The following is a 72,089-nucleotide window of genomic DNA, read 5'->3' as shown; positions in this document are numbered from 1 at the left end:
ACAGAGAGAGAAAGACAGAAAGAAAGAGAGATAGACATAGAGACAGACAGAGATAAAGATGATATTCAGACAGATAGAGAGAGACAGACAGACAGAGAGAGATAGACAGAGAGAGACAAACAGACAGAGAGACAGAGAGAGAGACAGAAAGAAAGAGAGAGAGACATAGAGACAGACAGAGATAAAGATGATATTCAGACAGATAGAGAGAGACAGACAGACAGAGAGAGATAGACAGAGAGAGACAAACAGACAGAGAGACAGAGAGAGAGACAGAAAGAAAGAGAGAGAGACATAGAGACAGACAGAGATAAAGATGATAGACAGACAGAGAGATAGACAGAGAGAGACAGAAAGTGAGAGAGAGACAGACAGAGAGGGATAGACAGAAAGAGAGACAGACAGAGAGAGACATAGACAGACAGAGAGAGATAGACAGAGAGAGACAAACAGACAGAGAGACAGATAGAGAGAGACAGACAGACAGTGAGACAGAGAGAGAGAGACAGACAGAAAGAGAAAGAGATAGACAGAGAGAGACAGAAAGTGAGAGAGAGACAGACAGAGAGAGACAGAAAGTGAGAGAGAGACAGACAGAGAGAGATAGACAGAGAGAGACAAACAGACAGAGAGACAGAGAGAGAGAGACAGAAAGAAAGAGAGAGAGACATAGAGACAGACAGAGATAAAGATGATATTCAGACAGATAGAGAGAGACAGACAGACAGACAGAGAGAGATAGACAGAGAGAGACAGACAGAGAGAGACATAGACAGACAGAAAGAGAGACAGACAGAGAGAGACATAGACAGACAGAGAGATAGACAGAGAGAGACAGACAGAGAGAGACAGACAGAGAGAACCAGACAGAGAGAGAGATAGATAGACAGACAGAGAGAGAGATAGACAGACAGAGAGAGACAGACAGAGAGAGAGAGACAGACAGAAAGAGAGAGAGATAGACAGAGAGAGAGACAGAGAGAGAGAGACAGACAGAGAGAGACATAGACAGACAGAAAGAGAGACAGACAGAGAGAAAACATTTTTGGGAACGTTTTGGGAACATTCAAATGTTGGGTTTTGCTGACGTTTCCACAACGTTGTTTCAACGTTTTTCACATTACTTTCCTGCAACATTGAAATAATGTTGTTGTAAAACGTTTCCACAATGTCGCTACAACGTTTCACTTTCGTTGTTGCAACGTTTTGCTCCAACGTTTTGGGAACATTCAAATGTTGGGTTTTGCTAACGTTTCCACAACGTCGCTACAACGTTTCACTTTCGTTGTTGCAACGTTTTGCTTCAACGTTTTGGGAACATTCAAATGTTGGGTTTTGCTAACGTTTCCACAACGTCGCCACAACGTTTCACTTTCGTTGTTGCAACGTTTTGCTCCAACGTTTTGGGAACATTTAAATGTTGGGTTTTGCTGACGTTTCCACAACGTCGCCACAACGTTTCACTTTCGTTGTTGCAACGTTTTGCTCCAACGTTTTGGGAACATTCAAATGTTGGGTTTTGCTGACGTTTCCACAACGTCGCTACAACGTTTCACTTTCGTTGTTGCAACGTTTTGCTCCAACGTTTTGGGAACATTCAAATGTTGGGTTTTGCTGACGTTTCCACAACGTCGCTACAACGTTTCACTTTCGTTGTTGCAACGTTTTGCTGCAACGTTTTGGGGACACTCAAATGTTAAGTAAATCGGATAAGAATTCACGAGTTATTTAATTATTAGCGATTAATGAAGTACTTATTTAATTAATTACATTTCTTATTACATTACAGTAATTACATTACAGTAATTACCTGAGGTAATTACAGTAATTACAGTTCCGGTAATTACAGTAATTACAGTAATCATTACAGTAATTGCAGTAATCTTATTACAGTAATTACATTACATTAACTCAGGCACCTTTTGAGTAAGGAAGCTGATATTTGGACATGACACTGACCAAGTGATGTGGCTGTCAAGGAAAATTTTGATTTATTGATTAATCATTTAATAAATTAACTCGTTGATTTATAAATGACTTATTTAATTAAAATTCCTCAGAGATACATCTTCGGATGAAATACTTACAGATTGGTTATGCTATGAGCCAATTGATTAAGGAAAATATTTTGTGATGGCCATATTGGCAATTTCGTGGCCATATTCGTGGCAACTCAGTTAGTGCCACTGCACCTTTAAAATGCATCCCTGCGTTCATTTTTCGATCGATTGAGTTGAAATTTTGAACAATCGGATCTGGACTGTCGTTGTTAACGACTCTAGCACGCACTCGTCCAATCAGGATGGAGCGGTATGGTCCCCGGATCATCACTGCCCGCAGTTTTAATTAGTTTTACTTTTTCTCTTGGTCATATAATTTTGAAGACATGCATGTCATGATATAGGAAATGTTTGTTCTGTTGAACGGAATAAATGTTGTTTATTTGTGTGGGTGTGTATTTTTTGTGTATTTTGTATATATTTTCACGGCTAATTCCAGTTAACATCCTGCAAAATTTGCTCGTTTTTCTGGCCGAGTCGAAATTGCATTGACTTCCTATGGCATGCGCCATTAAAAGCGCTGTGTAATGGTTGAGCTCCCTTTATTTCGTTTTGGTCATGCGGATGAGCAGACAAAGTGACGAATGCTGTGGCTGGAGCAGTAGAAGCGATGTTTTTAATTGAAACGATGTAATTTAATTAAAAGTGGGAGGGGGCAACACCACGCATACCTCTTTTAAGGTGTGTATAAACCCTGGAATAAACGTGGGAGGGGGCAACACCACGCATACCTCTTTTAAGGTGTGTATAAACCCTGGAATATTTCAGCAATCAATACAATGCTGAAACTATGTAAGTTAATTTAATGAGTAATTTAATGAGTAACTTAATGAGTAATTTAATGAGTAATTTAATGAGTAATTTAATGAGTAATTTAATGAGTAATTTAATGAGGAATTTAATGAGGAATTAAAAGTGGGAGGGGGCAACACCACGCATACCTCTTTTAAGGTGTGTATAAACCCTGGAATAAACGTGGGAGGGGGCAACACCACGCATACCTCTTTTAAGGTGTGTATAAACCCTGGAATATTTCAGCAATCAATACGATGCTGAAATGATGTAATTTACTGTGTAAGATGGTCGACCTTGGGTTTGTTTGGGTTTTGTTGTTTATTTTTGTGGGTGTGTATTTTTGTGTATTTTGTATATATTTTCACGGCTAATTCCAGTTAACATCCTGCAAAATTTGCTCGTTTTTCTGGCCGAGTCGAAATTGCGTTGAGTTCCTATGGCATGCGCCATTAAAAGCGCTGTGTAATGGTTGAGCTCCCTTTATTTAGTTTTGGTCACGCGGATGAGCAGACAAAATGACGAATGCTGCGGCTGGAGCAGTGGAAGCGATTTTTTAATTGTTCAATGATTATTCGATATTGTTATGACTTATTGTCAATCGGTATACTAAGTGGCCATGAGGTAGCCTGTTGCTATGTACAGTTTTATTCTATTGTTGATTATACCACATAGCTGTGGTGATAAAGGAAATGTTCGTTTTAAATAGATAATTATAATAGGACCATGACTATAAAATCATGATGATTATTATGAATGATATCATAGGGTTCAAATGCAGAATGATTGCATGAACTTGGGAAAGAACTTTCAAGCCCTATGGGATAAATTGGGTGTTACAAGCGATGGAGTTTCAAAATTTAGCATGATTGAAGGAATTTTACAGTCTTATTTCAGGAGTTTTACGAAATTTATATTGCCAAGAGATTTTGGGTACTATTAAAGAAAAATGATGAGATATTTTTCCCAAAGAACTTTAATATCTGCCATCCATTTTGGCGGTCTCACGAATGAAGGATGAGTTGCCTTTAGTGGTTGCAAATAAAATTTGTGGAGACCAGGCAAAATGGGGAAATATGTCAGATATGACCCTAGGACAGAACGGTGATTCATCAATTGACATGAGGTATGAACCAGAGGTGACGACCGATGAGCTTCGATCTCAGTCAATGGATGGACCTGTCCTGACATCATTGGGGAAAGGGCTTATGCAAGGAGTCATCCAAAAGGATTAATGTGATTTATTGATGAATATTGATAAATTAATTGAAATTGAATAATTGAATTGAACTGAATAAATTTAATTGAATAAATTTAACTGAATAAATTGAACTGAATAAATTAAATTGAATATATTGATCGTTTGATTGATGAAAATGTGGTCTCAAGAAAGAAGCTTTGATATCTTTGTGAGATATTATCAACAGAAGACAACCTTGGAAAATTGAGCAAGGTGGTGAGTTTATATATAGATATATGTGCGGTTACCATTGTGTGATTTCCCCTTCAACAGAGCGGACACCTGAGAATTCACCCATTTCATACTGACCCTTTGGCTCATCTGCAAATACTGATCTGTGAGATTGGATTGTGCAAAAGCCACAGGTGGAGAGATCCTTCCTGGAGGTACGAGTGAAGCTTTAGAGGAACAAGCTACAACACATCCAACGCTACTTTGATAAAAGGTGGAACAAACTCCAGTAGATTGTATTTACAGTACATATAATACAGAGGTGTACAGGTGCATTCCAAACCGCAGATCCTAGTAAAGTACCTGGTACATTGAGTGAATATTGAGTGTTATTCGCATACAGGCAAAATGGGAAATGGAGTCTGCAAGGGTAAACAAGGTCAACTGGACTTGTCCCAAAGAGGTGCTTGTGTCAACCACATGTATCAGCAATATGGTCCAGATTCACTTAAAGATGTGGAATCTTGGCATAAATGGACAAAAGGGAGGAAAAAGGAGTTCCCCATGGATGGCACGTTTGACAGAAACACATTGGAAACACTCAGAGAAGAATTAGAAGCAAGAGACAGACAGAAGTTGAAGGTGGATTGGAAACCATTTTATTACTGGGACATCGAGTCTAGAGACAGGGAGACCAAAACGAAAATGGGGGGTGTGAAGAAAGAAATGAAGCAGATACAACATAGATTGGAAAAGGTATCCACTCAAATGCCTCTTGAAGTTAGCAATGGAAACCGATCCCAGTCCAGAGTGTACCCAGAAGCAAGGTCATACGAGATAAATGAACTAGAATAGGAAACTGCTCCACCCTATCGGCGAAATATTGAATATCAGCCACAGGAAGTACCTGTACCTCTACCTGCCGAAGAACCGGTACAAAGTGGAACGATTGGCTCTAGCCGACAGAAGACAGGTGAAAGCAGTGCCCCAGTTGAGGTAACTACCCAAGAGGGTGCAACTGGAGGACAGGAACCGACTCAAAGTGGGCAAGCAATACAACCAGCTGCAACAACTTCAACATACCCCCCAGCCCACTATACAAGGAGTAAAGGTCCAGTGATAAATGCCAATCTATCCAACGATCAATATGATTGGCCAATGAACACTCAAAACTTGACCCTCCCACACGGAGGTTTTGAGAACGGTGGCGTTATGAATTTTCCGCAGCGGCAATTTCCAGGGGCGAACGAGGAACGCCCAGATTTAATGTATAGACCTTGGCAAATACACCAATTGAAGGCATTACAGAGCGGTATGCCATCAATCAAAACAGATCCACTTCAATTCGCAGAGGAGCTACGATTGATTGTGGAGACGCAATTGCCGACTGTAAGAGACATGGAAATACTCTTAAAGTGGGTAATTCCTAATACCACCATTTTGAAGACATTAATGAGTGAGGCAAACTGGGTACATGCAGTAAATGGACAATTAGACATACCCACGGAGGCTAAAATGGCACAGATAAATAAATTAATAGAGGCCATACAAAAATTGCTGCCCGTCACTGATTGGAATAAAGTGGTTACGTGCAAACAGAGAACAGGAGAGGATGCTAGTGATTATTTAGACAGATTGCGAGATGTTTTTCGACTATATTCGGGAATAGACCGGGCACAAATCGATAACGCCCTAAAACCCCTTTTTATTAATGGTCTGTTGCCAAAATTGAAGAGTGAAGTGGAAAGACAGTGTATTGCTTGGGAAGGCAAGCCAATGCAAGAAATATTGAATTATGCTTTGCATCATCAGCGAATTCAGGCCAGGAACAGTGCTATAAATGCCGAAAAATTAAAGCAACTACAGACACAAGCCCTGATGACTACGAACCAACGCAACAGGGTTTCTATGCAACAACACAACAATGCAACAGACAACAACTATGAGTCAGGAGATAACCAGAGGTCAAAATGGCAAACCAAAGACCCAGACATGCAACCCAGCAAGACAAGTCAACAAGAGGACATACCAGGTAACAACAGAAACCGGTGTTTCAATTGTGGAAAGAGGGGACATTGGAAAAGGGCATGCCCATACCCCAACAGAAGACAATTTCGACAGGGAAACCAAGGACAGGGATACTACCAACTACCACCACCTCAGCCAACAGATAGGGCTCTATTGAGGAACGCCCCAATTAAGGGAGGACCTCAGCAGAATAAATGGTCTGCAACGCCCTTCTGACTAGATCAGAATGACCAAGTGGCAGCACTTCCTTTAATTTCAAGGTCGGCTGCACAGGAACCAAATGTTAATCTGACAGTAGGCGGATGCAAGGCTCCTTTCTTAGTCGATACGGGGGCCACGCGTTCCACGTTGCGACGAGCAGACTTTCCCAATATACCATTGTCAAAACACTATACGACGGTGGTAGGAGTATCAGGGGTTCCCATACATACGCCTGTCACAAAGGAATTACGTGTCCAACTTGGCCCGTTGACTGCACAACATGCCTTTCTTGTGGCATCTGGCGTTCCAGTAAATTTGATGGGAAGAGATTTATTGTGCAAATTGAACTGTACTGTCATATGTAAGAAAAACGGAGTGTATCTAGAAATGCCAGAACATTCCCACGACTTCGTCATTGATATGCTACAAAGCGCAATAGAACCAAGAACACATCGATGGGAAATCAATGATACACAAATGGCAAAACTTTTGTACGATAGTTTTATGACATTGAAGGTTGCAATGCCCGAAGTACAGGAGTGGGTAGACAGCTACTTGATGGACTCTCTGAAATGGCAGACTGATCTTCACTGTATGACATGTCATGACCCTATAGGGAAGGAGGTGTCCTATGCAGAGAAGGTTTCTAGATACCTGGACACAAGGTATGATGTACATATAACATCACTGTGGGTAGGAGAACAGGGAATTGGCATGTCAGTGTCTTTGACGCCAGATCAACAACTCCTGTGGAATCAACCAGAAACAACAACCCCACACGTCACCTTAGCGGTAGCACAAAGATATGAAGCAAAAGATGTTGGAACAATGATTGCAACTTTGGGAAACTGCAAAAACCTGAGATATATGGGAGAAATCCAACAAGCCCCACTCTATGACTTAGATGGAAACGGATTTTGCTGGCAGCTTGTAGAGCAGGCGCTTTCCTCAACCTTCATCATGATTGATGAACCAATTAACACTAAAAATGTTGGGCTATACCTATTCAGCTCCAACACCAACGGTGATCCGGACCCACTCGATCAAATACCAACATGCTTGTGGACAACTCATCCGAATGATGTGGGACGGATCAAGAGTGTGGCACCGGTAAGGATCACAGTAGATGATTCTAAGCCGCTGCCTAGAAAGCGCCAATATCCATTGAGACCAGAGGCAAAAGCTGGTATTGCACCAGTGATTCGATCATTGGCGGATCAGGGAGTTATAGTTCGCACCGTGAGCATGTGCAACACTCCTATTTTACCTGTGAAGAAGCCAGGCAAGACTACCTGGAGATTTGTACAGGATCTTCGAGCAATTAATGATTGTGTCATCCCAGCCTATCCGGTGGTCCCTAATCCCATCACTGTACTGTCAAGTATTCCAAGCAATACAAAGTTCTACTCCATGGTGGACTTATGTTCGGCGTTCTTTAGTGTACCCATTCATGAGGATTCGCGTTATTTGTTCGCGTTCACGTACGAAGGCTCACAGTTCACTTGGACTGTTCTACCACAAGGGTACACAGAGAGCCCAACTTTGTTTTCACGTGCTCTACATGAAGACCTCAGCGACATTGAGTTTCCTGGAGGCTCAGTGATGGTACAATATGTTGACGACCTTCTCATATGCTCGACTTCAAAGGAAGCATGTAAACAGGACACTGTTGTGCTACTGACAGCATTAGCAGACAAAGGCCACAAGGCCTCGAGAGATAAGTTGCAATTCTGTAAGGAAGAGGTGAAATATTTAGGACATATTCTGAAAGGAGATACGAGACGACTTTGCCCTGAACGTGTAAAGGCGATCAGGGCACTCCCAAAACCTACAACTGTCAAGCAGATGAAATCTTTCCTGGGGACAACAGGGTTTTGCCATCAGTGGATTGCTGATTATGCATCACTGACTCGCCCTCTGCTGGACATCAGCTTACCAAACAGTCCAATTCCTTTGAAATGGACCCCGGAGGCTGAACGAGCTTTTACGACATTGAAAGATACCTTAGCATCAGCTCCTGCTTTAGGACTGCCGGATTATGAAAAAGATTTCTTTCTCTACTCACATGAGAAAGGAGGATTTGCCCAATCGGTGTTGGCGCAAAAACATGGGGGAAAACTGCGCCCTATAGCGTATCACAGCACTCGATTGGATCCAGTAGCACGAGGGTTTCCACAGTGCTTGCGAGCAGTGGCAGCAGCATCGTATGCAGTAGAAGCCACAGCTACAATAGTCCTGGGGTGCCCCTTAATTCTCCTTGTTGAGCATGCCGTGGCGACGGTTTTGCTGAAGGCAGGAACACAGCACCTTTCAGCATCAAAGGCTACAACGTATGAACTAGGATTGTTGGCACCGTCAAACCTCACCATTCAGCGTTGCCCAACGCTGAACCCAGCATCTATGTTGCCAACAGAGGAAGATGGTGAGCCCCATGATTGTGCAGAGGTATTGGCACATGCACTAGTGCCTCGCATTGACTTGAAGGACATTCCCACCCAGACGCAGATCTGGTACTGTATGTTGACGGATCATCATCAAGAGCATTGGACGGTTCACTACTGACGGGATATGCAGTATGCACAGATGCTGAGACATGGGAGAGTGGGAAATTACCAAACACTTACTCGGCTCAACAGGCAGAACTGTATGCATTAACTAGAGCCTGTCATTTAGCGGAAAGCCAGAGAGTAACCATTTATACAGACTCCAGGTATGCGCATGGGGTCGTTCATGATTATGGTGCTCTCTGGAAACAGAGAGGATTTTTGACATCTTCGGGAAGCCAAATAAAAAACGGGAGGTTGATTGCTAGCCTCTTGGAAGCAATCCTTCTACCATCGGCCATTGCAGTGGTAAAATGTGAGGCCCATACACAAGGAAGAGATGAGGTCTCACAGGGTAATGTAAGGGCGGATGAAGCAGCGAAGCTTGCGGCACATTTGGAACAAGACCCGGTGATCATACAGGGACCTGTAAGGGTTCCTGAAAATACCCCGACGCTGCAAGACATCAGCGCTATGCAAGAAGTGGTGGAAGACCGGGAAAAAGAGGTGTGGGTACAGACTGGATGCACATTTGACAAAGAATCTAAATTATGGACTACTCCCGATGGACGTGTTGTCGCCCCTCGCCAATTGTTGACATGGATTGCTCGTCTGGCTCATGGAGTGAGTCATACAGGTAAAGGAGGAATGTGTGCATCAGTGTTAAAACAATGGTATGCACCTGGGTTTACACTTGTGGCAGAGCAATGTTGTGCTACATGTCAGGTGTGTCAGACGTATAATCCAGGCAAAGGTGAAAAGACTACACCAGGAGCTCATCCCGCACCGTCAGGTCCGTTTGTACATTTACAGATGGATTTTATCCAAATGGAAAAGTGCGCTGGATTTCAGTTTGTCTTAGTGATTGTAGACATGTTTACAAAATGGGTAGAAGCTTACCCTTGTCGACATGCAGATGCCAAAACAGTGGTGAAGATTCTGTTGAAGGACTTCATATGTCGCTTTGGAGTTCCTTGCAGGATTTCTTCTGATCAGGGTACGCATTTCACAGCAGATGTTATTAAGGAATTGGGTAAGACAATGCAGATAAACCTTCATCTTCACTGTCCTTATCACCCCCAATCGGCGGGAGCAGTGGAACGACATAACGGAGTAATAAAGAACAAGCTGGCCAAAATCTGTGCGGACACTAACTTGAAATGGCCAGATGCCATGCCACTTGCATTCCTCGCAATGAGGGCTACTCCCAATAGGAGAACGGGATTATCCCCGCATGAAATCTTGATGGGGAGACCAATGCGGGTACCTCATTCACCTCCCCTGATGATCAAGGAGATGGATATTCACCAGATGGATGATTTGATGTACTCTTTCTGTATTGAATTGACCAAAATCGTGAAGATGTTTCATTCCCAGGTGAAGGAAGCTTTACCAGAACCTGCAGAGAATGAGTGTCATTCTTTTCAACCTGGAGATTATGTGTACATCAAAATTTTCAAACGAAAAACTGCGTTGACACCACGATGGTCAGGACCACATCAGGTGCTGTTGACAACGCATACTGCAGTAAAATGCCAAGGCAGACCAAGTTGGATTCATGCCTCTCATTGCAAGTGAGCACATGGTGCTAAAGTGGATGGCCCCACAGAAAATGAGGCTGCACCTAGCAGCCCAGCAGAACATTCAGTGGCGGATAAATGATACTCGTGATTTACATTCATTTGAATTACATTTTAACGCCCCTTGTAGTGATTGATTATTTCATCATGTAGTAGTCCTACTTGAGATAGTGACATTTATTTGCCTACATGACATACAATTACCTACTGATATTAGTACAGCATGAGTGATAATGTAGCACAATTACACTCATGATCAAGGGAGTTAGGTGGACCCCGGGATATAAGGGAATCAGGGAAAGGCAAATAATCAGATTGATGTTAAATAATAAGGAATATTTAGGGATTTTCTTTCATTAACCTGTAAGGAAGTTTGTTAGTTACGATGTTGAATTTTATTGACATGTAATTATGTTATAGGTATGGACATATACAACGGGTAGCTCACATGTTTTACAGATGGATACAGGTGGGACAAAGGGAAACACCTTATCAAGACAAGCTGACCAATCAAGGGAAACCAGAGACTTCTACTTCAGATACTCCTTGAAAATGGTGATATTTATCCTAGGAATGGGTTCTCTAGTAGTGGGGACTCTGTGTTGTATGGATTATTTTGGGGTAATGAGGGAACAAAACGCAACACCAGCAAATGATATACAGATATATGATCATGCGGAACGACAAAAGCAGAAGAGAAGTTTGATGAAGGATAAAGACACACCTTTAGAACCCGATGGATTACACGGGATTAATACTTTTTTACATTTAGCCCATACAAGGGCTGCTATAGCAAATGAAAGTAATTGTTGGATATGTACACAAATGCCGCATTCTAGTGAGATCGGAGTACCATTGGAGGCAGTTCCTTTTGGTTGGGCAGAGTTATGTAGCCGCTTCCCTCACACGCTGATAGCATCAGATTTTAACGGCCAACTGTCCGGGGAAGTGGGATGGCAAAAAGGGGGATATAATTGTAACCAATTTAAGGACAGTTAGAGACCTACATATGATAAGAACAAAATGCCCTCTTACATGACCGTCCAGCAGCAAATGACAGGATTAATGTGTATCACCAGACCCCAAATGCCTACGCATAACAGGTCTATGGGAACCTCTAAATGCCACAATTATGGTCGCGAAGAAGGCTGGATGAGAACACCTGTCCCACTAGGACCAAATGGCACGAAGGGTTTAGCTTTATATTGGGAAGGCATGTGGGGAATGGACAACACATGGACATATAATAATACGTATTTTATATGTGGACACAAGGCATATCCGTATCTTCCCTCGGGATGGTTCGGAACATGTTTTCTGGGGTTTGTGCTTCCACACATGCGCCTGTTAACAAAGTCACCAACGCATATCCTGCACTCTAGGTAGAAAAGAACTATTAGCATGGGGGAATGGATTGGAATGGTAATATTTCCATTTTATGGAACCTGGAAGGCAGGGCGAGAACTCAGGCACATGGCATTGGCTATGGAGAAGTTGGCAAATAAAACAGCTCGTGGATTGGAAAAACTTACAAGAGAGCTGGCAGCAACAAGAACGATGGCATTACAAAATCGTATGGCATTAGATATGCTGTTAGCAGAAAAAGGAGGTACATGTGCAGTCATTGGTACAGATTGCTGTACGTACATACCTGATGATTCAGAAGAAATTTATAACATAGCCGATACAATCAGACAAGAGGGAGCAAGATACCACGATTATATAAAAGGGGGTGCCTTTGCATGGTTGGGAAACACATTTGGAGGGGTGGTAGCTAAGATACTCCAATATTTGTTTGTTGTTTTAGTAGTTATATTAGCAATTGTTTTAGTGGTGGCTTGCTTGAAAGCCTTAGTGACGGTGTGTTTGAATAAGGTAACCAACAACACGATGATAACGCATGAAGTGACAAATGAGGAAAGAAATGTGGAACCAGAAAAGGAAGACTTTTATGGCGACATAAATACTGAGATTAAAAGATTAAATCAAGTGATGTTGCAAATGAATACAGTAGAATTAAGATAATGGCATAACGACAATGTTATGAGTTGTGTCAATTACAATATCAGTGAACTCATATCACCACGAGTGACACACTGTTAGGAAGAAAAAAAAAAGGGAAAAGAAAAAGTGGAGAGGAATTATGGTAATAATACTGTTACTGATCGCGGTTTAGATGTTACTTTGCCGAGCGAAGGCTCCGCGACCGAACAGTTGTTCCCCGACTCACCCGATTCACCCAGAACTTTGGCCGTATCGCACCGCAGCTGCCCAATCTGGGAAAAGACTAAAACGACGAAATGCAAAGAAGAAAAGGAATAAAACGAGAAGACGGACAGAAGAGTAATTGGATTTATTGTACACACAAGCAAAAAGAAAGCAGTCACGTTTATTTACAACACATAAGACGCAGGTGACACAGTGCAAATACTAGCTTATACAGACTTAATTAACCCAGGGACAGAACAAACAAAACAAACTCACGTACACAAGAAGGGTGGAAAGGCAGGAGGTGGATGGCTGGAGGGAGAGGAAGGTCCAAGGGGGTCCTGCAGCACGATCGGCGCGTTTAGCAGCCGCCGTTCCTTCACGGCCTTGCTCAAAACCGCCGTCCAGGCCCCAAGTGGCTGTTGGGTGTTGTTGCTGCTGTGGCCTCCGCTGCTTTCCCAGGACTTGTCCGACTCATCTGGTCCAAACCCTCAACTCTTTCTTGGTCCACTCACTCCTCACCACCGACTCCTCACCGCAACCAACGCAACCACTGACCACCACCACCGACTCCTCACCGCAACCAACGCAACCAACTGACCACACAACTCCACTGACTGACCCAATGCAACCAACTGACCACCCTCACCACCGACTCTTCACCACCGACTGACCCAACGCAACCAACTGACCACCCACCCCGCTTCTTGCGCGCGCGCCTTTATAGCGCCTCCGGCGATCAAGCCGCCGGCCTTCAGGACACGCCCATCGGTGTGCTCACCTCGGCCCTGGTTGGTCATGCGACCCTCTGGCTCCGCCCTTGATGACGACGGGCGGGCACTTGTTCAATGGTGGTTTTGGAGGGGAGGTAATTGGCAATCGAGGCTCGGCAATGACGAAAGGGGATGTGAAAGGAAAGGAGATTTTGGGGATGGGAATGAAAGGGGATCTATTCTCTTTCACTGGTGCAATGGAGTACTTCAATTAATGGGAGACACAGCCTTACCCTAAAACACAGAATAAGATATAACTATCAAACAGGGGTATTCTATTATTGGCTGACGTGTATGCTTGTGGACTAATTATGGGATGCCCTTTCACCTTTACACAGCTCCGGAGGTAGGGGGGGGGGCGCAGAATAAACAATAATAATAATAATACAGCACACAATCAAAAAAAATACAGTCCTCATATCCGCAACACTGCACCCTCCTCCTCTTAGGCACGTCCCGGGCCTACAACTTTTATTTAGTGTGACACGTAGGTGTAGTTCCCTCTACTTTTAACCTGACCCTGAGTGCGACAGTTTTAAAACATAAATAAATGTGTCCCGCTGCTCCATTGCACCCTGCCTAACAGACTTACGCCCACAGTTAACCGAATTGCGGAATGGTCTTCAAACTACACACTGACGGTGGGGAGCATTATTTACAATGACGCTATTTTTATTTACAAAACTAACCCAGGACCTGTGATTGTTCTTTCTGGGAGGGAGACAGTCTGCTCTGCATCAATGCACCATTAAAGCACCTAAAAACGCACCAATACACACCCAAGCACCAATCGGTGCAGTCACCATAGTTCATCAGTGTTCAATGCATGTTCAATAAAAATAAAATCAACAACCCCTAACCCTGCAGGTGATCTCTTGCTCTTCGGCTCCCTCTGCTGGTTATTATTATTTGGTCTTCCAGATGTTGTCATTCTTTCATTTTCTTACTGGCGGCCTATTTGCAATAAAGTGTGCCCAATGTGTCCATTTTTATTTATTTTATTTATGGCCCACAGGGCCGACTACGTGTGGTTCACCTGTGGGGCATCGGTGCCCTGTGGCCAAGGTCCGCCAGCAAGATTTCGGGCCCTTATGGCCGGTTCCAGCAGAGGGGCCATGCCCCAACCCATGGGGTCCATAAGTGGTGCTCGGCCACAGACATGTGGTCCATAATGTGGTGCATCGATGCAGACAGCTGGTTCTGGGAATTCCGGGCGCACAATGGAGGACTCACGCACGCTCCCCTCGGCACCCAATGGCGCACAGGTCATGTCGGAGACAAAAGAGACAATTGAGCGAGGGGTAAGGTCACAAGGGTACACATCAATAAGGCAATGCAAGGCGAAATGCGTACGGAGGGCGAAGTGAGAAAGCTCGTCCCTACCGTACGTCACCCCCCTGTCACCTACACTACCCTTGCCCTTACCCCATATTTACAAAATCTACCCATTTACAAATTCGTCACTACTGTCACGTCTTCCCCATATTTCTCCTACACCAAATTCGTCTCCACAATCCCTCTACTTCAAAATTTGCCATCACCAAATTCATCATCAATCCTCATAAGGAGGAAGAGATGGAACATCAAAGCACAATGTCACACCCACGTCATGATGCGTCTCACAATCCAAACATTTGCATCATAAAAAATAATCAAAACATGGCATGGTGTGGAGTACCTGTCACCTCAGGTGAGTGGATGCAGATGGTGCGAGGAGACTTCATCCTAACTACTTTCTAAATGACATTAACACACTTTACACTACCCGGGGTCTTTCCCCGCCAATCCATTGGCCACTTACACTATTGGTTCTAAAAACCAAATTCCCATTGACGAAACTGTGGTGCTTCTCAATTTGGGATCTCACTCCCCCGATTCATCTCCCGGTGCCCTCGCACAATTTCTGGGCTGTGACGTGTAGCTCTCCCAGCAGGTCTACCCACCTGCACACCTCCACCACTGCAGTTGCCACCCGAGCTTACCTAGCTCCTCACCCTAACCTAACTAACTGGGGAAAGCCCCTCCTGGCTCTGTCACCTCACTCGGTGCCCTCTGGCACTGGGCTACCCGGGTCCGTCCTCCGGATCCTCGGGCCCCATCCACAACAACTACTACCGGCTCCCAGAGCCCACCTGCGGCCTCACCTGGCCGACATCCTCACAGTGGTGGAGTGCCCAAACCAACTACACACACTAACAGGCTACACGCCCAGCCATTTCCACAACACTAATGCACCCATCCAAAGACCATTCTTTCACCCACACCACAGATGCCAATATCCAACCACAATTTACCTGTACCCTCTACCTAACACTTACACTACCCGCCCCGGGTATCCGTGATGGGGGTCCACTCTTCCCCCATTCACACCTTCGCACCATCCACTCCACTCCACAATTTCCACCATACTCACTCCACGACCATCCATTCCATTACTCCATACCATTTATTCCATACACCTGTCGGTGCACACCTGTGCACTCACACCTGGACCCTCCTCCTCTTCCTCGACCATTTGGTCAGCACAATACGCAATCACCTTCACTCACTCATACACTGCTCCACACACCTGTTCAGTTGCACACCTGTGCAATCATACCTGTTCAATCACACCTGTTCAATCTTCAAACACACGGCATCATCTCAGCTAACTACTCCCCTCTGAAACTTGCGCTTCCCAGTCGTCCCTTTAAACTATTGCGCTCCCACGTCATTATCATCCACACTAAACTACCTGCGTCCCCACTACAGGTATCCTTGTCACTAACTAATCTTAACGTCACCTACTGTCATCTTCGCTAGATCCCTACACACAATATCCTAACCCACCCGGGCTAGTTTTCACTGCCATCAACCCCATAAACCTAGTGCTCCTTTGCCCCCCCCTGTGAGGGATGGTAGATTTGCCATCCCACCACATCGGGGAGGTCCTACTATCAATTTCGCTCGTCCAAATCCAACAAATCAAAAATTTGCCAATCACCGTACCAATCATCAAATTTTGCTTTTTTTTCTAATTTCGGGGCCAAAACACTATCCTCATCACCCGTCTACTTATTAGGTCCTCTCGGTGCGCCAATTCCCTTCTAAAGCTCGGCTTCGTACAGCCGAGCAATGAACGCGGGTTCTTTGGTGCCGGCGGCTGGATGCGTCCGGCACTCGGTGCAGGGACGGGGGCTTACCCGGGCCGAGATCCCACGCACCACCTCGGCGTGGAGCCATCCAATGTCCCGATCTCGACCTGCCGGCACGTCTCAATAAAAAGTGGTCGCCATGACGACCCTTCCTATCGGGCTGCCCACTCCGCCTAGTGGAGCCCGGACGCGGCCGTTCCAAGCGAGGCACAGCGTGGATCGCGTACGGCGGTCCTTTCGAAACCGCCGTGGCTCGGATCCCCGCTGATTCTCGCGGCACGCGAAGCCCGGCACGCACCGAGGGCCCGATTCGGCTAAAAGTCGCTCTAACCGCTAACCCGGTTACCGTCGATGCCTCACCTGGATGCTTACACGCATACGCTACCCCTTTCTTGCTCATACCTCCAGCTGTTCCCATGCTCCTCGTACCTTTCCTTACACACCTCGGTACACTCATTCCGCCCACAGACTTGGTCACACACCTGACCACCGAACACCTTGGCACACATTCGTCGCTCGCACACCTCACCAACACACCTCTTCGTGCCCCCTCCTCGGTCACCTCCTCTGTGACAATCACAGGTGTGCTTTCACTCGCACACCCAACCACGTGCCTCACGACCAACTCAAGTGTGCATTCCCACACACGCTCTACCATTCCAGGTGTGCATCCTTCCATTCCAGGTGTACATCCTCGCTCACCTGTCACAACCAACTCACGCTCCGTGCCACTCTCACTACTCTCACCTCCACTCTCGGTCGCGCACTCACCCTTACTCTCGACAGCGCACTCTTTCCTCATGCCCCTGTCCGTTACACACCTTTCTCGCACACACTCTCCCGTTACACCCTCTGTAACACTCACCACTGGCGTACACTTTCTCGTTACATCCTCTGTAACACTCACCACAGGTGTACACTCTCTCGTTACTTCCTCTGTAACACTCACCACAGGTGTACACTCTCTCGTTACTTCCTCCGTAACACTCACCACACCGCGCTTCCATGTGCTCCCTCGCACACGCGCTACTACCGACTCACTCTCGACAGCACACTCACTGGTCGGCGCGCACTTTTTCCTCACACACCCCATGGTCGGACATTCTCGCACACCTCTTTTTTCGCACACCAGACCTGTCGCACACTTCACCAACGGCCTTTCACGAACACCCGGATCCAAACCAATCCCCAAGCCGACTGAAGCTTTCCTCACATCATGTACATTTCCGATTATATCGCCACTCACCTTGGCACCTCGTCTCCGCACCTCTTTTGCCACCTGCAAACTTTTTATTTGGTTAGTGAGCACGACATCACGATTTGAGCACTGACCTTGGACATATTCCATCACCTCCTCCTGGATTTCTCTTTTAGTTCCTGTCCGTCTCTTCTTAATTTCACTCACCTCTTCTTCCACTTCCTCTAATTTTTGCTTCACCTCTTTTATTTCCCGGTGTGTCTCCTCAAGTTCGTCCTCTAAGGCTACCGTGACCGTCTCTATGTGCATCCTCACCTCTCGGTCCTTCGTCTCCATTATCTCTGTCACCTCATCCAACCTCATTGTCAGTCCCTCACGTACCATCTGACATTGCCTCTGTGTCACTATTAATTCGTTTTTAATTTCTTTTTGTGTCGCCTTTAACCCTCCGAGTACTGCAGTGTTCCTTTGAACCTGCTCCACTAACTCCGTCTGTCCCTCTGTCAGCTGTTCCACCTCCTCAGTCAGATCTTCTATTCCCCCCTGTAACCTAGCCGTATTATTTCTCACCTCTTTCTCCATACGCTTCTCACCTCGCTTTACCGCCTCGCGTAGCCCCGAAACCTCCTCACTTACACCTCGTCATATCTCCTCCATCTCCTTTGTAGATGCCACCCTCATCTGTCCCAATTCATCCCTCTGAGCATCCAGTTTACTTTCTAACCCGATTTGCACCTCCTCTATCTGGTTCCCCATTCGTTTGATTTCCCTGGCAGATTGTTCCCCTATTTCCCGCAATTTGTCCTCCATCCTATTTTCTAACCCCATTAACCCATTTTTCACCTCTTTTATCCCGTTGTCTAACCCCTCAAAATTATTGTCTAACTTCCCAAATTTCTTGTCTAACTCCTCAAAATTATTGTCTAACTTCCCACCGGTACCCCTCGCTTCGTCCCTCATTACCCCCATTTGCTTACCCTGAGCATCCATCCGGTTCCCCATTACCCCCATTTGGCCCTCCAATCGCTCACCCTGAGCATCCATCCGGTTCCCCATTTGTCCCATACTGCTTTTCAAACCTCTAATTTGGTCTCCCAATTGCTCACTATTCTTTTCCATAAGGGCCTTCATTTGCATCATAAAAAGGTTCAAATCCACCAGCGGCGCTGCTGCGGTCGCGGGCGCGGCAAAATTTGGTGCCGCTACACCCACGTGTGCGAGGACGCCATTTTGTGCGCCTGATACCCCCTCAACCACATCGCCAATGTTCTCCTCCTCTCCTTCCTCCACATACATTTCCCCGAGGTCCTGGGTCGATTCTACCCCGTCTATCTCTCCCACCGGCATCCCGTCGCCTTGACCAACCATGGTGCGATTTCAAAATTCGGGTTTTGTAAAACAAAAGCAATTTCGGTATTTTGTAATTTTGAGCGCGTTAAGCGCGCTTCGGGTCCAATCCCACTTCCCGACACCAATTGTTACTGATCGCGGTTTAGATGTTACTTTGCCGAGCGAAGGCTCCGCGACCGAACAGTTGTTCCCCGACTCACCCGATTCACCCAGAACTTTGGCCGTATCGCACCGCAGCTGCCCAATCTGGGAAAAGACTAAAACGACGAAATGCAAAGAGGAAAAGGAATAAAACGAGAAGACGGACAGAAGAGTAATTGGATTTATTGTACACACAAGCAAAAAGAAAGCAGTCACGTTTATTTACAACACATAAGACGCAGGTGACACAGTGCAAATACTAGCTTATACAGACTTAATTAACCCAGGGACAGAACAAACAAAACAAACTCATGTACACAAGAAGGGTGGAAAGGCAGGCGGTGGATGGCTGGAGGGAGAGGAAGGTCCAAGGGGGTCCTGCAGCACGATCGGCGCGTTTAGCAGCCGCCGTTCCTTCACGGCCTTGCTCAAAACCGCCGTCCAGGCCCCAAGTGGCTGTTGGGTGTTGTTGCTGCTGTGGCCTCCGCTGCTTTCCCAGGACTTGTCCGACTCGTCTGGTCCAAACCCTCAACTCTTTCTTGGTCCACTCACTCCTCACCACCGACTCCTCACCGCAACCAACGCAACCACTGACCACCACCACAGACTCCTCACCGCAACCAACGCAACCAACTGACCACCAACTGACCACACAACTCCACTGACTGACCCAACGCAACCAACTGACCACCCTCACCACCGACTCTTCACCACCGACTGACCCAACGCAACCAACTGACCACCCACCCCGCTTCTTGCGCGCGCGCCTTTATAGCGCCTCCGGCGATCAAGCCGCCGGCCTTCAGGACACGCCCATCGGTGTGCTCACCTCGGCCCTGGTTGGTCAGGCGACCCTCTGGCTCCGCCCTTGATGACGACGGGCGGGCACTTGTTCAATGGTGGTTTTGGAGGGGAGGTAATTGGCAATCGAGGCTCGGCAATGACGAAAGGGGATGTGAAAGGAAAGGTGATTTTGGGGATGGGAATGAAAGGGGATCTATTCTCTTTCACTGGTGCAATGGAGTACTTCAATTAATGGGAGACACAGCCTTACCCTAAAACACAGAATAAGATATAACTATCAAACAGGGGTATTCTATTATTGGCTGACGTGTATGCTTGTGGACTAATTATGGGATGCCCTTTCACCTTTACACAGCTCCGGAGGTAGGGGGGCGCAGAATAAACAATAATAATAATAATACAGCACACAATCAAAAAAAAATACAGTCCTCATATCCGCAACAATACATTATGCTTAATTTGTTGGTTTGGGAAAATTGTTGTTGGGAATTAGATATTCCCGTTTGTGATTGTAATCATATACAATTTATTTTCTTAGAGTAGTGCTAAAATACCTGCATGAGTTAATTTTTGAACTATATTAACCTGAAAGCAATTGTGGATGCTATTCTTAGTTTAGTAGTAAAATACATACCTGATTGAATATTATTTGTGTGACGCATATAAATGAATATAACTTTTTTTGTGTTAAGGAAAAACAACAAATTGTTGAATGTGAAACTGTCGGAAGATATACATGATTATGCTGATTTCATGGTAAGATGTACCCTATCTGATTCAGTGTGTGTGGAAAGCAGATTCAGATGTGACTGAGCATAAGGATAAGACGAGATCACATTTGAAGGGGGTGCTAACGGAATTGGGAAGAAGTTCGAGAAAGAAAATTCGTGGCTAAAAAAATGAAGTTAAACGTGGCATACACCCTCTTTCTCAAAGAATGATGAAGACATTCTCCCGTGTAACTTGGAGATGGATGCTTACCTTCACCAAGGAAATTTATGTGACCATTTGCCTGGATCACACTGCAACATATGAAAGAAAGGCGATCACTTACTCTTGTTCGAAGGCTTGGAACATTCATCACATCAGAAGTTGCAGGACAACGACACCTTACCTGCAACCTCTGTGAAATGCGGGGACATATGTTATTACTTCACCAACTTCCGGGGAGCCAGCATGGAGCTGCAAACCAATGGCTGTGCCTTTTCACAACAGCTGTGCACGATTCTGCGGGCCACTCCTGGTATGGACCATGGATGACCTGAACACCATGGTCCCAACATCATTGTGGATGCATCCGGCATCCCTGTTCCACATCTTGCTGGCCAATCAACGTCACACCAATACTTGCTGCCCACTCACAATGAGGGAGGAGGCAAGTCGACTACAACTGGGTGAAGGCCTTGTTCAGGAATTACTATGGTTTACAGCAAAAAGTGGCAAGAATGCTACATGGAGAGCAGGGTCAGTCTATGACTCCGCAATGTTACCACAACAGCGAAATCCTACACGAAGTAGTGCAGGTGCTATGAAGACATTAGGAGAAAATGTTTCATACCTGGATTCAAACACAAGTGATCAGCCCTTCCTTTCAAACAAAGTCAACATTTGTGTGGAGGCAAACGTTTTTGCCAGATGGTGCAGATGCTTTACAAAACTTGAAAATGAAGTGAAATTGTTGTATCTTGGTGATGGTGAAGTGTTGTTTTGAAAAGATATTTGTGATGCAAATGCAATAGATTGAACAATATGGAAGGAGTCAATGACCAACGAAATGTTTTGTGATTCTTGCAGGATGACGGTGTATGCCTAAGGGAATTTGATTACCAAAGTTATGGTTTGAATACTTGTATTGATATTTACTTGTATATATTGATTATTTACTTATACTTGTAATGATGTTTACTTGCAGTGATTGATTATTTACTTATACTTGTATTGATGTTTACTTGCAGTGATTGATTGTTTACTTATATTGATGTTTAGATTAATGGTTAATATAAACAAAAACAAAAAGATGAGGGAATTGTGGAAATGTAACTCATTGATTGGGACTGGTAACGAAGCAGATAGACGATTTCGTAAATGAATGTCAGGAATGTGCACGAACATGGTAATCTCTTGTCCACCTGGTCACAGCCCCAGGCTGGAGCACCCCCCTATTGTTTGGTAAATGGAACTCGCAGCAGGAGGGGAGCGAGCTGGTGCCAGTGAGGCGACCGAGTAACGTTTGCGGAGAACGGATTAGAAGCAGCGGAGAAGGGATTACGATTTCAGCGCACAGAGGATTAACTGAAGTTTGCCCATATAAACAGAAGAGACTTTGAGTCAAGGAGCACTCATCCTCAGAAGCCCTGCCCGACGGAATGAACGCGTACCAGGAGTACGGCGCTGCAGCCACGAAAGAGGGACTATGCGGATAGAGTTACCTGGTCCATTGAGTTAAACGGTATTATTTGGTATTGGAATGAAGTGAACTACCAGTTAATAAAGTTGTGATCTTTCGTAAACCTGGGACATCATTGGAGTCTTGAGTCTCACACCACTTCCCCGACACCGTCATCGTTCAGGAATTTTTTCAGGAAATGTGCAGTTGTAGCGTGGTGCTACGCACGCAACTTGTTTGCCAAAGAAGGTAAGCCACAACGCGTAGGGTCAAATGAGTCTTTATTGTAAAGCTCAAACTGTAGCACTGACTTGCTCGGGGCTGCGAGCCCCGTGTATATCCCGAGGCCACGCCTACCCCTCAGGCGTGGCCGACACCCACTTGGTGCGCGGAATGATGTCACCGCGCCAGCGAGCCATCGTGTCCGCCACACGCGCCCCCCCAGAATTCCCGCGCACCTGAAGGGTCAGTTTGCGGGGCAAACGGATGACCCGGCCAAAGCGCCCTCTGGCGGCTGGCGGCGTCTGGGATGCCGGGATGCCGACTGGGATGCCGCTGGTGGCATCTGGGATGGGTGCAGGACAGGGTGGAAGCGTGCCGGCGGGGCTGGGCGGTGCCGGGGGTCCGCCCACCGGGGGGCGGCCCAGACACGGGGGCCGAGCCGCTGGCGGGGGGTGGTCCACGTCGAGGTGGGCCGGCTTGAGGCGGTCCACGGAAAAGCGGTCAGGAGTACCGCCGATGTCCAGGATGAAGTGTTTCGCCACGGTCTCCAGCACGCGGAAGGGCCCGTCGTACGGGGGCCGCAGCGGTGTCCGGTGGGCGTCGTGGCGGACGAACACGTACTCCGCCGTGCGAAGCTCCGGGGCGACGTGCGTTGGCAGGCACCCGTGGTGCGCCGTCGGCACCGGGGCGAAACTCCGGGCGGTCTCCTGCAGTGCGGAGCGCTGCTGCGCCGCGGACCATGGTGCCGTGGAGTCGGGGAGGAACTCGCCCGGCACCCGCAGCGGTTGTCCGAAGACCAACTCCGCCGCGGATGCGCGCAGGTCGTCCTTGGGTGCCATCCTGAGGCCCAGCAGGACCCAGGGGAGCCTGTCGACCCAGCCACCGTCGCGGAGGGTGGCTTGGAGCATGGCCTTTAAGGAGCGATGGAAGCGCTCGCACAGGCTGTTGGCCTGGGGGTGGTAGGCCGTGGTGCGGTGCAGCTGGACGCCGAGCCCCCGCGCTACCGCCCCCCAGAGCTCTGAGGTGAACTGGGGGCCGTGGTCAGACGAGATGTCCGAGGGGGTGCCGAACCGGGCAACCCAGGTGGCGATAAACGCCTGCGCGACGTCCGCCGCCGTCATCGCCGCCAAAGCCACGGCCTCCGGCCACCGGGTGGTGCGGTCCACCATGGTGAGGACGTGGGTGAAACCCCGCGAGGGGGCAGAGGTCCCACCAAGTCCACGTGAACGTGGTCGAACCGACGTTCGGGCACAGTAAACGGGGCCAACGGGGCCTGGGTGTGGCGGTGCACCTTTGCGCGCTGGCACGCGAGGCACGTCCTGGTCCAATCGCAGACGGTCTTCCGGAGGCCATGCCAGACGAACTTGTCGGCGACCAGCCTCTGGGAGGCCTTCATGCCCGGGTGGGACAGGCCGTGGATGGCGTCAAAAACCCGGCGCTAGCCCGCGGGCAAGATGGGGCGAGGCCGGCCAAGGGAGACGTCGCACAAGAGGGCCGTGCCCACACCGTCGAACGGCACCTCGGTGACGCGGAGGCCCATGACGGCGGTCCGCAAGGCCTGGACGTCGGGGTCGGCGGTCTGGTCCGCCGCCATCCGGGCATAGTCGATCCCGAGGTGGATCGCGTGGGCGATGGACCGGGAAAGGCAATCCGCCACCGGGTTGTCCTTCCCTGCGATGTGCCGGATGTCCGTCATGTACTCGGACACGGCCGAGAGGTGACACTGCTTCCGGGCCGACCACGGCTCGGCGACCTTGGCCATCGCGAAGACCAGGGGCCTGTGGTCGACGAAGGCTGTGAACGAACAGCCCTCGAGCAGATGGCGGAAATGCCGGACCGCCAGGTGAAGCCCGAGGAGTTCGCGTTCGAAGCTACTGTACCGCCATTCGTGCGGGCGGAGCTGCCGGCTGAAAAACGCCAGCGGCTGCCAAGCTCCCTTCACCCATTGCTCGTGCACCGCGCCCACCGCGTAGTCCGACGCGTCGGTGGTGAGGGCGATCGGTGCATCGGGCGCCGGGTGCGCGAGCATGGTGGCGTTAGTCAAGGCGAGCTACGCGCCCGTGAACGCCGCGTCCATCGGCTCGGTCCAAGCAACGTCACCTTTGCCTGGCTTACCCCGGAGGGCCTCGTGCAGGGAGCGCAGGAGCTGGGTGATGCGGGGCAGGAACCGGTGATAAAAGTTCGCCATGCCCAGGAACTCCTGGAGCCCCTTGATCGTGCGGGGGCGCGGAAACCCCCTGACCGCCTTCACCTTGGTCGGTAAGGGGATGGCCCCGTGCCTGGTGACGCGGTGCCCCAAAAAGTCGATTTCGGCGATGCCAAACCGGCACTTGGCGGGGTTGATGATCAGGCCATGCTGGCCCAGGCGTTCGAAGAGCGTGCGGAGATGGCGGAGGTGCTCCTCACGGGACGCGCTTGCGACGAGGATGTCGTCCAGGTAGACGTAAACGAAATCCAAGTCATGCAAGACGCTGTCCATCAGCCGCTGGAACGCCTGAGCCGCATTCTTCAACCCGAAGGGCATCCGCAGAAACTCGAAGAGGCCGAATGGTGTAGTGACGGCCGTCTTCGGTATGTCTTCTGGCCTGACGGGGACCTGGTGGTAGCCGCGGATGAGGTCCACCTTGGAAAAGAGGGACATTTTCGCCAACCGGGCGGAAAAGTCCTGGATGTGAGGGACCGGGTAGCGGTCGGGGGTGGTAGCATCGTTGAGGCGGCGGTAGTCCCCGCACAGCCGCCATCCCCCGCCAGGCTTCGGCACGATGTGCAGCGGTGATGCCCAAGCGCTCTTGGAGCGCCGCATGATGCCCAGCCGCTCCAGCGTAGCGAACTCCGCTTTCGCCACCGTGAGCTTCGTCGGCTCGAGGCGGCGTGCCCGGGCGTAGACCGGTGGCTCGACAGTGGGGATGTGATGCTCCACCCCGTGCTTGACGGCCACCGCTGAGAAGGTGGGCCGCGTGAGGGCCGGGAAACTGGCGAGGAGGCGGGTAAAGTCATCCGCTGCCGGAAGCGTACAAACCAAACTCACTGGGACGGAACCGTTTAGCAAGCCACTTGGTGAGCCGCTCGGTGAGCCGCTCAGTGAGCCGCTCAACAAGCTGCTCAGTGAACAAGCGAGCGAGCTAAAGGTTTCGGCCTGGACGAGCCTTCTGTGCTTCACGTCCACCAACAACCCATTTGCGCATAGGAAGTCCGCACCGAGCAATGCCATGGGCACGCTGGCGGTTACGAACGACCATTGAAAGCGCTGCCTTCCGAACCGCAGGGAGAGGCAGCGCTTCCCGAATGTGCGTATGGGTGTACCGTTGGCTGCAAGCAACGCGGGGCCCCGACCCGCGGTTCGCTTGTCGGACGCGTGGGCTGGGATGACGCTTACCTGCGCTCCTGTGTCGCAGAGGAAGCGGCGCCCAGACAAGGTGTCCGTAATGAATAAGAGGCTGCCGGAATTGCCGACGCTCAGGGCCGCTACCGAGCGTCGGCTCGGTCGTTTCCCGACTTGCCAAACGAGCACGGCGGGCAACACTTCATAGCCTTGTGGCCGAACCTGGCGTGGAAACGGCACCAGGCTTGCGGCGGGATCGGCGGAGGCCGCGGCTTTCTCCGCTGCAGTGGTGGTGGGCGGGGCGTGGCGGCGGCCACGAGGTGTGCATGCGCATCAGCCTCGGGATCCATGAGGTGTGCATGCGCATCAGCCTCGGGATCCGCGACGGCCGCACCGAAGCTCGCCCGCGTGTCACAAGCCGCGAAAAACTTGTCGGCCTCGACGGCCAGAGAGCAGGGTTCCCCTATTTTGGAACCGGCCAACGCGAGGCGTACCTGTGCCGGTAGCTGGCGTAGAAAAAGCGCCCGGAATAAAAAATCCGGGGCTTTGTCACCCAGCAACGGCAGCATGTAGTCCATCCGTACCGATGGTCGTGTATCGCCGAGTTCGGGAAGGTCCAGGAGGCGGTCCGCCCGTTCGAGCTCCGTGAGGCCTGAGAGGATGTCAAGTACAAGTTTCGTGTGCTCTCGTAAATCTTTGTCCAGGAGTAGTTCCTATGGACTGATTATCATGGAAGTGTTATTTTATGGATCAACAGTATTGCCTTATTAGTGATACACGTTGTTAAATACGCACATGAAACTAAACAAAATGACAAGTAATATAAAGTTGCAGCAGTTTTATTGTCACAGTTGTGTCAGCTTCAAAACATATGTACACGTATCATGTGCAGCTTCATTTATTGTTCACAGAAAATATGTAGTGTATAAATTTCTACAGAAACATTTCAAACATTACTATATCCATTGTTACTTCACCAAAAAATAATTTTTATGATTCATTCACCATGTGGAATTAGTTGACGCAGTTAGTTGCGATCGCAGTTCTCACACATGAACGCGTCGTCAGGGCCTTTGTTTGCCCTCTAAGATGGCGTCGCCATTGGTTGTTAGGTGCTTCGTGACGTCATCGCATAAGGTCAATTGGGAAAATCCGTAAATTCCTTCAAAAATCTTCTCCAGACGCACGAGGCAGAATGCCACCAGATTTGGGTTACAACATTAGGCCATGTCCCAGATGAGCCGCAGGCCCAGTGGTCCTACTTTTCATGAGAAATGTCTATCCGCGTTACCAGAGCAAAATAAACCAAAAGGAATCGGTCAAGGAAGTGCACCGATTAAATCGCGGACGTCACTTCCGCCGGCACAGATATTCGCATCATCGCATTGGCCAATAGAATCACATGAACGGTAATCCGACAAAAGCTAAATATTCATGGTGTTGAAATAAATAAATAATGTATGGGTTCTTTTTTAAATCACCATAAATGCTGCGTGGTTGCGATACTATTTTCTATTTCTATTTTTAGCAGCTGGACCCGGAAGTAAACCTCTGTGAGGATATGGCATGGATTGTTTTTCCGGTGCTCTCCAGAAGTTGTTTAATCGTACCGGTTACGACTTAGAATCGATTGTGTGTCTGAACAAGAATCGTGTGTGGAGTTACGGGGGCACTGCAGCACCCGGGGGCTCGTACTGTACCTGGTTCTTCTTTCAGGTGCGTTTGTCTGTTTGTCTCGCTGTGTTGCGTGAAATTTTATCCGTTTTTACGACGTGTTTGTTAAAATTCTCGGGACAACATAAATTTGAACACACGTTTTTCGTTTCCATACAACTATATCATTATCAATATGAATATGATACATTATATCCAACAACTCCAAGTCCATCGTGAATCGACCTTTTGATGACATCATTGAGGTGTATACTCGATTATGTCATCCATGGGTCATTTCACATCACACAGGTATTGATGTCTGTTACTTTCACATCGCACAGGTATTGATGTCTGTTACTTTCGCATCACACACAGGTGTTGATGTCTGTTACTTTCACATCACACAGGTGTTGATGTCTGTTACTTTCACATCACACACAGGTGTTGATGTCTGTTCCTTTCACATCACACAGGTATTGATGTCTGTTGCTTTCACATCACACACAGGTATTGATGTCTGTTACTTTCACATCACACACAGGTGTTGATGTCTGTTACTTTCACATCACACACAGGTATTGATGTCTGTTACTTTCACATCACACACAGGTCTTGATGTCTGTTACTTTCACATCGCACAGGTATTGATGTCTGTTACTTTCGCATCACACAGGTCTTGATGTCTGTTACTTTCACATCGCACAGGTATTGATGTCTGTTACTTTCACATCGCACAGGTATTGATGTCTGTTACTTTCACATCGCACACGTATTGATGTCTGTTACTTTCACATCGCACAGGTATTGATGTCTGTTACTTTCACATCGCACAGGTATTGATGTCTGTTATTTTCACATCACACAGGTGTTGATGTCTGTTGCTTTCACATCGCACAGGTATTGATGTCTGTTACTTTCACATCACACAGGTATTGATGTCTGTTACTTTCACATCGCACAGGTATTGATGTCTGTTACTTTCGCATCACACACAGGTATTGATGTCTGTTACTTTCACATCACACAGTTATTGATGTCTGTTACTTTCACATCACACACAGGTGTTGATGTCTGTTACTTTCACATCACACACAGGTATTGATGTCTGTTACTTTCACATCACACACAGGTATTGATGTCTGTTACTTTCGCATCACACACAGGTGTTGATGTCTGTTACTTTCACATCACACAGGTGTTGATGTCTGTTATTTTCACATCACACAGGTGTTGATGTCTGTTGCTTTCACATCGCACAGGTATTGATGTCTGTTACTTTCACATCACACAGGTATTGATGTCTGTTACTTTCACATCGCACAGGTATTGATGTCTGTTACTTTCGCATCACACACAGGTATTGATGTCTGTTACTTTCACATCACACAGTTATTGATGTCTGTTACTTTCACATCACACACAGGTGTTGATGTCTGTTACTTTCACATCACACAGGTGTTGATGTCTGTTACTTTCACATCACACACAGGTGTTGATGTCTGTTACTTTCACATCACACACAGGTGTTGATGTCTGTTACTTTCACATCACACACAGGTGTTGATGTCTGTTACTTTCACATCACACACAGGTATTGATGTCTGTTACTTTCACATCACACACAGGTATTGATGTCTGTTACTTTCGCATCACACACAGGTGTTGATGTCTGTTACTTTCACATCACACAGGTGTTGATGTCTGTTACTTTCACATCACACAGGTGTTGATGTCTGTTACTTTCACATCACACACAGGTGTTGATGTCTGTTCCTTTCACATCACACAGGTATTGATGTCTGTTGCTTTCACATCACACACAGGTATTGATGTCTGTTACTTTCACATCACACACAGGTGTTGATGTCTGTTACTTTCACATCACACACAGGTGTTGATGTCTGTTACTTTCATATCACACACAGGTATTGATGTCTGTTACTTTCACATCACACACAGGTCTTGATGTCTGTTACTTTCACATCGCACAGGTCTTGATGTCTGTTACTTTCACATCACACACAGGTCTTAATGTCTGTTACTTTCACATCACACACAGGTCTTGATGTCTGTTACTTTCACATCGCACAGGTATTGATGTCTGTTACTTTCACATCACACACAGGTATTGATGTCTGTTACTTTCACATCACACACAGGTGTTGATGTCTGTTACTTTCACATCACACACAGGTGTTGATGTCTGTTACTTTCACATCACTCACAGGTGTTGATGTCTGTTACTTTCACATCGCACAGGTCTTGATGTCTTACTTTCACATCGCACGCACAGGTCTTGATGTCTGTTACTTTCACATCACACACAGGTGTTGATGTCTGTTACTTTCACATCACACACAGGTGTTGATGTCTGTTACTTTCACATCACACACATGTATTGATGTCTGTTACTTTCACATCGCACAGGTGTTGATGTCTGTTACTTTCACATCACACAGGTATTGATGTCTGTTCCTTTCACATCGCACAGGTCTTGACGTCTGTTACTTTCACATCACAAACGGGTCTTGAGGTCTGTTACTTTCACATCGCACAGGTATTGATGTCTGTTACTTTCACATCGCACAGGTATTGATGTCTGTTACTTTCGCATCACAAACGGGTCTTGAGGTCTGTTACTTCACATTGCAAACAGGTTGGTGGCCTCTCTGTATGTTGTTGCCTCATTTTGGTCTTACTACCTCTCTTGATTATGTCCCATCCAGGTTTCTGCATGGACTACACAGTCAGCTGGTAACCCTCTTCTTGTTAAACTTCCAAAATCCAGGCTCATTGATCACCTCCAGTAATTTGTTCCCCTTTTCTCTCACCTGTGGATCCAACTTCCCCAGTCTGTTCAGTCCCAAATCTTCACTCTAGGACTTGAAGGCGGCTGTTCACCACTACCTGATGTCATCCTCAATCCATACTCATGATCTCTTCTACACTAAATAACCTCATTCCCAAGCATTCCCTTTTTCTATGTTATTGTGTTTTTCTCTCCTCTACTTTACCTCTTTTCGTTTGTTAATTGTTTATTGCTTTGTTCCTTTTTCTGTTTCATCGCCACCTTTCCCTTCTTCTTCTTCTTGCTGTGTTTTATCAACTCTGCCACCGAAGGTGGACAGAGGTCATGTTTTCAAACATGTTTGTCTGTTTGTTTATGAACACGATATCTCAAAATGTTGTGCATGGATTCAGACTAAACTTAGTGGACAGGTTGAGTGTGTAAGAAGGAAGAATTGATTCGATTTTGGTAACGATCCGGATCCGGACACAAGTTTTAAATTTATTTTTCACCATTGAGAGATAGGGCCAAAAACGACATATAGCACTATATTTCAAAAAGTTTTTTTTTCTTTTTTCTTTTTTTGTATACAGAGTCGAGGCTCGTGAAAGAGCTAACATTTATCAAACAAACAAATCAAACAAACAAGCAAACAAAGTATATAAAAAGGGGAGCGGTCGACAAGATGGGGAGAGAAGGGGAGCAAGTGCACACAAACACAACATTTGAGAGCAGGGACATCGGGAGATGTTTTTGGAGGGAGAGGGCCTGGGGGGAGGCAGGATAGGTATAAAACGCAAGGACACCAAGGACTTCCAGGAAAGAAGTCAAAAGTCACCTCAAAAAAGTGGATTTGGGGTGAAATTAGCGGGGGTAGAAAAGATCAAGGTTTTGGATTGGGGAAGATAAGAGATGGTGGTGAACAGCCGTTTTAAAGACCTGGAGGGAGGAGTGGGATTGAAGAGAGCGAGGGAGTTTGTTCCAGAGGCAGGAGAAAAGAGGAATGAAGGAGTGAAGGTGAGCAGAGAGTCTTGATTTTGGCAGTTTAACCATAAGAGGGTAGCAGGCAGATCTTGTGCGACCTGTAGGAATATTTGGGGGACAGAGCCCAGAGAGAGCTGGGGGGGCAAGGCCGGAGAGGAGTCGGTAGAAGACGGAAAGACCACCAACCTGCCTGCGGTGATTAAGTGAAAGGCCCTTGGAGATAGCGTCATCGCGGGAGATTCCAATGATTCTGAACGCTTTGGTTTCAATAGCGTGAAGACGAGCTAGGTGTGAGGCAGGTTATGACAACACGAAGTGGATGAGTTGAGTAGGCAACAAGATCAAGCCTATTCAATTTTGGTTCAGGTCCGAATCCAGATCTGGCCTCTCAGTGGGATACAAAACGTAACCTGTTCAGCTTGGTGGAGGTATGTGCTGTCCTGAGTGCCCACTCTCGTTTAGACTAGAGAACATGTCCATTGGCATTTTATTATCATCTTCGCTGTTGTCGCTAATGTACTTGAGTAACCTCTGGTGTGATGAATTATTTATTTTTGCCTATGTCCCATGTTGTACCTTGCACAAGTGTAGTTGAAAGAGGTGGGATGTAAAACTTCATTTTTCAGATAGAGCCACTAACTTAGTTATATGATTAACATTTTTGTCACATTTGTGTTTTTACAGGGCATGTACAAATGTACTACGTGAGACGTGTAAACTTCATAACAGCTTCTAAAGAAGGAGAAGCTTGGAGGGATGGTGAGAGGAGAACAGAAGAAAAAGAAAAGGGTGAAAGACCACCCACAGAGACTCTCAATGGTCATGAGGCAAGAACATTTTATGAGAATCTCTTGGCCTCTCCTGGAGCTCAGACTCAGCTTGGCACTCGTAAGTTAACAAAATTCAAGGTGTCCAGCCGATCAAAGGTGTCAAGGACTCGATTCGCAACCAACAAACACAAGCTGCCAAATGCTTTGTCTGTGCCCAGCTCTGTTGTTGTACCCCAATTTGTGTCTGAAGCAGACAGACAAAGGGCGGGTCACCAGCTTTTGCGTCTGGCACAAGACGGAGACTGGAAGAGCATTGATCAGAAGTTAGGCAAAGGCTGCTGCGATGTTTTATTTTGTGATAGTTATGGCTGGAATGCTTTGATGTGTGCGGCGTTCGCAGGACGTGCTGACGTTGTGCGACACTTGTTGGAGCTTGGTGCTCCATTGAAGGATATTAAAGACACGCAAGGGCGTAACGCTTTGCAGCTGGCAGCAGAGGCAGGTCACAATGAAGTTTTTGAAATGCTGCAAGATTTTGAGAGTTTTACGTCTCGTAAGAAAGCAGAAAATGAAGCGGCATCTCAGGAGAAGAGATACTGTCCACAATGTTGCATAGAGTATAACGTCGATGGAACAAGTCATGAAACATCAACAATTCACATTTTCAACAAAAACCAGCCACTGCCCAGCACATATTATCATATCCCTGACAATAATGTTGGTTTTCGTCTGCTTCTTAAAAAAGGTTGGGATCGTGAGGTTGGCCTTGGACCAGAAGGGGCAGGCCGAAAGTTTCCTGTTAAGACCGTGCTCAAACGGGATCAGGCTGGTTTTGGTTTTGGCTCCATCCCCAAGGCCAAAGTGACACATTTTGGACCAGGTGATGCTGAAGCTATACAGCCAGCAGTCTTGCCAAAGAGGAAAGAAAGAGCCGCGACTCTCGGATGGCAGGCTGAGAGCAGATCGGAGGAAAAGCAGAGGATGTGGGAGCGACAGCTGAGAAGCTACATGAACACTTGTGATGAGTAACATGAAGATAGGGAATTCGTTTTGTGCTTATGCATTACTTTTATTGCCACAGGATATATGATTGTTGTATTTCTACACATATTGCAGTTTTATTACTATGTCTATCAGTCAAATGAATGGCGACCCTGCCGTTTAATATTTGACAAAACCCAAATTGAAACATACAGGACATAACAAAAGTACGTGCACTGCTTCTGCACCTATAATTCAAACGTTTGAGATATGTTTCCCTACTTCCAGATTGATCTATCTACTTATCACAAGGACGGAGCAGTGTTAATACCATATTAAAATATGCAATGTGGTGTCTGTCTCTGTGTCTGTCTGTTTTTTGTGACCACGATACATTCAGTCATTACTTATCCAATCTCAACCAAACTTCACAGGAGGACTAAGGGTCACACGATGGAGGATGTAGCGACTTATTTTGCCTCCCCCTCAACCTCAAGAGGGTTTTCCGCCTTGGGTGAGATCCATGTTGAGGTATATATCACGTTAAGATGGCTAATCATGGCATTTTTCCAATGCCGCTTCCAGTATTAAAAGTAATAACAACAATGATAACATTATTGTTATTTCAAAACAATATTAACACTAATAATATCTCCTCTCCCCAAGGTGTATTATATATAGCTTATTGTGGGGAAAGCCTACCAGAAGTAAACAAAATATTATTACGTTTTTGAAACAGTCGCTAAGTTGCTGTTTAACACTAGACTGAAAGGTAAGAAAACCGACGTTTTTTGTCGCTTTTCGGAAAACCGGTCCAAAAATGTAACCCCAGGCAAGAAACTGCTGTGGTAGAACCGATGATCTTTTGTAGAGCATGGTGTATGACGACGATTATATTTGCAGCAACTGACTTCCTTGTCATTATTTTGTTGAAGATAAAATAATTTGTTTACCTCCTCAGTATTTACATTACACTCTGCTGATGATATTGATGGTTTTGCAATTCATCTCCAAGTGTGGGACAAGTGTTGGGCATGACTTTTGGCAGATGGTGCACCTGGTTAAACATGTGCAATAATATTGAATTGCTGAATGGGCATATCTGCTGCAACTCGATATATCAGGAAAATAATCCAGGACGTAATGATCAGCTTCAATCGTTTCGCACGTTCAGCTTGGGACAAATAGTGAAGAGTTACCTGCACCAAAGAATCCTTCCAAAATAACTTGTGCGGATGACATTTTATCTTTTGCACCGCTCAAATGAAAAGCAATCCTTTGATAAATAGAATGGTCTTGTTCCTCATTTTCCCAGAATTGTGTCTCAGCGGAAGGAGTTTGGTGATAAACATTTTCACACAATTCTTTACTATCCATAAAAATGTAGAAAAAATAATTTCTCTCATTGATCGACTTCAAGATGTTGGCTATGCAGCGGCATTGTAAAATGTAGAAATAATTTTTTTGCTAACATGATGTCCAAAAATGTTTTGTTTTTTGACCTCAAGATGTCACAACCGTCGTTCACCACAGTACTTTCACATGAAGATGGATTAGCAAATGATAAAGTGGTTAAATGGCATACACAGAAGGCTTTCACAAACTATTGCCACCCTGGTAATGATGACGATGTCATCATCAATGTACCAGACTCTTTTGCAGTATGGGCACTGCCAAATAAGTCTATTGACAAGGGTCAAACTGGGTGGTTTGCCATTGCAGCCAGTCAGGGCAGATATTTGGGCAGAGTGTGAACGATTATTACTTGCCCCTCTTCATGAAAGAAACCGATAGATTGTTAATATCCAGCAGCGACCAGTGTTGACAGATGGGTCCTACAGATTAACCTCTTTCTGATGGATGGCGCATACATTGATCCATCGCCATGCCAGCAAAGCATTACGTTGGCAGTTTCTAGCTGGGAAGAGATTCTATCCCATGCTGGACAGCTCTAAGAAAAGCAGGAGAAAAGAAAAATATGGCACTGAATCATGTAAATATTTTCACACGACTAGCCTGATTAATGCAAGGAATGTTGCACCCTATTGGGCCTGTTTATACTCTATGTTAGTGTTGAAAGAGTCTCCCTGGGATGAATAGTCTATACTGTAATCACGTGTGTGCTCAACCTCCCCACCCAGTGGGGTAGGGTATAATTCTCAGCAAGTAAGGGTGGTTAAAGGAAAAATCAATTTTTCAAAATCCAACACATTGTCAAGGAGTGTGTTTTTGTGGGCACTGATGGCAGAGGTGTCTTTCTTTGTCTTGCCTTGAAAACAATCCATCTCCCCTTTGCCATCTTTTTCTGCCTAAAATACTTTATTTTCAACTCATTAAAACTGTGAGAGCACTATGATCTTTGAAGATCTTAGGGATTGTCAGTGCTTGTGACAATAGTAACTTACCTGTGACAATTTTTCGAAACATGCTTGTCGAGATACCTAATGTATGAATACATTGGTGCTATATTGGAAGTCCTCGCTTGCCCTTTTGACTGTTGGCCTAGACACCAACACTGCACCACAAAGAGGTCGATAGATGCCGTTCAGTTACCTCACCGTGTGATTTCACGCCACAAATATATGGGGCGACACTTTATTACCAATGGAAAAAGTGGACAGCGATGTTGTATCGTGCTGATGAAGCCAGTAAGTCAGAAACAAGAAACCACTGTGGTGTGTCGCCTGGACCCCGCATTGCATTGTCTGGAACCCACGTTGCCTGGACTCCGCATTGCATTGTCTGGAACCCACGTTGCATTGTCTGGACCCCGCATCGCATTGTCTGGACCCCGCATCGCATTGTCTGGACCCCGCATCGCATTGTCTGGACCCTGCATCGCATTGTCTGGACCCCGCATTGCATTGTCTGGAACCCACGTCGCCTGGACATCGGATTGCATTGTCTGGAACCCGCATCACATTGTCTGGACCCCGCATTGCATTGTCTGGACCCCGCATCGCATTGTCTGGACCCCGCATCGCATTGTCTGGACCCTGCATCGCATTGTCTGGACCCCGCATCGCATTGTCTGGACCCCCGCATTGCATTGTCTGGAACCCACGTCGCCTGGACATCGGATCGCATTGTCTGGAACCCGCATCACATTGTCTGGACCCCGCATCGCATTGTCTGGACCCCGCATCGCATTGTCTGGACCCCGCATCGCATTGTCTGGACCCCGCATCGCATTGTCTGGACCCCGCATCGCATTGTCTGGACCCCGCATCGCATTGTCTGGACCCCGCATCGCATTGTCTGGACCCCGCATCGCATTGTCTGGACCCCGCATCGCATTGTCTGGACCCCGCATCGCATTGTCTGGACCCCGCATCGCATTGTCTGGACCCCGCATCGCATTGTCTGGACCCCGCATCGCATTGTCTGGACCCCGCATCGCATTGTCTGGACCCCGCATCGCATTGTCTGGAAACCGCATCGCACTGTCTGGAACCCAAGTCGCCTGGACCCCGCATCGCATTGTCTGGACCCCACGTCACATTGCCTGGAACCCACGTCACATTGCCTGGAACGCACGTCACATTGCCTGGAACCCACGTCACATTGCCTGGAACCCATGTCACCTGGAACCTGCGTTGCGTCACCTGGACCCCGCGTTGCGTCACCTGGACCCCGCGTTGCGTCTCCTGGACCCCGCGTTGCGTCTCCTGGACCCCGCGTTGCGTCGCCTGGACCCTCTGTCATTGGCTCACATCCTCGTCCGAAAGGCTCCTACCCAACACGGCAATGTCCCCTCCCCCTGCATGCCAATGTCCCCCCCACCCCCCCAAAATCCCACCACGTGTTCCCTGCCACCCCACCCAATTTTCTGCTTCCTGGCAGCATCCTGCCACACCATGCCCATAGGCATAATCCCTTCTCCTGCATACCCCTGAACCATTATATTCTCAAACCCTTCCTAACTGTATGGATAACCATTAATTGAGAACAACCAACATATTACTGTCATTGATTTCTTCAATTCAGTTACTGGCTCATTGCTAAATCTCCAAAAAGGAGATGGAAAACAGAAATGTTCCTTTCACGGGATGACGTAGAATCCTGTCTCTCTCGCGCTATTCTTTCTTCTGTTATGACAGGCCCCATGCCCTGGGCCCTGATGATTATGGTGGTGGTCTCTGTCACTGGAATATTTCTGCATTCTTCACTCGTGTGTCCATATACGAACTCCTGGAATACCGTACTCCTGGAATACCCTGCGTTAGTACCGTGGGGTGTTTGAGCACCCCAACTTTTAAATATTAAAATGAGGCATGTAAGTAAAAACAGCATGAAGTTTTACTCATTTATTTGGTGAAGGTATGCAGGATTATACATCATATTATATTTCAGTTTGATTTCATAGTACATTCGTACATAAATACAGCAAGACAATAATAGAAAACAAAATATATCAAAACTCATTAGCTACAGCAGAAACACCCTCATCACTCAGTTTCATCACCCGATGTTGTATTTTGGCACTCAATGCAACTGACAAGCAACTTGCTGTGTTCTTTACACGCGTGTTCACCACACTGGTTACACACTGTTTTCACTTTACGATCGCGTGACCTGGGACAGAATGCACATCTCTTTGCCCCCTGTGACGAGTGGGGTTGTGGGGGCATTGGGCATGCAGGTAACCTTCTTTTGATTCCTTCCCTGAGATCCTTCTTCAGACGTACGTTTTGCATTCTCCTCTTCAGAGTATCATCTACAAGTTGCATAGCTACATTCTTGATGAAACTTCGGCGGTTTATCTTTTCCTGAGTGGTGTGGCAGTATAGGATGTAGGAATTTAAGTTCGAGATGTTCAGAAGAGTATAGAAAACAGTCATGGGCCAACGACGGCTATTTCTTGAAGTGTCATACATGGCTGCCATCTGATCGACCATGTCAACGCCTCCTTTAGTTGCATTGTAGAAGGTGATAATTTCTGGTTTATTCTTATCTCCACTATTTGGGTCAATTTTATCATCATAGTGCATGCTGCTGACAAGAAGAACATTTTTCTTCTTCTTACTCTGCGGGATGTATGAAACTAGTGTCATTTTGTCCGTGAAACCAAACATGCTGTCATAATTACATCTGTTGTTTGTCTCTAAGAATTCCTTCGGAATTTCAGGCTTGTTTTTTCGAAGTGTGGCCACCACACTCAATTTATGGTCATCAAGCAGCATTCGGACTAGTGGGAAAGTAGTATACCAGTTGTCAAATGTGACATTTCTACCTGATCCTGAGATCTCTGAGGTAAGCCTTGACACAACAGCAATGGCTGAATTGTCTACCTTGAATGGGACATCAGGCTGTTTTCCTGCGTATATTTCGATTTTACATACATAGTAATTTTTTGCATCCGCCATTGCCTGTATCTTTATTCCATACTTGGCTGGTTTGCTCGGTATATATTGTCTGAAGGGACATTTACCCCTAAAGGCTACAAGCATCTCGTCAATTGTTACAAACTCTGATGGGGAATAATTTTTCAGACAGTTGGTAACAAACATCTCAAAGAGGTCTCTAATTGGGGCAAGCTTATCCACTATCCTTCTTTCAGGGCGTGTTCCTTTACTATCGAATCTTGTGCAGCATAAGAGGAAACGGAAGCGATGTAATGTCATTACCAATCTGAATATCTCTACACCAGTGCCATCGTCATTCCACAAATCATCAAGGTTCGTCCTGTTACTGTGATAAAGGCCAGGTAAAAGTAGTAAGCCGAGAAACGCTTTCATCTCCACACTGTCAGTATCCTTGGCCTTGGTCGTCTGAGCATAATTTGGTCTTTTATCACTGATAATCTCGTTGGTCTTGCTAACCAATAAATCTACCATTTCAGGAGTGATGAAGAGGCTCCAGAAATCAGTAGGAGTCTGTGCATTTAGGGCTGGCCCTTTTGGGCCTTGTCTTCCCCGAAATACATTATGAGGACGAGCACGAACGAATGCACTGGGTACTTTACTCTCCCACCATGTTTTTTTGTTTTTTCCTTGCCACCCTCCCCGGGTGGCCCTTTTTCGTTGTGGCTCTTGTGGTAGATCATCAGTCTCCGAGTCATTGCAATCAGAGTCAGCAATATGCTCATCCTCCTCGACGAAATCTAACTCACAATCACTGTCATCTTCTGGATCACTTTCAACGTCAAGTTCGTCCAACAATTTCCGTATCCTCTCATTCTCAGTTTCGCAGTCCGCCATTTTATATCTGTAAGGGATGGAAACGAATCAAAATAAACCAAAAATAATAAACGCACATAAATATTCTGAATAATAAATGTACTCAAATTATATTTCCTTTGAAAAGAAACCAAACTAAATACTACTAAATCTTGCACCCGTACCCTGGGGTATTGAGAAATGACGTCGACCTCTCACAAGAGTTCCCACAGGACTGTGAAAAATGTTGAGCGCACTCAACACACAGATTCGTGAAGCTACTGCAAAGAAAACGGATATTAGTTGCGCGCATCTATGAATAACATCAAACTAACAGCAAAAATTGGGGTTTCCAAACACCCCATGGTACTAACGCAGGGACAGAGATGCTGGAATACCGTACGCCACCGGAATACCGTACATCCAGCTGTGTATTCCTCTCCGCAACCACATATTTGTCTGTCTACTATTTTAACCATCTAACAATGATGAAATCCTGCTCACAGTCATATCGATCACCTCCTCACCCTTGTGGTCACGTGTTTTTCCAGCAACACCACGTTGACGTGGTTAACTCCCAAAATCCAGGTTACTCATCACCTGCACTCTTTCGTTCCTCTTTTCTCCCCTTTCTGTAGCCTTCTACCGGATGTGGTTCAAGTAATCAATCCTACTCATCTCTACTTGCCAGGACTTCAAATTGGTGGTACATACACCGCCATCTCATGTTCTACCCATCATCATCCCTAGATTCCCTAGTCCCTACTCACAATATTTTTTTTACTCCTGTTAGCCATGCCTAGTCCTTTACTTGCAGGTTACTATTGTATAAGCTTGAGTTAGTGAAAGACAGGTCTAGTTAGTTTTCCCTTCCTTTGCCACTACTTGCGTCTGTGATAGCCATGGCGGTGTTATGCGTGGTAGAACCCTTGTTTTGAAGTTGAGACGAATTCGTCCATCTGGTTCTACTTCATACTTTGGTTCGTGAAATCGAGTTTTCTTAGCATTCGTGTTTTGTGTTGTAATTTTGTTTTAGAAATAGAATGTAAACGTCTTTGCATGCGGATGAAAAACCCTTCAAACATCACATCACTAGCATTATCAGGGATCGTTTCAGTTCTTATCCTTTTCGTTTTATATATAATTCTCTCTACTTTCTTGCGTTTTTAAACCTGTCTTTTCTCCTCTCTGGTGGTCAAAGTGAAAAGATGTGTTAATATTATGCTTGTAGCTGTGTGGGACCCTCAGGATACACTGTTGGTGTATCGCTTGCTCGGCATGAAATATCCCCGGCTCACCTTTTTACATCTTTATTTTAATATGCGATAAATCTCACGTTTGAGAAAGATGAATACGCTTGGAGTGTGGTGCACATTTTTATTTCAACAATTAATGATTCGACACAATAAGGGATCGATTCGTGATTACTCGAAAGCGGACGAGTGGTTCCTGATGCTGCAACTTTTACGCGATAAGGGTTTGCCTCGTCGACTTGCGACGTTTCGCTTCGTATGTTCATTGCAGAGACGTAAGGAGCTGTAGAACGTATCAACGTGAAGCGGCACTTCAGCTTATAGAGAGTGAAGACATGGCGATGCACATGAGTGGAGTCCTCCGCCTCACGGACCTGGATGACTTCATCGGCCCTTCTCAGGTCGTCGCAACACAAACGCGGATGCTGACTGATCATGATGTGTAACTTGGACACTTGGTGTTTGTTCGTTTTAGTAATTTGTAATCGAGGAACAACTTATTTAAATTGAATGTTACATTTTAAACACAAATAGGAAGACAAGTTTTTCCTTTTTACAGTACGTACGTTGATCGCGCATGCGCATAGGAGAGATAATATTTATCCTCGCCAAAGGAGATGGTATTGCATTTGAGTCCGTTTGTCTATTTGTCACGGGCCTACAGGTCACAATTCTAAACCGATCGTCACGAAATTTCACCACGTTGTATAAGTCGTCCCAATCGAGAAGCCTATTGATTTTGAGGTCAAAGGTCATCTGGAGGTCAAATTTCTAAAATCACCATTTTAAAACCGATTGACTTGAAAATTGAATAGCATTTGTATATCAAGTCACTTAATTGGGAAAGCAACTATTTTTGAGGTCAAAAGGTCAAAGGTCAACTCAAGGCCAACCTTCCAAAATCATTTTTCATCTGAAAAATCGTCACTTTTCATCCTATTGACCCGAGCTTTGATCAAGATTGTCAATTTTAATCTTGAGAAAATGGACAATTTGCTGTATCAATAGAATTTTTTTTCTTGGAGAGGGAGAGGGGGGCGGATTTTGCAAGTATCGTGCTTTGCATGACGTCTTCTTGTTACTTGCAAAATCGAAGATTTTTCAAGTATATTGGTCGGTTGCGGTTGTGGTTCTGTTTGTCTGTCTGTTTGTCACCGGCCTACAGGTCACAATTCCAAACCGATCGTCACGAAACTTCACCAAGCTGTAAAGGTCATCCCAATTGAGAAGCCTATTGAGTTTGAGGTCAAAGGTCATCTGGAGGTCAAATTTCTAAAATCGTGATTTTAAATCCGATTGGCTTGAAAATTGAATAGCATTTGTATATCGAGTCACTAAATTGGGAAATGAATTATGTTTGAGGTCAAAAGGTCAACTCGAGGTCAAATTTTTAAAATCAACAATTTTAATCTGAAAACCCATCAATTTTCACCCGATTGACTTGGAAATTAAACAGCATTTGCATATCGAGTCACTAAATAGGAAAACCAACTATTTTTGAGGTCCAAAGGTCAACTCAAGGTCAAATTTTCAAAATCATCAATTTTCATCTGAAAACCCATCAATTTTCATCCGATTGACTTGAAAATAGAACAGCATTTGTGTATTGCCTCACTGAGTTGGGAAACCAACTTTTTGAGGTCAAAATGTCAAAGGTCAACTCAAGGTTAAATTTCTAAAATCATCATTTTTCATCTGCAAAATCGTCACTAATAATTATGACGTCACAGGTCACGTGGTACGGGTGCCATCTTGGAAAATCCATAAAACTTTGCACCTCCATATCTCTAAAACCAATGGAGAAAAATTGAAACATGTCTCATCGTCAAGTACTCCCCATGGGGAACAACATATATTCATTATGACGTCATAATTAGACAAGTAGAACGCTTGATCCGCTCAGTTTGAAATTTCTTGAGCGTGAACTACACAAACATTGTATGTGAGAATTAAATTGATGACATCATCGTTCACGTGGTTCGGCAGCCATATTGGATTGAACATAAATCTACATCAATAAACCACCCAAACACAGCAGCTAATAAACACCACTCAAAATACAAACACGTCCTGGCTAGGGTCTGCAATCTCTGATTGCTCTTTCTTGTTTTACTCTGTTACCTGCCTGGCAATCAAACAAAATTTAAAATCATTCCAAACAGAAAACTTGCTGTTTTTAAAGATGGTATAAAGGACACGCACAGCAGGCACGAATAACTAATAGAATGTGTTCTATAGGGTAATGTAACTATATTTTTTACGCCTTTTACAGTCTTTATTTTATTTAAGTTGAATTATATACTTGAACACTGCAGAACACAAATTGCCTTCATAATACTGCCAAGGACCTACAGTTTTGCAGTACATTGACATGTTAAATAAGGTAGTGTATAACACAGATTCGATAGCGATAAACTTAAAAAAAAAAATAACCACCTTTAGAGGCCATTGTTTCCCCCGCAAAGCGGGGGTTGGCCTTTTTCGGGAACCGTGGTTGTTGTTGTTTTTTTGGTCCCCTTTTTGAAGCAATGTTTTACGGCCGGATGCCCTTCCTGACGCCAACCCTTTTTGCCACCTTTAACGACAAACAGGGAATTACCAGTGAACTGGTACTCAATTAGCCGACCTCTGAAGGATGACAGGCTGAGTCAACCCCCCTGGCGTTAATTCAGCGATCGACCGGGATTCGAACCCAGGATCGTAGGATCCTAAGCCGGCACCCTAGCCGCTAGCCCAACACCAAGGACTAAATATAGCGATAGCGATAAACTTACGAGAAGATATTTTAAAGCGATCTTTAAAATCATTATTGTATGCAAATTGTAGTGTATACTTGAACACTGTGTCGGGTATCGTGTTCTATGAGCTCTCTAGTTTCCGTCACTGATAGCTGCGTTACCTTTATTATCCCCCAAGCTTTTTGAAAAAAAAAGAACATTTCATTTAAGACATTAATTGAAACAATATCTTATGTTACCAAAATATTTAAAACACAAATCAAAACAGTCTTGTCGTTTGCAAAACTTCAAAAATCCTTTGCAAAATGCAATATTGGGACTTGTGTGTGTGTGTGTGTGTGTGTGTGTGTGTGTGTGTGTGTGTGTGTGTGTGTGTGTGTGTGTGTGTGTGTGTGTGTGTGTGTGTGTGTGTGTGTGTGTGTGTGTGTGTGTGTGTGTGTGTGTGTGTGTGTGTGCGCGCGCGTGCGTCACAAGCTCGTGATTCTGCCACTTTGGCATGCCAACAATTGGGTTCATTTGGAGCTCAATGAAGAGTTAAATTGGTGTCACTTTATTTGATAAATGGTGTGGGAATAGCCTCTGGATCACAGGTCTGTGGCATCTGCTCGCCAAAAATCTGCGAGGGAAAATTGTACAGTTCAGCCATCGTTTGAGTTCCAGCTTTATCGTGCGATAATACCTGTCGGGTGTGGCTGCGTCCTGTCTGGAGGTTACCATCTATGCGAGAATTTTTTTTTTGTATGTGTTTGTATACAATTTTAACACGTCATGCTTAACCCAAAACATCTAAATTGCATGGTTAAAGTCATGTTTCCACTTTCACTATATCGTGTTCTGCAATGTTTGTTGTCATTATGAATTTGGTGCATTTCTTGTGTGCACCACGCAACTTTGTCTAACATTTTAGCTTTTTTTTTTTTTTTTCAGGAGTGCATAAAACCTGTGAAGGTGGAGAAGACTGCAGCAAAAACAGGAGTGAAAATTAGCATTGATGATTATGGCAATTATGTAGAAATTGATGAGGTGAGTTTTTTAATCTCCATTTTAAAATAAACCAGCAAATTTTTACATCGGACTTTTTGGTAAAATGTAAACACAGTGTTCGCCACATGCCTTTGAAAAGCACCTGAACATTGGTAAAGAAGTACGTGTCAAGTGTTTATGATCCAGTTGGGGGGATGTGAAGTGAAGGACGTTTTTTGAGGGTGAATGGTGAATGGAGAGTGGAGTATGAAAGGTGGTGCCCTCCAGTATATTTGGCTAATGGACACCAAAGCGTTCCAAAACTAGAAGGGCATTCGGTAGAGCGCATACCTCTGCCAGGCTAAACAGTTTGTTTGTATGCCACTGATGGGCCGGATCTGGATTCGGACCTGAACCAAAATCTAATCGGCTTGCTCTTGTCAACCTACTCGTCCGCCAAGTTTATTCATAACTCGTCCATAACTTTTTAAAATATGTTATAGTAGTAGAGTTACCCGGCATTGCCCAGAAAATAAAGTCAGTCACGTGTGTAGTGGGCTTTTTATAGTCAGAGGAAGCCACGCCCCTTGGGCACTCCTCTAGTCTAAATCTGATGCGCCCATGTTTTTTTGTCGTGAAAAGTTATCCCCCATGGATCCCCTCTTCCCTCTCTAAGTCGCTTCCTTAGGCTGTCCATAAGGCACAACCGAACAAACAGACGTTCACAAATAGGGTTATAGATATCACTTTTCGTCTGATCTCTCAATGATGAAGAATCACTTAAAAACTCTACCTGCGGGATTCGGATCTTCACCAAAATTGAACCAATTCTTCCTTGTCACACACCCAACCTCTCCACCAAGTTTCGTCCAAATCCAGCCACAAATATTTGAGATATCTTGTTTACAGACAGACAAACAAACAGACAGACAGACAGGGGTGAAAACATAACCTCCATCCACCTTTGGTGGCGGAGGTAAAAAAGAGACTAATTATCATAGCAGAAATGTAAATATGCTATCATAGCAGAAACATTCCCCAAAGTTAAAGCACATGTTAAAATGTCAAATTAACAGTTGTGAAAATGAGAGTTTTCATGTTATTTACAAGTTATTTACAAGTATGTTAGGTAGTAGGTTGTAGACAGCAACCGCCCAGGGTAGTACTACCATCCTGACTTCGGAGTGTTAAAGTGGTGCCCAGAACCATCTTACACTCTCCGTGTCAGGATTGTTGGTTTTACTTTCTGTCTCACTCAAACTACAGCAACTGGGCTAGCTTCAACCTCTCTTTCTTGCAAACAAACATCATACACTTTTCATCATACACTTTTCTTCTCTTTTATTTAGCCTTGATGGTCCAGCCTCGATGATGGCTGTATAGTCCGTGTCTGGAGCCTCCAACATAAATTAAAAAAAAATTAAAGGATGATGGTCGTCGCTAATTGACCGTTAACTGTACAGACTCAATTTAGATTTTAGATGAAGCAGCACTGAGACACGACCTGTCGACTCGGGTTCCATTAAAGAGCAAAGCAACTCTTTCTTTTGGTCGGGGAAAAGTGAATCTGACCCGTGTATACATGGAGTGTTTTTTCTATCAGAAGCCAACTATTGACATGTTGTGAACACCCCATTCCTATCAGTGACCATCTTGTGAAGTTCCAAAGTTCACCAGTTCGGGAAGGGTCAACATCATTATCCCCATGGTTTTTGAAAAAAATAGGGGACATTGTAATCTGCTATGTCTGTCTGTCTGTCCGTCCATCATGCCATCTCGTCTTAAATGGTTGGGCAGAAATTCACCAACCTTGGTAGTTATGATCTGCACATGGTACGATGGTTCAAGAGCAGTATCATTTTGGCACCACCACCTGGAAGGACTGTGCATGACGGAAGATTCCTAATTGACGATTGGCTTTGGAGGCCACCTTCGAGTCATGTTTTGCCCAAGAACGATTATGGATAATAACTTTGAGGTCCAAAGTTTGAATAACTGAACTTCTTCAAGAGGATTGTTAAGGAAGTAGATGGGAGAGTTTGTTACGTATTACCTCCCCAAATCCCGGTTACGGTGCACCTCATTTTCAGACTCTGGAGCAGGAACACGGCAGAAAGATTTGTTATTTTGCGTTTTCTAATAAACCATGGTAAAACCACACCAATGCAATTGTAGAACAAAACAAGTAATTGCATGAAGAACTCTCACATACACAATAATAACTATTAAAGAAAGTACAATGAAAATGTCACTTGCATCAAATGAACAATACATATGATGGTACCATCATTCCCCAATGCTCTCAAAGCAAGGAACTCATGATACGCCAAACGTGAGTGGGATGTAACATTCCCCAAAGTCCGTGCACGGATCTCCACGCTGGTTGAAGATCGAGGTCGTGCAGAACGGCAAATCAATAGGCCGTTCTGCACGGACTTTGGGGAATGTTACAAAGTAACATTGTAACATTTAACATTTAACAAAGTAACATTTAACATAACAAACATTAGCATTCAGGGCTAATGATTTCCGTATCATTGGTGCGACTGTGGATGAGGAGTTAAGAGGTGAGAGGTCGATATGGGACTTGAGCCAATAGGCAAACCAACGGCAATCAACACGATGAGGTTGATACGGAAATCCCAACGGCAAAACAAGATGCACCAAGCGGACAGCCTCTTCTTCTTCGAGGACAAAATGGCGTATAGGCTCGTAATGGAGGCATTTGATTTCTCCAACGATGACTCACACTTGGTGATAAACCCTGAGACGCAGGTTTAATTGCACTCGCAATGGATGACAATGTTGCGGGCAATCCCTACCCCGGGAAGCCTCAACTAATTCGCGACCAATATCAAAAAAGTCCGCTTGCAGCCTCGATGCGATTCACGGCTGTATCTCTATCATGGCCGTTCTTCTCCTCCTCATCCTCCTCCTTCTGGTTCTTTGCCGCGTTTTCCCTTTTCCTCCACAAACATTTCTTTTTACCTTTTACTAAAGTAATCTCCATTTCACACAAAAATCTTAACAACAAAATTTCCTGAAATGAAAAAATCCTACAAGTATATAATAACAACACAGGCTGAAGTGACGGATCCGTAACAAGTTCAACAGATGTTCTCTTCAGAGAGAGATAGAGTGTGAGATTTGTCAGGATTGAAAGACATATTCAAAGTGTTTGAGCAGATTGTGATTCTAGTGCAAGAGGACAACACTACTGTATTAAGAAACCTGGGCTAATTTGTCCAAAACGGCATGAAGCCTAAGGCCTATACGTACTGTCATTGGAAGATCCGTAACGTCTATGCTTTTCGCTATTTGATGATCATTTTAACAATCGGTTTGTTTGTGTTTCACACTGAATGAAAAACGTAAAGGTAGAGCATGGCGATTGTGATATATGACAGGTTCGACGATATGTTTGGCCTGAACGAAATTGGAATCAAAATGCCAGAGTGTGGAGTCGGCCGTTGTATGCCGTAATTACATCATATGTAATCACATCACCCTGTCATGTGACCAGATCCTCAGCTCTGATTGATGTATGTTTGAGGGGACATACATACATACATACATTCAGAAGGACAAACATTGTTCTTGACTGCTTTTATGCCTTCAGAATTGTCCCAACTCTCACACTATCCTCTCCATTTTCCCCCACCCCTTATCCCCAGAAACACCCAAGGTGTTTCTAGTTCCTTAAATAGCAGAACTAGGGTTGGTTCCATTTTAAAAAATTAATATAAAAAAATACCTCTATGGTGGCCATCTTGAATTTCAAAATTTCAGTTGGTGTATCTGTGTCTCTAAGACTATTGAAGAACTTTCCAAATAGGTGTTCAGATGATAATATAGATGCCAAGATGGGCACAACTGATGGATGCAGCATGCTCAATTCGACTGCCCTTGCAATTTATCATCAAGTCCCTCCAGATGTATCAGAATGTGAGACTGTAGCTGAGTCATTGAAACTGGATGACAAAACGTCAGCAACCCTGCAAAACTTTCACATCCCTGTCCTCCCCCCAAATGTCGTCATGCACTATTATTGGAAACCCCAAACCCAGTAAAAGTCCATGATGTGAAAACTTAAAACTGGATCATTATCAAGACAAAGTTGTTGATACAGCACAGCATGACCTTGCATGACTACATGCCCAATATTCTCAGCAGCAGCAGAAGGAGCACCAGTCTGGTCAGTATACATTTCTCTTGTGTGCATGGCAGAAGTGGTCAAGCATCACCTTGATCAAGATCATATACTGCCATTTATAAAAGCACCAACTCGTGAGTGAAGAACACTGCCACAGGGGTTCTTGGAAACAATATGGAACCAACCCCAGTGCTGCAGTTTCGAGTATAGGGATTTAAAAAAAAGTTGGTTCCAAGAATGTAGCAAAAGTAAATGCAACATTACATAATGATTTACATGGTTATATCAATGTTTGCATAGAAGGAGGCTGCTGTGATGCATGCCTATCTGAAGGATCAGGGGTCTTACGGGAGAGTGTGTCGTCATTTGCAAAAAGATAGAGGATTAAAGATTTGGCTGCAGCTCGCCAAGATTGTTCACTAAAAGTTATGTATGTTCGATCGATATGTAATTAAATAATTCTATACTCTATATTTATCATCGCTTTGTATTTGGAAGAAAAAAAAACCTGGAATGCTTCAGATTACCGATAAAGATAGCCATATTTATTTTTACTCTAGATTTTGACTATTATATGGACTTGTATTTTTCCGTGTGCAGAGTGGTTCATCACGGCAGCTTGAAAAGGCTCAAATTACACTGAATGATTGCTTGGCATGTAGTGGGTGTGTGACTTCAGCGGAAAGCATGCTTATCGCCCAGCAAAGCCACACCGTGCTTCGCCATGCTCTGGAAAATGCATTGGTTTGTACAAACAAAGATTCGTTTTTTCAAGCTGGACCTTGTTTCAATTTTTTCCTGAATTATGCATTCGAAAGTAGCAACCATATATCGAAAAATAAAAGGAAAAATATTGGAAGCCTTGAATTCTCAGAAAAGCCATACATTATGAAAGTTTATATTAAAATGTACTTGAATACAATTGTTCATTTAATATATCAGCTTCCTAAGATATGCCTTGATTGCTTTTTTTGAAGTTTTGCATCTGATAGCATGAGACTTCAATCTAACTACTGATTCTATAAGATGTTGGGAACCACATGTTTTGGGCTGCAGATTGACATTCAAATTCATGTTTGCCTTGGCTTTGTACAAAAATGTTTTGAACTGTCATGTCTTGTTTCAGAATTATCTATTTTTGTTCAACTGTTGAGGTTTCATCTTTGCAGCTTCCACATGAACTGGATGATCCCTCAAAGAAGATTGTCATTGTGTCCATCTCACCTCAGTCTCGTGCCTCACTTGCTGCCAAGTATGGATTGAGCATTTATGACACAGCGCGGACTCTTACCAGTTTCTTCAAAAGCCTTGGTAGTGACCTGATTCTGCCAGCACTATGAGTGGGTGCCTGTAAATGGAGTAAAAACTCATAAAGGCAGTGTTTTGTTGCGGAAAGAGCTTTTGGGGGCTTTCCCAGTGATTGGGTCTCTTGCATCGTGCAAATAATGTTTACCTGCTAAAGTGTTACCAGAAATCGGATGGGAGGCTGTGCTTAAACTGCTGTGGAGCGTTGAGGTTCATTGGATTGGGATTTGGACTTGAATGAAGTTGGACATCTTGTGTTCTTAACAAACTAAAATTTTAATGATTTCACTCATGATTTGTTGTAACCCAACAGACATACCAGTTTCTGGGACTGTTGGGTCCAATTTTTTTAATTTATCATAATCTCTTCCTTCATTCCTTTATTTTACTGACACTTTTGAAGTATTACAATTGTTACTATTGCTGATTTCCCCCCAATGGATTGACAACTCGCAAATCCTTTTTTTTACTCTTCTGCCTTTATGGGTACAGGTGCTCGTTTTGTTTTTGATACAACATTCGCGCGTGAGTTCAGTCTTCTTGAAAGCCAACGTGAATTTGTGGAGCGTTACCAACGACATCGGCAAGACGTGGGTGCCTTGCCCATGTTAGCCTCAGCTTGCCCAGGTATCCCATACTTGACTTTCCAACTTTAGTTTGTCTACACACCAGCAAGGTCATAGCTATACTGTGCCAAGCTGGAATGCAGCTTCCTGTTTTCAGTATCATGACAAGAGCTCAAAGTACACGTGTTATTAACATGTGCTGCATTTGTTACGGATTCGTCACTTCCGTTTTTGTGGTTTTCATCCACTGTAAACATTTTTGATTCCATATATTATTATTGTTGTCGTTTGAGGGAAATTAGAAATTATTATTTTCAAAAGATAAAAAGTTAATGTTTTAAAAGAAACAGGAAACCGGATCGGGAACCGGACGCCGAAGAAGAAGAGGAGAGGAAAAGAAGGTGGAGCGAGTGAGTCGGACAAGAAGGAGTTGCTTCGAGGTCCTGAAAACGTTGACAAACGGAGGTCACTAGCGAACTTCGGGTTTCCCGGGAAAGGGATGCCTGCGATAAAGTTGTTATCGCTGTGACAGATTAACCTGCGTGTCAGGTTTTGCGATTGATTCCGGAAAGAATCATCGTCGGGCCGTTACGTCTCGAGAACGGGCCGTCGGCCATTTTGACTCGCGCGCTTTGTGCGTCGAGCAAGGTTTCTTTGCTTCGCGTCAGCCTTGGCGCATTGCGCAAGGTTTTTCTTTGCTTCACGTCAGCCGTTTTCACCACATTCAGACGTATCTGGTGTGTGTGTGTGTGTGTGTGTGTGTGCACTGCGGATTTTGAAGGTAAATCTGAGGTTCGCCGACTGTGAGCCTTGGAACGTCCATACCCGAGGGTGTGATTTCCCAGTCGCCTGGTGGGCGCCTTTGGATATCCCAGTCGCCTGGAGGGCGCCTTTGCACAGCTTTGGCAGCAGGACTGTAACTGCCAACCCAACGGGATTCTGGTCTCGATTGGACATTGATCTGACGATCGCTGGAGCGAATCCACTTTGGCTTGAAGCCGGGAATTAGAGACATTGGGAATCTTCTTCTTTCCGCTCACTTGGAGCACAGTGAGTTACATATTACGAAACTGATGGTACTAGTCAGGGAGACTATGCAATCCCGTGGGTTTTTATGATTAGAAGATCCCACCTATATGAATGTGTTAAATACGTACCAAAGAACATGAAAAACCATGTTGGCAATTTTGAAAGTGTTGCAGAGGGCAGCCATCTTGGATTTCAAAATGGACGTATTAAGGCCTATTGTTGCTATAAGGCCATGAATGTTCTGTGAGGTTAGGTTAAGTTTAGTAGTTGAACATACACTTATCAAGTCAAGGAATGAATATATGAAAATTCAAAATGACTGCCAATATGACATCAATATTTCATCCTTTTGAGTCAGTGGTACATTGTCCATACTACATGCTAGTTGTGTGGTTGGTTGCCAGAGTTTATTGCCTGCTCCAAACCTTGTGGAAGTTAAAATAACTCATCTTCACTATCACTATCCTCCTCTTCATCATCTGAGAGAACTGTGCCTTCTGAGTTGTCACATGATTCTGAGTCCTCACTACAGCTACAAAGATCTGTGCAATTCAATCCATTCCTTCTGCATTTGCAGTGATTACTTGAACATCGTGTCTTTGCACAGGAACATTTCACCAGATCAATTACTGCTTGCGGAGCAGGCGGCAAGGTTGTCATGACTGGTTTATATCGGCCATCTACCAAATTCCAACCACATTCCAGCGGTTCTGGTAGGTCTGGATTTGCAATGATGTCATTATTCCAAATCATGGCCTGGTAGTGCGCTCTCAAGATGGCATTACGCAGTGCAGCTTGGGTTGGAGGTAAACCTTCTGATTGAGCTTGCTTCTTCTTGAATAGCCACCACATTACATCAGCTACATTCAACAGCTCTGTGTTAGGGAGATACAACTTGCATACAAATGATTCAATTGCAGCAAACAAAGTGTTAGGTAGTTCATCTGTTGTTCCTAGCTGTACAAGGGCATTTACTATCTCATCAGTTGGATCAAGTTCCTGCAGTACTTTCCAGAATTTATTCTTTCCTTTTCCAGCAAATTTTCCTGTGACATCTGCTCCTGATAGTGCATGAAATCCCGGTAGAGCTGCAGCTTTCCTTGGACCCAAGGCACTGTAGATGGGCTCAAGGGGTATCACCCTATGTTTTTGACCAGCCCATGTTACAAAGGAAGTATTTGGACATAAACTGGGGTATCGTCTGATGGCAAGTACAAGCACATCGGTGTCTGGTGAGTGGATGTCTAGAGAGGGAGCACCATTTACAGAAGCATCAATGGAATGCAGAATGAGTTTGGTATCTGCTTCTTCTTGACTACTTGAGAGGTCAACTACTGCTCTATGTGTAGTTCTTGCCTTATTCCGCCAGGCAACCACAAGGGACTTGCCCATTGTTACATTATGTTGCAGTGTCTTTTCAGCCAAATAGGCAGTTAATGCATCTTTCGTTGATACATGGGCAAGCAACTGCTGCATGCTTAGTTTGCCAATTGATGTGGAATCAGTAATATGACACGCCACTGCCCTGTTACCACCCAAACGTCTCTCACGGGTTGAAGCTTTCAGAGATTCTCCAGTGTCATAACGGTCAAACACCAAATGTACCTCGTCGTAGTCACCATACTTCTGCCAGTGGCGTCCAATGAAGTGGTTTGCTAGGGCATGACAGGTTTTGATGCATTCTGGCTTGTCCAATGTTTGTAAATCAGCCATTGCATCGATGACAGCAACACACTTATAGTTGACTCCAGCTTGATCAACTCTTTGGTTATTATTTTCCTGGGTCACTGCTTCAACCTTTGGCAGGTTTTCTAGTATCAACATCAGGTCACTTCGATGTGGTGTGAAGGAGTGAACCATCGGCTGCAAACAACGACATCGGTGTACTACAGAAAATTCATATGTACCAACAGCTTGCTTAAGGTCAATATCTCTTGCTTTGGATACTACCAGTAAACGGGCAAACAGTGCCCGATCTTCCTGGAGTTCCACAATTTTGTCTTCAATTTTTGTCTGAGTTTTCATCGCACTTGACGACCACATCTGCAACTTCTGTTTCTTCATTGGCGCCCAAATGTTGACATTGTTTGTAGTGATTCTATCTGAAACAAATTGAGCAAAACACTCCTCTCCAATCTGTGTTCTTCTGCAAATGTCATGTAGGACTCTCTCTGGCATGACGGCTTTGGTAACCATATTGATCAACTGCTCACATTCATCTGTAAAGGGGTTTGTGAACTTGTTGATAGTATCCTTCAGTGCAGCTACGTTCTTCACCTGTAGTTTGGTTTTGGCATCTGTATTCTCATGATGCTGCTTCATTGTTTGGTTTCTTGGTACAACAGCTATTGCCTCTGCTTCTTTTGCTAACCGGGCAAGATCTGGTGCCACTAAGAAGAACTTTGCGCAGGCCAAGGGGCTGAGTGTAATACCAATGAGTCCACCAAGTACTTTAATCATCCGGTTTACTTGCTCGAGAGCGTGATCGGGACCAATTGCACAGAATGGGTTGATGTTCTTGTTGACAACCCAATTTCCATCCATAAACTTGGCCCATATTTCTGGATCTGATTTGGCCAAAGCTTTCATGTCTGCCAAGTACACAGAAAGCAAGCGGGCAGAGTTCAACTTGTCATGGGCAAATAAGTACTTTACAAACGTTTCCGTTGCATCAAGATGAAGCATGCAGTCACCGCTTCGCACTGCTCTTATGTATGTTAGCATTTCCAAAACCATCGTCATATACTGGCAGATGGCCCATGCCAGTGGTCTGTTAGCTATAGCTTCATCAAATTCACTCATCTTATCCAGGATTCCAAGTGAATCCACTGTATGTTTCATATCTTCATGAGCTCTCTGTATTTTCTCAACATTATTATCTCTGCATGCCTTGTTGAGCTTGTCAGCCTTTTCAGCGCATTTGTGGTGTAGTTCCCCTTTGTCTTTGAAGAAAGCCTCAACGTACAAGGTAAACAAAGCTTGCACAGTAGTCAAGTGGGCTGTTATTCCTCTTTTCACATGACGTCCATCAATAATTTGCAATGAAATTTTTGTAAAATAATTAATTATAACGTTAATTAATAATAATGTAATAATTTGTAAAAAAATAAAATTGAAATCCAAGATGGCCGCCATCTGCAACACTTCCAATTTTGCCAACATGGATTTTCTTACTCCTTGGGACCTAAATAGTCTACCTAGGTAGGTGGCATGTTCTAATCATTTAAATCCCACGGGTCTTTATATCACAACATAGTCCCCCTGACTATACCATCATAGGATATATATTGATTGTACTTTTGATTACTATTATTGTTGTGCTGTTATTCTTGTGTGATCTTAATACAATATTTGTTTGTGAGTAACAATTGGTGTGGCTTCCCCATTGCTCTTTGACATACAGAATAACACATTTTTCTGCCGTGACTCCTCTCGGGGCTCGGAGGTACACCGTGACCAGGGGTCGGGGAGGAGCACGTAACACATTGTATTTGATTAATGTTTTGTAGACTATATCATGCATGCTGTATATCGTTTTTGGCCCTATCTCTCAATGGTAAAGAATCACTTTAATAATTCCAGGATCCAGATATGGATCTTCAAAATGTAATCAATTCATCTTTGTCACACACCAACCTGTCAACCAAGTTTCTTTCGTCCGAATCCGTCCATAACTTTTTGAGATATCCTGCACACAGACAGACAAACAAATAAACAAACCAACTTTGGTGGAGGAGGTAATTACCTAATGTGAGGTTGGGGGCATGCCATCACAAATCGCCACCCTTCCCACCTAAAGCAACGTTGAAAGACGGTAAAAAGTTCCACCAGGAATGACACAATATCAAATTTTGAGTTAAAAAAACAAACAAACTGTTCTGACCCCTGTTACCCGAAGCCCCAACCCCCCCGGGACATGAATCGGCAGTTAAATCCAAAGAATCGCTAAATATTTTACGTGACCTCCAATGTTGATTTCATATACATAGCGTGACGGACAGACAGGTAGACAGATGGAGCCGAATACAATATTCCCCCATTTTTTTTATTTTTTTTAAGCATGGGGATAATAAGAATACTGATTCCTTTTGTGCAGTCGAATCAGGCGCATAGGGCTGCCGAGGCAGTTTTACTGGCTCAGGGGCACAATCTTGGAAGGGTTGCCACTCCGATGCAAGATTCAAATGATTCATTTTTAACAGAGCTGGTACTCATTCAACCAACCTCTGAAGGATGACAGGCTGAGTCAACCCACCTGGTGTTATTTCTGGCACGAGAGGGGGCTTGAATTCAGTACCTTACGATCTTAAGCCACCCAACTTAACCATTACACCACCACCATGCCTTTCAGTATAACAGGTTCATTCTCCTTTGCCTGAACTGTGGCAATTTACACACAAACCACAGTTGACAGATGTCTGTTATGAGCAATTGGGAAAAATCTGCAATCCAAACTCGCTCTCCAAGATTCTGCAGTGCCCTCTCATCAGATGAACACACTAGTCTTTTGCCCATCCTCATTTTAATAATACCACTTCAAAAGCATTTCTTTCAATTAGTCTTGATCAACAGCCTCCACATACAGTCGTGGCCAAAAATATTGGCACCCTTGCACTTTTTTCAAATAACTCGCAATTTTCTCTAAAAATAAATTGAAATTGACAAAAGTATTTGGTCTCCACAATTCTTTACTTCACTGTCAATATTACAGAACCTTTGTTTTTGATGCAGAACTTATTATATCCTTTTAAATCAGAAAATAAAAATAAATGGTATTGACAAAATTGTTGACACCCTAGACTTGATATTTAGTAGCACAGACTTTGGACAAAATAACTGCAGTCAAGTGCTTCTGATAGTCATGAATGAGCTTCCTACACCTCTCTACTGGCAGTTTGGCCCACTCTTCTTGTGCAAACTGCTCCAGTTCTCCCAGATTTGAAGGGTGCCTTCTCCGAACTGCTGTTTTCAGATCTCCCCACGGGTGTGCAATTGGATTTAGATCTGGACTCATTGCTGGCCACTTCAGAACAGTCCAACGTTTTGTCTTGAACCATTCCTGGGTGCTTTTTGAAGTTTGTTTGAGGTCATTGTCCTGCTGCAAGACCCATGACCTTTGAAGGAGATCCAGCTTTCTGACACTGGGTTGAACATTGCTCTCCGAAATGCCTTGGTAATCTCCAGATTTGATGATGGCATGCACACATTCAAGCCACCCAGTGCCAGAGGCAGCACAGCAACCCCAAAACATCACTGAACCTCCTACATGTTTGACTGTAGGGAAGGTGTTCTTTTTTTTGAAGGCTTCATTTTGTTTTCTGTAAACATAGAGATGTGCTTTACCTTAAAGCTCGATATTTGGTCTCATCTGTCCATAGAACATTCCCCCAGAAGGATTGTGGCTTGTTTAGGTGTGTTTTGAAAAACTCCAGTCGGGCTTTCTTTAGCTGTGGCGACCTCTTGGGTCTCCTACCATAGAACTCCCTTTCATTGAGTTGGTGATGGATGATGCATGTTAGAACTGTCGTACCTTGTGTCTGAAGGTCAGATTGAATCTGTTTGGCAGTTGATCAAGGTGCTTTCTCCACCGTTCGAACAATCCTTCACCTCAATCTTCGATCAAGTTTTCTCTTGTGGCCACGTCCGTGGAGGTTGGCTACAGTGCTATGGGCCTTAAACTTTCTGATAACATTGTGTGCGGTGGACATGGGAACATCAAGGTCTCTGGAGATGGACTTTTGTAGCCTTGAGATTGTCCATGCTTGGCTACAATATTGTGTCTAACCTCCTCAGACAATTCTCTGGTTTGCTTTCTTTTCTCCATGCTCATTGCGGTACACACAGTGACACAAAACAGCAGAATGACTCCTTTTCTCAATTCAAACTGGTTGAATCAGTGATTTTTATATTTCAGGCACCTGCAACTCACCACAGGTGAGTTCAATTCCAAAGTAAAGGAGAATCACCTGCTTGAAATCTAATTATTTCTAACAACTTCTAAAAGGTGCCAATAATATTGTCCAGGCTATTTTATGATTTCTTTGTGGAATAAGCTAAGATTTAGTAATTTTTTCACCTTTTTTTGTTTTGTTCCACTGCAAACCAAAGAAATACATATGTCGATACCAAAAGATTTTTTAATTTCAACAATTTTCTGGATTATTTGAAAAACGTGCAAGGATGCCAATATTTTTGGCCACGACTGTATGACAGCCTGGAATACATGATGAGCACTTTGCCATTAAAAAGAGCACCGAGTGGTTTAGCCCATCCTGCCTTACCCCACCTGCTGCTAATCACAAAATGTTCATACCTCAATCAGTAACTGTCTCGTTCATCCTTCCCCTAAATAAAGATAGTATCTCAACACACTTCATCTCTAATGTGACTTCTATCCTTCTGGCCTCCATCTGCCTTTCACTTTCATCCTTGAGCATTCTCCCAGGGTCCATGTGAAGGAGTGAGAAAAATGTGCATTATAGCTTTCTTAATTGTGCTATTACACCAATTTATTTTATTTATTTTTGTATACAAAGTCTATGCTCGTGTAAGAGCTAACACATAAAACACAGAAACATAGACAGAAACACACATGAAACAATAAAGGGAGTGGGAGACAAGAGGGAGAGAGAGAGAGGGAAGCGCAACAACAGTGGAGAACAGGGACATCGGGAGATCTGTGGAAGGGAGAGGGCTGGGGTGGGGTACATGGGATAAACAAGATGGACACTACAAGGTCTTTCAATTCAATGCCTTTGATCTTGCTTTACAACTGCCTATGGATTTCCAGAAATAGAGAATGTTCAAAATACTTGCCACATGCCCTTTAAAATGTGTCAGTGGCTCTTGCATTCACTGTAGCATTAGATTAATTACTTGCACAGTTTTCTTGATGATGATATCCATTTTGGACTTTGCTTTTCTTACTGTGCCCTTTTTTGTTCGTTAATGTTATATTGTGGTTGGCAGGTTGGATTTGCTATGCTGAGAAGACGCACGGCAAATTTATCCTCCCATATATCAGCACCGTGCGGTCTCCGCAGCAGGTTATGGGCCAGCTTGTGAAGGGTCACTTAAGCAAGACCTTAGACATCTCTCCCTGTAATATTTTCCATGCTACCATCATGCCCTGTTTTGACAAGAAACTTGAGGCCTCCCGGCAGGATTTTTACCGGCAGGGTGATGAGACACGTGATGTCGACTGCGTGATCACATCAGGTAAGATGGCCAGCTTCAATGTACTGAGTGACATCCTGTTATCTTGCATTTATTTCAAAAGAACACGCATACCAAAAATGGGGGAAAATTTTCAAGCTGACCCGATCTCCCCACCTTTTTTTTTTTTTCTTTTTTTTTTTTTTTCCCCTTCACTTACTTCCCCATCAGCCCCTTCCACTTATCACAACTTTCAAATTTTTTCCATGTGTGTATGTTTGCTTGTCAATTGATGTTTTGACCAATTTTTGTCTCCTGTGTCTTTTGTTTTCTGCTCACTGAAAATATTGCCTTTTGGACTCGATAAAGTTAATCAGATTCTGACTTGAGCCGACCTCCCTATGGATCACTTGGTCAACACAGCGAGGTTCATCTTTTTGGAGTAATAATGTTTATTTCAGGCTGGCAGGATAGTCCAGAGGCTTGCACTCACTTCTGCCTTGCACCATCTTGTCTGGGTTTGAATCTCAGCCCAGTTAGAAACTGTTATCCTGATCGGCTATTTCCTGTGTTGTACATCTCTCTTGTCTATTTCTTGTGGATTAGTTAAAGGCCTTTAAGATAGATAATTAAGGAATCTCCCGATCATTCGTTGGTTTGTGGGTGCGGTATCTGTAGTGGGTACTGGGTTTTTTGCATCATTATTGTTATTACTTTTGGATTCTCATCCACCGTGTGACCGATTATTATTGAACACACTTGGTCTCGGGCTGATTTTGGGGGGTCGTAGTTGCTTTTGCAATTTGACACGTCTGTGAAGACTGATTGGGTACGGCGAGCAGCGCCCTATAAAAGACCGTGTTGAGCACTTTATCAGCTCCCCTCGGACATTAATCAGAGTTCAGGCACAAGGCAACAGAATAGTACAGTGCATCAGTTGGCTCCATGGTACCATTAGCATGGTATCATGGCGATAGACATGTGATCCGATTTGGAGACATTGAACCAGGCGGCCATGGTAGATGTGACGCAACACTGTGTGTTTGTTTGTTTGTTTTTTTGTGTGCAAAAAAACATGAAGGACTTTTGATGAGGAATGCTTTGTTTTTTGTGGGGAAATGATGAAAGTTTGAAACTCATGAAATTACTTTTATTGTATAGTTTTTCATATTCCTGTTGTTTTTGCAATACATGTCACCTGTGCTTTGATTTTTTTTTTTCATGCAGTCATTCCGTTTTGAGCATGCCTCACGTTTTTCAGGGCTTTTCAAGCCTTATTCAGACATTGGTATTTCACATACGTTGTTTCATTACAGGAGAGGTGATGCAAATGCTATCTGAGCATGGCCTTACACTGAAGGATTGCCTTCCACATCCCCTTGATTCATTGTAAGGCATCCCAAAACAGCCTTCTTACCTCTTTACAAACTTTCACCTTCTTTTTACATTGTATTGTCATGTGTACGGCTTCCACGTCAACCACAATGGCAGTTGGCGCAGAGATCGAACACTGCGGAAATCCCCCCACCGATGACTGAATTAAATGAGGATCATGCCTGAGCAGTACATAGCATGCCCCTGTATTCCGAATGTGGTCGAAACCACATCTTCTGTCAATATTAGAATTAACCCTAATTTAATCCTCCGAGTGTTCTCAATAAGCTGAATCGTGGCATGAACTGACAGGCACACAGGTTTTTCGAAATAAAAACAATTAAAACAATTATTTAAATAGAACACAAAACAGATAGAGAAATGTAACAAACAATAACTAAACCCCTTATGGGTCCACACACATAACAGGCATTCGCAGAGTGAGTGATTGGCGAACTGGGCGAGTGATTGGCGAACTGGGCAAGTGAGTGGCGAACTGGGCGAGTGAGTGGCGAACTGGGCGAGTGAGTGGCGAACTGGGCGAGTGAGTGGCGAACTGGGCGAGTGAGTGGCGAACTGGGCGAGTGAGTTGCTTAGATTTGCACAAGATACAATTACTCCCACTTATTGGACATAACCAACAGTGAACTCACCAGATGGACAGGCCATGACCTCAATGTAATGATATGGTCACTTACAACGCTTTATCTTCTGCATAAGATTCTGTATATTGCGAAAGCCATATGCTGCTGCAAATCTCAATACCACCTTCCCGTCAATTTCCAGAGTCACCTCTCTGTGATCCTTGTTTCTAAGAAACAATAAAATTCAACAAAATTAAAAACACTTTATAATAATGAGGCACGAAATAATAACAACTGGGCGAGTTTTTTTCGATAATTAAAGAGCAACTTTTGGCGGGGGGAGGGGGAGGGGGAGGACCATTTCTCACCTTAGCAAAAAATAATGTTACAGCTTGTTTAAAAATAAAAAGCCCCCATCAGGCACTGCTTTGGTGGATCCTAGCACAAAGGCTATGTATGTATGTATGTATGTATGTATGTATGTATGTATGTATGTCCCCTCAAACGTATACCAATCAGAGCTGAGGATATGGTCACATGACAGTGATCTGATTACATCTGATGTCATTACGGCATATGGCTGCGTAAGGCTGATCCTCATAAAGGAAAAAAAATGGGAAATAGTTCCATTACAATTACTTATAAAGGCAACGTGTAATATTGTTGAAAATCTCTCGCGTCATCGTTGACCTTTATCTCCGGCCACGAACTTAGATGCAATCGTACATGTACAAAATGACAATTTTGACCTTCCTGTCTTCTTCACACCTCCTCTCCGTCCCAACTTATCAACATGGCACCGTTCCTTTCTAATACATTTGCATTTAATAAATGTTTTTATCAAATAATATAAATTATTTTAACACTGCCTTTTTATTTATTCTTAACCATGTTCTCACCGTTTGTGCAGGTATAGTACAGAGGCAAAAGATGGGAAGCTTATAGGCCATGCTGGTGGAGGTTCTGGCGGCTATCTAGAGCATGTATTCTGCTATGCTGCACGTGAACTCTTTGGGAAGAATATCGATGCTGTTATTTACAAGACCATAAGGTGGATGTCTTCTTTAATGTTTTTTTACGGCGTAGCCCATCGGGCGAAGCCGTCTAGAACAGTGTTTGTCCGTATGTATGTATGTATGTATGTATGTATGTATGTATGTTTATGTATGTATGTATGTCCCCTCAAACATACACCAATCAGAGCATTAGTGACTGTTTAAAAAGCTAATCATGTGTGTTTGTGGTTTATAATATTTTACAAGCCCTGCTACGCCACGGTTAGACTTTTGGTCTTGTTTTTTTTGACATTTATGTCCATCCTTATTGGTGGAAAGAATCTGAGATTCAAGTATCCATCATGGTACCGTATGTTAGTGCCTCATTATTATAAAGTGTTTTTAATTTTGTTGAATTTTATTGTTTCTTAGAAACAAGGATCACAGAGAGGTGACTCTGGAAATGGACGGGAAGGTAGTATTGAGATTTGCAGCAGCATATGGCTTTCGCAATATACAGAATCTTATGCAGAAGATAAAGCGTGGCAAGTCACCATATCATTACATTGAGGTCATGGCCTGCCCATCTGGTGAGTTCACTGTTGGTTATGTCCAATAAGTGGGAGTAATTGTATCTTGTGCAAATCTAAGCAACAACAAATAATTATACAGAGGTGTTAAATAAGTTTGATAGAAATAAGTTAAATAAATAAGTTAAATAAGTAGAAAAGTGGGAGGGCTGATGGGAGTTGTGGGAGATATGTTGAAGGCAGTGGGAAGTTGGGGTGTGAAGAGAATGACAGAGATCTGTAATCTGGTGGTGAAAGAAGGCCGCATTCCAGTGGATTGGGAACTGAGTACCCTCATCCCTCTATACAAGGGGAAAGGTGACCCTCTGGACTGGGGCTCGTATCGAGCGATAAAGTTATTAGAGCATGGAATGAAGGTATTGGAAAGGGTGTTGGAGAGGAGGATAAGGAAGAAGGTGAAGATCGACGAAATGCAGTTTGGATTTATGCCAGGAAGAGGAACGACAGACGTGCTTTTTATTGTCAGGCAGTTGCAGGAGAAGTACATGGAGAAGAAGAAGTAGTTGTTTATTGGGTTTGTTGATCTGGAGAAAGCATTCGATAGGGTTCCACGCAAAGTAGTGACATAGTCATTGAGGAAGTTAGGAGTGGAGGAATGGTTGATCAGAGTAGTGATGGCAATGTACAAAAGAGCGCGCACAGCTGTAAGGACGAAGGATGGGAACAGTGGTGAGCTTGAGGTGAAGGTGGGAGTGCATCAGGGGTCGGTACTAAGTCCACTACTATTTGTAGCTGTGATGGACGTGCTGGCTCGGAATGTAAAGGAGGGTTTACTGAGGGCGTTGTTGTATGCAGATGATCTGGTGTTTGCGGAAAGTATGGATGGACTGAAGGAGAAGATGAACAAGTGGAAGGAATGTATGGAGGCAAAAGGTCTGAAGGTGAATATCAGAAAGACGAAGGTGATGGCAAGTGGTAAAGCATGTGGTGAGGTGGAAAGAACTGGGAAGTGGCCGTGTGCTGTGTGCAGGAAGGGTGTCGGAGTGAATTCCATTCAATGTACAATGTGCGCTGAGTGGGTTCATCAAAAATGTAGTGGTCTGAGAGGGTCATTAACCAGTGTGGCTGCTACATTCAAATGTAAGGTGTGCACAGAGGGAGCTGCAGATGGAGGAAATGTTGAGTTGGATCTTGGAGACGGCGTGAAGCTGGAAGGTGTGAAAACATTTTGCTACCTCGGAGACATGCTGAATGGAGAAGGTGGATCAGACTCGGCAACGGTTGCTCGAGTGAGATGTGCATGGAAGAAGTTTCGGGAATTGAGTGGCGTGCTGATGATGAGGGGAGTGTCGTTGAAGCTGAAGGGAAAGGTGTATGCTGCATGTGTGAGAAGTGTTATGATTTATGGGAGCGAGACATGGGTAATGAACGTAGAGCAGCAACGAAGGTTGGAAAGGGTGGAAATGCGAATGGTTCGACGGATGTGCGGAGTATCGTTGAGAGAGAGGAAGACAAATGATGAATTGCGAAAGATGATGGGAATAGAGCCTGTGATTGATGCTGTGAAGAGGAACAGGTTGAGATGGTTTGGTCATGTGTTGAGGAAGGATGAAAGTGACTGGTTGAGAAGAGTGATGGAAATGAATGTAGAAGGAAGTAGAAGACGGGGAAGACCGCGAAAGACTTGGCTAAAGATGGTGGAAGAAGAAATGCGGGCAAGGGGGTTAACAAGGAGAGATGCAGAAAATAGGGCAAAATGGAGAAGATTGTCATGGGGACCGCAAGGCTAACCCCCGCTCTAGCAGGGAAAATGGCCTTTTAAAATGCATGTTGTTGTTGTTGTTGTACAATGTGCGCTGAGGCTGTTTCACAGCACCACTTGGTTGTCTGTGACGTAAGGGTGAAAGGTGCGGGAAGAGCTCGGCGGGTGAAGTACCAACCGAGAATGAAGGTTTGGAGGTTGAAAGAGGTGACAGTGAGGGAGGCATTAAAAGAGAGGCTGAGTAGGGTCGAGGATGATGTGGTTGAGCTTGAAAGTGGTTGGATGTCAATGAAAGCTAGTCTGTTGGGAGCCGTTGGTGAGGTATGTGGATGGACAAAAGGACCACCGAGGCACTCGGAAACATGGTGGTGGGATGATGAAGTTGGAAAGAGGATTGACGAGAAGAGGAAGAAGTTCAAGGAGTGGCAGAAGGGTACGGGAGCAGAAACAGCAGAGCATGAAAGTTATAAGGCAGCCAGGAAGGCTGCAAAGAAAGAGGTAGCAAAGGCGCAGGAGGCATGTAGGAAAATGTTCGGAGAACGCTTGGATTCGGAAGAGGGTCAGAAAGCAGTATTCAGGATTGCAAAGCAGATAGCGAAAGAGAGGTGTGATGTGATGGGTGTGAGTTGCTTGAAGGATGAAGTGGGACAAATCGTTGTCGACTCAGATGGAATTAAAGGAAGATGGAAAAGACATATGGAAATGCTGTTGAATACAGAGAATGAATGGGATGGCAACATAGAGAGTAACCCAGTTTTAGGACCGGCAGAGAAGATAACTGAGAAGGAAGTTGAGGAAGCGATAAAAGCAATGAAGGGTAGAAAAGCGGGAGGGCCGACCGGAGTTGTGGGAGATATGTTGAAGGCAGCAGGAAGTTGGGGTGTGAAGAGAATGACAGAGATCTGTAATCTGGTGGTGAAAGAAGGCCGCATTCCAGTGGATTGGGAACTGAGTACCCTCGTCCCTCTATACAAGGGGAAAGGTGACCCTCTGGAGTGTGGCTCGTACCGAGCGATAAAGTTATTGGAGCATGGAATGAAGGTATTGGAAAGGGTGTTGGAGAGGAGGATAAGGAAGAAAGTGAAGATCGACGAAATGCAGCTTGGATTCATGCCAGGAAGAGGAACGACAGACGCGCTTTTCATTGTGAGGCAGTTGCAGGAGAAGTACATGGAAAAGAGGAAGAAGTTGTTTCTTGGGTTTGTTGATCTGGAGAAAGCATTCGATCGGGTTCCACGCAAAGTATTGACATGGGCATTGAGGAAGTTAGGAGTGGAGGAATGGTTGATCAGAGTAGTGATGGCAATGTACAAAAGAGCGCGCACAGCTGTAAGGACGAAGGACGGGAACAGTGGTGAGTCTGAGGTGAAGGTGGGAGTGCATCAGGGGTCGGTACTAAGTCCACTACTATTTGTAGCTGTGATGGAGGTGCTGGCTCAGAACGTAAAGGAGGGTTTACCGTGGGAGTTGTTGTATGCAGATGATCTGGTGTTGATTGCGGAAAGTAGGGATGGACTGAAGGAAAAGATGAACACGTGGAAGGAATGTATGGAGACAAAAGGTCTGAAGGTGAATATCGGAAAGACGAAGGTGATGGCAAGTGGTAAAGCATGTGGTGAGGTGGAAAGAACTGGGAAGTGGCCCTGTGCTGTGTGTAGGAAGGGTGTCGGAGTGAACTCCATTCAGTGTACAATGTACGCTGAGTGGGTTCATCAAAAATGTAGTGGTCTGAGAGGGTCATTAACCAGTGTGGCAGCTACATTCAAATGTAAGGTGTGCACAGAGGGATCTGCAGATGGAGGAAATGTTGAGTTGGATCTTGGAGACGGCGTGAAGCTGGAAGGTGTGAAAACATTTTGCTACCTCGGAGACATGCTGAATGGAGAAGGTGGATCAGACTCGGCAACGGTTGCTCGAGTGAGATGTGCATGGAAGAAGTTTCGGGAATTGAGTGGCGTGCTGATGATGAGGGGAGTGTCGTTGAAGCTGAAGGGAAAGGTGTATGCTGCATGTGTGAGAAGTGGTATGATTTATGGGAACGAGACATGGGTAATGAACGTAGAGCAGCAACGAAGGTTGGAAAGGGTGGAAATGCGAATGGTTTGACGGATGTGCGGAGTATCGTTGAGAGAGAGGAAGACAAATGATGAATTGCGAAAGATGATGGGAATAGAGCCTGTGATTGATGCTGTGAAGAGGAACAGGTTGAGATGGTTTGGTCATGTGTTGAGGAAGGATGAAAGTGACTGGTTGAGAAGAGTGATGGAAATGAATGTAGAAGGAAGTAGAAGACGGGGAAGACCGAGAAAGACTTGGCTAAAGATGGTGGAAGAAGAAATGCGGGCAAGGGGGTTAACAAGGAGAGATGCAGAAAATAGGGCAAAATGGAGAAGATCGTCATGGGGACCGCAAGGCTAATCCCCGCTCTAGCAGGGAAAATGGCCTTAAAATGCCTGTTGTTGTTGTTGTTGTTGTTTGTTAAATAAGTTTGATCTCGTCTTTCAGAACATTCCATGTGATCACCTATTTTTCCTTCACACACCACATGCACATGTACACCACACACAAACACACACACACACACACACACACACACACACACACACACACACACACACACACACACACACACACACACACACACACACACGCATTACACACACACACACACACACACACACACACACACACACACACACACACACATGCATTACACACACACACACACACACACACACACACACACACACACACACACACACACACACACACACACACACCATTTGTATCACCTTGTTTATGCAACACTATAATTGAACCCATGGACTTGTGAACGTTAGTTGAGGAACATTACTCTTGTATGTTACAGTACAGTAAAACAGTTTATTGATGGTTGATATTTGCAATTTTTATTTCAGAAACATTTTGTTTACTGCCAACAACTCAGCATTAATTTTAGTAATACGCACGCTTTTTCGCAAATAAAAACCAACAACAATATTATGAATTCATTTTATGTTCCCAGTGATCAGACATTATGTGGTTTCTTATATTTTTTTCGAATTGCAAAATGCTTCAAGTTTGTTCTCATTTATGCTTTGTGATGGTGAACAAAAGTGCCAATTAGAAAAAAAATGTGTTGTATGCACTGCACATGTCACTATGTTGTGTTGTTATTATTATTATTGTTATTATTATTACGATAAATATGTTATTAAGAAAAGTAGGTTAATTCGTTACGGCTTGTTAGCAGTTACCAGAAATGGTTTCTGAAATGATACATTGCTCATCATTGAGTCATGAATAATACACCTCCTGTAAAGGCCGAACACCATAATGACGTCCCAGACATAACGCCATCTTACCACACTACCATCTTATTAAATCCGTCATCCTGATGCCAAGTGTCTGGTGCCCGTTGCCTGTGGACGCCAGATAGTCAGACATGCATTATGGGTTATGTTGCTCAACTGCTGTCAGCGAAGTGTTTGACGCTGGGATGACGTGCACATCCCTGAAGGCCTAGCCTAGCGCAAGACGAAATGACGTCCCAGTGAAAAGTGGGGGTCGGGCAAAGGGATGGATGCTTTCTTCACGTCATCACTTCACCTATTACATTTGACTTTGTACCTATATTACCCTTTTTTGGTTAATGGCAGTTATATTGAAATGCACATATTAATTAAAATATAAAACATTTACCAGACATTTAAATAAATATGAAGAACATATTTTAGAGTTTGAATTTTTCTTACCTTTGGTACCTCTTAATGAAGCGGTTGAACCAGCCATGACGTGCAAGGAATGTCAGCATTTTTATAGATTGTACCGTAGGCAAACCTAAGCACCGTAGTCGGAGGCAAACTTAACCCAGCAACATCAACCGCACGTTCACCAGCATCCATTTGATGAATAACATCTAATTTCACTTCTCAGGTAAGACTTTTACACTGCCTCTTTGCCATTTTCAGTCCAGTACATTTCTTTATGCACGACACAAAGTAGTTCGTGTACAGGGTAATTCGAGGCAATGGATACAAGAAAGTACGGATGCTGTCAGCGACGTAAATGTGGGTTGAGGTGATGCAAGTCAGATAGAGATTCCATTTATAAAGTGACAACGTAAAAGGGGGAGACGTAAATTGGGGTATTACTGTCTGAAATCAGTGGTGAAGGATCAAGGTGGGTTGTATCGATGATGAGGGGTTGAGGATCAACGGGTGCATGGAGTCATTAATGAAAGGTGTGCACTGATGAGTGTCATGTAGTTGATGAAAATTTGAACCTCGAAGAGAGCGAGTCATGAGTAAACCTGTTGTTCTGGAAATTATTTCTAGGGGGTAATAAATGCTTAATATAGCATAGTTATTTCCATATTGCGTTTTTAGAATAAGCGTAAAGTAATTAAATGTCATTTTTGAAATATAAACGTCAAATCCACCCCATTGTGTGTGTCTAAAATTCCTCATCCCTGCGAGCTTATGTTTAATGTCCTTATCCTCCGTTTCTCTCCTAAATGTTCCCTTTTAAATTTACACTAGGTCATTTGAACAAGTTTAGGTGTTGGCGTAGTCATGAAATTTTTGTCACTCCGATCGTCCGTCGTGTCACCCTGCATCAGCGAACCGTGACTCAAGGGGGAAAGAATAAAAGGAGTATGATGGGAACTCAAGGGGTAAAGGAGTACAGCAGACGAACGGACGGCAGGTCCCAAAATATAAGCCTCAAGCTGGGCTGATGTCCTGTTGCGGTGCTAAAAAGTAGAATGCACTCGAGGGAGGGACTGACTCTCCTTGTTCTGTTTTTCTTCTAAGAAGCCTGGTTGTTTTGTGATTTGATGTACTAAGTACAACAAACGTTTGGGAGTGAAATAACTCTGCATGAATGTTTTCAGTGTGTATCGATCGAAAATTTCTTCCAACTTGTTCATTCCCTTGTTATGACTTGCAGGTTTAGTTTCTAATGCAGTACAATGAATGAATGAATTTCTAATGCAGTACAAGTTTTAAGGCCATTTTTCCCCGCTGGAGCAGGGGTTAGCCTTGCGGGCCCCATGACAATCATGGTTCAATGTTTGAGGCAATGTTTTTATGGCCGGATGCCCTTCCTGACGCCAACCCTTAGTCGCCTCTTACGATGCGCAGGGATACGGTGTACCTATTCTAAATCGGGGTACACACCAGGATAATTTCATCCCAGCAAGCTGGTACTCAATTTACCGACCTAGGAAGGATGACAGGCTGAGTCAACCCCCGTGGCGTTAATTCAGCGATCGACCGGGATTCGAACTAAGGATCCTAGGATCCCAAGCCAGCACCCTAACCGCTAAGCCAACACCAGGATATTTTATTCAAATTTGTTGTTTTGGATATAAATGTTTGATTTTACTATGAATGGTCTCTGACCTCAAGCTCGAAGAGTGCTTGTCCAGCTTTCCACAAATTTTGCAAACTTGCTCGGGGTACCAACGGGAAGGTCATGAAGCCAAAATCGAAATACATTTGACCCAAGGAATGACTTTGGCAGTAAGGGCAAATAATTGCTTCTGCTTGGTGCACATCTTGTTTCAAATAACTCTCTCAAAGGTTTCTGCACCTGGGTCACTGTTTGAGAGAAGAAGAGTAACACAATCCTACTCCATTTTTGGGTTCAAAGAACAGGTGTCCTCTATCCTCCATGTTGAAACATGCACTGAGCAGTTTTTCCCATGAGCTTTTAAAATTTGACAAAAGCATTTTAATCATTTTGTCGGTCATTTTGTATTTACCTCAAATATATATAGTATGGATAAGGGGAAAACATATATGAGGCTTGATTAAATTTAAGTTTATGAAGTGCATGCATACTCGATTTGCCGTTCTTTGTCTGAGTCTTCTGTTTTTACGATGCTTTAGGATGTTTGAATGGAGGTGGACAAGTAAAGCCAGAAGATGAGGAAGTACCAGCAGAACTGCTGCAACGTGTGCAGGAACTGTATGAGAGCGTTCCACACCAGGAACTTGGAACTTTACCGGAAGTGTCCCATCTTTACCAAGAATGGCTTGGTGGAAGCCCTGGCTCAGTGCATACTCGTGCCATCTTGCACACACAGTACCATGCTCTAGAAAAGAGCACGTCTGTTCTCAATCTGAAGTGGTAGCATCGAGAATGCTACCTACTAACGTTTCATCCCCAGTGATGTGGACGTGTTTATAGATACATTGCACATATTTGTATTCTCATAGTAAATACATTGTACACATCTATATGGCACTCGTCAATAATTGTCAAATATAATTTACTAGCAGAAGTACCCGGCATTGCCGGGCGGGGGAGGGGAGGGGGAGGGGAGGGGAACGGGGGGGGGGGGGGGGGGGGAGCGAGCCCCTTGGCAAAGCGAGCGATTTTTTTTTTTCATAGCGTCATAGCGATTTTTTTTTCATAGCGTCATATCGTTCATAGCGTCATAGCGATTTTTTTTTTCATAGCGTCATATCGTTCATAGCGTCATATCGTTCATAGCGTCATAGCGTCATCACGTGATCGCTCTGAGCGAATCAGCACCCACCTTCTCTGATTCCGTTGATTCCGTGCGCTGAAATGCGCTGAGGTAAATATGAATAAAAAATATGGATCGTCAAATATTTTGAGTTCGGCCATGTTCGACCCACGCTCAATGTCCATGTCTATGTCAAATGTCAAGCACGTAAGCCTCTCCGTTTAGGAGTCTATCGGTAACATTACACACACACACACACACACACACACACACACACACACACTGTGTTTTATATATATAGATAATTGGGATTGTTTTTTGCACCCTAACAATGCATTTGAAAATATGATTTTCTTTTAAATCAACTTTTCTCAATCGAATCACATGAAATATTTCCTTTTCTATGTCCAACCACATTCCTCTTCATATTTAACCAACTTTACCTTTCATCATCCATTCACACTGTCATCTTTAAGACCCCTTGTGATATGAAATAGACATCATATTGGGTGATTTGCCATTGCTTTCGAAGAAGGGTTGGGATTTGAATTTGCAATTACCAGATTGCAACACATTTCTCCAGATTGCAACATAAACGGCTCATCTCACCGATTCAAAAATAACGTGACATATCACTTCTTTTCTTTGCAACTTAACCTCTTCATCCGTTTTACGATTGGGTGATCAGAAGTAATGTTTAACTCTGGATGAGTTTTGCTAAAATATTTTTGCTAAATCTTTCATGGGTACCAAATGTCAGCATCGGCAGATAATGGATCTTTTTCATCACGTCAAAAAAATTAAAGGTTGAATTGAAGAGGAAGGATGTTCTGCATTATGTAAACATATATTGTGATGGACGTTACCTCCGGATAACTCCAAAGAGGTTGGTGCATCTCAAAGGACCACGAAAGCCAATCCATCGCTCCAGAACCTCCGGCACGATCCCACACCCAGTTATGCTACCATACAGAGAAGCCCGGGTACGAGCGAGTATCGTGCCGATACTCACGCAACAGATCTTAATTAGTTGGCTGAGTAACCAATGTTGCGTAACTGCTTCTGCAATCTAGAGCCCAATTAAGCTGGTCAATCCACCGTCATTTGCCTTATACCGCCATAAAAACAGACAGGATAAGTCAGGACATAAATTCTTACGAAACAAGGCTTTACTTGAAAAGGGCATGTATTTACAATTGAGGCAATTTTTATACAGTCATATATGTACAGGTAAGTATACAACTTCCGTTATCCCCTAAGCATGAACACCTGCGCCATCGGATCATTACACTATCACTTGGCAATCTACGTTACTTTTGGTGCCAAACATGCATCCAATCATAGAATGGAGATATGGGCAAGGGGACAAGATTGAGATGAGGAAAGAAAGAACCTCATCCACTCTCAGGAGAGCCAGAAAATGACAGCTGTCCAACTTCAAGAATGAGCTTTCAAACTTGTCTGCCTCATCTAAAACCTGGTGGCACCTTGTTAAATCTGGCTCTGGTGTATGCTTCCCTTCCATCCCTTCCCTCTTCAAATGGCACCACAGCCGACGTGAGAAGGCCAAATGCCTCAATTCTGTGTTTGCTTCCAAATGTTGTTTTCCCAACCCCTCAATCTTGGTCCACCCTATCCATCTTATCCACTATGTACATCCTGTCCCATTCCTTCCCACACTCATTGCTTGTCCAGGTCTCCCTCTGTTTTGTGT

General features: G+C 44.6%; 3 protein-coding genes across 7 annotated transcripts; 2 read left to right on the top strand and 1 right to left on the bottom strand.

The window, feature by feature from the left end:
* Nucleotides 1-27,687: 27,687 nt before the first annotated feature.
* Nucleotides 27,688-33,685, top strand: LOC137423352 (G patch domain and ankyrin repeat-containing protein 1). Its single transcript, XM_068110398.2, has 2 exons — nucleotides 27,688-27,869; nucleotides 32,266-33,685. Exon 2 carries the CDS (start codon nucleotides 32,277-32,279, stop codon nucleotides 33,378-33,380), a length of 1,104 nt encoding a protein of 367 aa, XP_067966499.2. The 5' UTR covers nucleotides 27,688-27,869; nucleotides 32,266-32,276; the 3' UTR covers nucleotides 33,381-33,685.
* Nucleotides 33,686-37,624: 3,939 nt separating this feature from the next.
* On the bottom strand, nucleotides 37,625-40,244 carry LOC137423349 (piggyBac transposable element-derived protein 4). 5 transcript variants are annotated; one of them, XM_078774307.1, is made up of 3 exons: nucleotides 40,091-40,244; nucleotides 39,676-39,771; nucleotides 37,625-39,539 (listed from the first exon to the last, which is right to left on the bottom strand). In XM_078774307.1, exon 3 carries the CDS (start codon nucleotides 39,530-39,532, stop codon nucleotides 37,781-37,783), a length of 1,752 nt encoding a protein of 583 aa, XP_078630433.1. In that variant the 5' UTR covers nucleotides 39,533-39,539; nucleotides 39,676-39,771; nucleotides 40,091-40,244; the 3' UTR covers nucleotides 37,625-37,780. The 5 variants fall into 5 exon arrangements, with proteins under 5 accessions (XP_078630433.1, XP_067966493.2, XP_067966494.2 ...); XM_068110392.2 differs by having other exon boundaries at nucleotides 39,865-40,229; XM_068110393.2 differs by having other exon boundaries at nucleotides 40,018-40,229.
* Nucleotides 40,245-40,890: 646 nt separating this feature from the next.
* Nucleotides 40,891-71,192, top strand: CIAO3 (cytosolic iron-sulfur assembly component 3). The gene is made up of 10 exons (XM_068110397.2): nucleotides 40,891-41,144; nucleotides 44,409-44,504; nucleotides 49,198-49,341; nucleotides 49,767-49,908; nucleotides 50,395-50,529; nucleotides 58,467-58,715; nucleotides 59,969-60,041; nucleotides 61,521-61,661; nucleotides 62,038-62,195; nucleotides 69,792-71,192. The coding sequence occupies exons 1-10, from the start codon at nucleotides 41,079-41,081 to the stop codon at nucleotides 70,034-70,036; spliced, it is 1,449 nt and encodes a 482-aa protein (XP_067966498.2). The 5' UTR covers nucleotides 40,891-41,078; the 3' UTR covers nucleotides 70,037-71,192.
* Nucleotides 71,193-72,089: the final 897 nt, after the last annotated feature.

Source organism: Myxine glutinosa, chromosome 3, assembly GCF_964187855.1.
Source record: "Myxine glutinosa chromosome 3, kmMyxGlut1.1, whole genome shotgun sequence".
Lineage (NCBI taxonomy): Eukaryota > Metazoa > Chordata > Myxini > Myxiniformes > Myxinidae > Myxine > Myxine glutinosa.
The sequence above is the reverse complement of the archived record's forward strand: the minus strand, read 5'-3'. Positions and strand labels throughout refer to the sequence as shown.

Excerpts from the sequence above, each read along its gene's own strand:
- CIAO3 (XM_068110397.2), top strand. The coding sequence starts at position 41,079 with ATGGCGATGCACATGAGTGGAGTCCTCCGCCTCACGGACCTGGATGAC. Across the intron at positions 49,342-49,766 it reads ATGCTCTGGAAAATGCATTG|CTTCCACATGAACTGGATGA; the intron begins GTTTGTACAAAC and ends TCATCTTTGCAG. Across the intron at positions 58,716-59,968 it reads CGACTGCGTGATCACATCAG|GAGAGGTGATGCAAATGCTA; the intron begins GTAAGATGGCCA and ends GTTTCATTACAG.
- LOC137423349 (XM_078774307.1), bottom strand. The coding sequence starts at position 39,532 with ATGGCGGACTGCGAAACTGAGAATGAGAGGATACGGAAATTGTTGGAC.
- LOC137423352 (XM_068110398.2), top strand. The coding sequence starts at position 32,277 with ATGTACTACGTGAGACGTGTAAACTTCATAACAGCTTCTAAAGAAGGA.